Genomic DNA, 72,089 nt, shown 5'->3' with positions numbered 1-72,089 from the left:
AGTGCAGGCTATTCTTCTTAAAGGGAGTTAAGCAAATAACAGTTATCTTCTAGAATTTTAAGTGTGAACTAGTTATTTCTTATTCATTTGCTTTCTGCTTCATGAATACTTATAATGTCTTTGCCACATGTCTGTGATATATTGATTCCATTAGTCTTCCTGGTTAACTCAAAAGGCATCAACACTTGCAGTCTTAGCCAGCCTTCCTACAGGGGATAGCTGTGGGAAGGTTACAGACCATGCTTAACTCAGTCTGTTTTCCAGTTCTAGCAGGTTATTTTTTGGACTGAGCATTATCACTCCTTTAGTGGTTATATAAACTCTGGGTACACCACCATTGCAAAAGCAATGCCATTTGGTACTTTTCAGAAGTCCTTAATACTGCAAATGAATCAATAATAGCAGTTCGTGCTGTCCTTGGAAGGGATTTGGCAAAGGGGTTCACAATAAATAGACTAATGGTGAAGTTTAGCTAGTCCTCTAAACTATTTGTCCTTAAAATTGTAAGTGAAGGAAGAAGTAAATTTTCAATGGGAGATTTAAAATGGACACAATGTTTTTCATCAGAAGGTAAAATCCTTTACTGCTTCATTCTATTGTGTCTAAGTATAAAAAAATGGATACTTGATCAGCTTTGGGGTTTCTTTGGTCATTTGTTTTTTTTAAATAAAATAATAAGCAATAAAAATATAATACCACTTATCTCAACATTGTTTTTTCTCCTCAAGCTTGTTTCTGTGCATTCTCAATTTCTGAGTTCTCATTCCCCAAAATCAGTGTTACTGCTCAAATTGTTGGTCCTTTTGCATGGAATCAATAACTCATTATTCTTCTGTTTTTAGTGTACCTGTGTCTTGCTGAGAGATCAATTTTTCAAATATGAAATCCGAGTAGGAATGATCATTGGTGTATTAAATGTGTCAGGTTGGTGGGAAAGATTTTGAGAAGAAAAAGATCCTTTCCAGTGTGTGAACATGCTTGGACAGAGCCATTCCTGAATGATTAAAGTAGAATGTATTTATTGGTCTGGTTATGATCAAGCATAAGAAATCCTCTGGTATCCTATTCTTTTTCTTTGAAGTGGATCATGCTGTAACTTGATTGTGGGGGGAAAAATGTTAAGCTCTCTCTTCAGGAGTTAAAAACCTGTATCTGGAGTTTCCTTACTTATTGCTATAATACATTGGTGCTGTCTTCCATTTATGCTAATTTGTTGGCAAGATGATGTGTGAACACTTAACAAACCCAACTTGAAAAATCTTTATTGAAATAATAGCTTGATTGAGGAAGGAGAGGTGGAATAATAAGCCAATCAAATAAAATTTATATTTAACTTCCACCTCTGTAGCTAAGTTTTTTGTAACATGTGGAACTGTGGTTTTCAGCTTTTCTTAATTTGTCACCCCTTATGTACTTTTTTTCAATGAGGATGATCAAGTTGATGAGTCTGAAAGCAGTTTTTTGGTGTACAACTCTCTCTAAATTCACCCTGAATGCTGGGAAGTGGTTAAGGGGGAAGGAGGGTTGTGAAAGCACATCCTTGCAGTTGTGATTTACAGTCCTCTGTAAGTACATGCCCAATGGTCTTAGGAAAATAAAAGTCATGTGTGGCTGACCAGTTTTTAAGAGAAAGCAAGTGAATGTGAAAAATAAAAATCAGAATATTATTAAGTGAGGCTTTAAAAATAATTAGATGTGTGTTCCAAATTTGAGATTAGAGGCAGCAATAGTGGTTTACCTGTTATTCCAGTTGTGATCTTACTACCCTTTTGGGAAGGATCAGCACTTATTCATAAGGTTATGTGGATAAACAGGAGAGAGAATGTAAATAACTTGCAGATGGTGTTTGTCAATTTTACCTTTTTTTCAGACTCAGTTGTATTCATAGGTATAAGAGTTGGAGATGTTTCAGTCAACTGGCAAAATTACTTAAAACAAAATCTTACTTTTTTTTCTGTTTGTTTTCCCCATTGTTGTTATGTGCTATTATTTATTTGACTTTTCTAGGAGGAAAATGCAGTATTTAAGTAAGGTGGCTCTATGAAAATCTTGGACATATTTCTTGCCTTCTGAATGTGGTATGAAACAGTTGACTGGCACTTCAGTATCTCACTACTCTGCTCTACCAGCTCCAAAGAACAAATCTTATTTTGTTTTCTTACTAAAAGGACAGTTTGTGTCTTAGGACTGAAACCTTACAGATGTACCTTAAGGCTGTACAAAACTTGAGGATTAATTAGAAGCATTGACTTGAGTCACTAGTCCTTTGAGCTGTACTTTACTTGTCATTGAATATGCAACATTTGAATTTAAATTGGGGAATTTTGTTTGTTTGTTGTTTACTGCCTAGGCTGTACCCCTTAAGCCAGTTAAATTATTATCTTTTGTGAGTATTTCCAAGTTGTTTGTAGGGTGTACTCTATATCTTCTGTAGAGTTTAGCTGAGAAGGTGCTTTAAAGAACTGGCTTGTATTACATTTTATAACCGATCACACTTTCTGTGTCTTGTGAAGACAGATTGGGATGAATTAAATCATTTCGCTCAGTGAATAATCCTATGTCATGACACAGATAGCCTTTCTAACAACTAAGTTGTGATTTCAGTGTATTATAAACTTACTGGTAGATATCTCCAACATAATCTGTGTGAGTCGCTATCAGACTCTGGTTTTGTTAGTGTTGGGGGGTTTTTTTTGTGATTCTCTGTGCTATTTTTGTCGTTATGTTGTCATTTTGTGTCTTGCAGAAAAGAAGAATGCTACACTATCTTATTAATGAGAATGAACAAGCATTCATTCTAAAAATTCATAAGACTTTTGGGATTTGCAAGTGTTGTTTTTACACAACTTGCTACTACAGTGCACCTAAATAACAACAAACAAACAGCTCTGTGAATTACACAATAAAAATGCCAGGTTTTTCTTGCTTGGAAATCTGTTCCAAGGTCCATAGCTTTGTTGGATGGCTTGCACTGACTCTTCCAAACAGCTGTAACTTAGCTGTCTTCTGCAAGGACAGGTATTGAAAGATCTTAAGGGAAAGTGACTATTTACTTATAAAACGTATTTCTGGCAATGCATCCAGGCAATGTTTTTCTCCATTTACCAGTGCTTCTCTATTCCTTTGTATCCACAGATTTTTTTTTTTTAGAACAGCAGCTGCTTGTATTGTACCAGAGCTGCCAAAAGTCTCAGTTAAACACTCATGTGTAACACAGAAATTTCAAGAAAGCTTATTCAGAAATGCTGTAGTATATTTTAACCTACAACCTGAACATCTTTGTATCTTTGCACTAGTCCATCATTGAATACATTTAGAGTGTGTAATCTGTGAGTGTCCTGGACCTTGAAGATTTCAGACAGCTTCCTCTTTCCCTGTGTTCAATGATCTCTACTTACCTTAAATATTTCAACCCACAGACATGATTCTGAATGCTGTTATAACATCATACAGTTGGCCATCTTGAACAGTCTCCCAAAACGTCAAAAATCACTTGGATTGGTAACTGCTCCTAGAAAAGGAGAGTAGAGCAGTTCTCCCTTACTAAATTTGTTTGTATTTGAGAGCTGGGGGACATAAGGAGTAAGTGAGCTCATGCTGGGGAGATCGATGTGCATTATAGTGGAGAGCAAGAAGAAATTTCTGCCTTCTTTGGGGAAAGCTTGTTGCAGGGTTGTCTGTGGGAAGCACTGTTCTCTGTCACCCTGCAATACTGGTATCAGCACAGTGTTGGAAAAAATCTCTCCTCAAGGTAATAAGTGACTGCAAATATGGCACTGCTCCTACTACCCCTGTGACAGGCACAGCAAATTAATTATATCCCCTTGTCAGTGGCAGTAAGTGAACTCTTATGATCATGAGAGAATTTAAAAAAAGAAAGATTTCTCCTTTTTCTCTGCAGGATATAATTGTTCCAAACAGATGTAAGCATTACCCCCTGCTCTAAAGCAGGCCACAGTCCAGATTAGGGTGAAGCAGGGAACCAAGGATAAAATTCATGTTAGAGCATTTACAGAGGGTTTAATTTGCTGTTCCAGCTCAACTGAGTCCTTGTGGCTGCCTCAGTGCCCTGTCCTGATATGCAAGAGGGCTGCAGGGCATCACTGCTACCCCAGCAAGTGCAGTTATAAGCTCAGTTCAGAAAGACACTCTCACACCAGGCTGATTCATGTCATCCAGGAGAAGTGAGCAGAAATTCCGGGAGAATTTTTCATTCTCCACCCAAGAACAGGACTTGTTCTCTTTTGCATGTCTTGCATTGAAAGTATTTTAAATTTAACTGTTGAAGTAGAATGCTTTTTAAGGTGCATTTTAAGTAACAAGCTTTAAAGTTCAATGAGTGCTTAGCAAACACAGAAACTGCAGCCTTCTCTGAAGGTTTTCCTTGAAATTTTATGAGGTTTGCGGTAATGTATACTTGTTTCCTAGAATTTACAGACAGCAATGCATCCACCTTGCTTTTCTTTGGGTGTGGCAGTTAGGTTTGTGTTTGTTTTTTATTTGTTGCTTTTTTCCTTCCTCAATAGCTAAAAATGTTTTGATGGTGAAAAATCATAGACTCATAGAATAGCTTGGGTTGGAAAGGACCTTAATGATCACTTGGTTCCAACCCCCCTGCCATGGGCAGAGATGCCACCCACTAGAGCAAGTTGCTTGGGGCTTTTCTCAACTTGGCCTTGAACACTTCCAGGGATGGGGCATCCACAGCTTCTCTGGGCAACCTGTTCCAGTACCATCACTGCCATTTGAATGATGATTTTGAACTAAACTGGAGTCCTCCTTGGGTAATATTAATTTTTGTATTTTTAATTTATTAGCCCTGTGTTCGTAAGTTTGACTTGTGCTCTCTAACTACTTGTATGAATTTTTTTTTTTTTTTAATGTACTCTTCCAAGTGCCACAGCTGCATCTACAAACTCTTTAAAGAGTATTCAAGGCAGCCTTGTAAATAACTGTTATTGACTGTATTGATCACTTTTTTATCCTGAGACATTATTGTGTAGAGTGCAGAAGTAGTTCTTCCAGGTAGCTCTCCTGAGGGCAAGTCCTGTGTCATGCTGATGTAGGCTGTTTGAGCAATGGTTTTCTGTATTGCAGGTATTCTGTGTGTAGGCCAACAGAAAATACATGTGTATTCCCTCTTTAAATTCACTAATTTACCTCTAAAGTGTTTAAACAAATCTAATGGAACTTTGCCATCTTAAAAAGAATAAAGTAAGTTTTCTCTGCTTGGTAATGGGACAAATCAATTTATAAAAGAATATTTTTTTCCCCCCTTTTGTAATAGAACAGAATTATTTGTTTAAATGTGGAGTTTGTTTTAACCAATTTTTTTTGGAAGCTGGGCAAAGGCATGGTGAGAGTGGAGAACAGAACATAGGAGTAGATACCAAGTACGCAGATATGCTGAAGCCCACTGTTTCTTAAAGACCAGAACAACACTGTGGTTATGCGACCAAAATATCTCTGAAAAGTTATGATTGTTCCACCAATAGTTGAGAAAATCTTGTTAGATACTTTGGTTCACTGAAGACTTGAAAGCATAAGGACTCAGCTCACAGTTTGTAAGTTGGCAGTGTCTGGAGCCAAGAAAGCAAAGAGTGTCGACATTTCCCTTCCTTATCATTCTGTAATCTAATCCCTGCAAAAGAGTCACTGTCCAATTTGGGCTCTTTGAGATACTTTTGAAGAGAAGTGTGTCATTTTTCAAAAGATGTGGTTGCTTAAATCTTCAATATGTAGAAACCCAATGCCTCTGGAAATGAAAGTGCTTTTGGACAAAAATGGATTATCAGGGAGTATTATCAACATGCTGCATTTATTTTTAGAAAATATGACATTTGCTTCCAGCAATGTGCAATTATGGTCCCAGTACTAGTAAATCTTTCCTATTATATATAAGGAAGGTTATTTGGTTTAGTGACAAATAGATTTCATCAGATTCCTACCTTTTTTTTGTCAGATCTGTGCTGTCCAAGGGGAAGGCATTGGGGATGCACTTGCCAAAACATGACTGCAGATGCTTTTGCAAATTAGGTTTTCCCAAAGTAATGTAACAGCATGAATCTGCTCATAAAAGTATTGCAGAAAAAAAGTAGAACTTTATTCAAGTATGTGTAACAATAATGTGCCATAAAAGATGATAATTTTGTCTTTGTATTGACATAAATCACTTACTGGTGAGCAGTACCTTTTTGTGAAAGTGGCATCATAAGAGTAGGCAATAACTGATTGGAAAGGTCATTTGATAAACCAAGAACTTCAGGCATCTGTTTATTATTGACATTTTTCTTTCCTCTCTCAAACAGAAAACAATTTTCTTTCTGTCACTCTCAAATCTCCATATAAATTGCTAAGAGTAGCCAAATACCTTGGCTTTGAGACCTGAGGGTATTTCTCCCCTTTTTGTCTGCAGTTTCCAGATCCTGTAAGGCAGAGCATGTGCTTCCAATTGGTGCACCCACACAATACAGACACAAATTTTTGTACAGAGATTAAAACAGACAGGGAAAAAACACTTTTGGGGTCATCCCCAGAAAACATGAACAAATCTACTGGTCTTCTCTGATTCTTCTCTTCAGCTAATTTGGCTTAATGTGTGCTCATGGAACACATGCACACATGTATTCTCACTCAGCTCATAAGACTGGCATTATTAATGGGGTTATCTGTGCACTGCTGATCTTGGAAGAGCTGTCTCCCCAAAGATCTCCTACTTTTCCCTCAATTAGCAACTGAATTTTGGGCATTCCTTGCACAACTCCCCCTTCAATCATCTGTGAAATCCATCTATCTCTTAGTGTGCTTTCAGGAACATGCAAGCAGCTTAATGTTATCCATTTATGTCCACCAATTTCTTATGTCACCTCAAGTAGTTTCCCATATCAGGTAACTCAGTTACCTAACTTAGTTGGCTCAGTAAGGTAATGCTTGAGAGAGGGACTAGTAATCTTTCTCCAACCTTAACAAGTTTTTTTCCCCTTTCTTTTTGTGCCCACTTCTATGTATGATACTAAAAGTTTTGGCTTAATTCCAGGCAGTTGTTGAAGAACATCTCCCACATGAGGCTATCTGATCTGCACTTAAATGTATCAAGTTAATACCATCTGCATGTTGTGGTTTAGGAATGGTACTCCTAAATCCAGTGCTCCCACTGAGATTGTCCCAAACCACACACTGCTCTCTCACACCACCCCACCCCTGCCTTCCCCTTCTCCTTCCCACTGCAGTGGGGTGGAGTTGAGAATTGGCGGCACAAAAGGTGAATATTACAGGCTAAGAGAAGAACACTTTACTGGAAACAGCAATGAGATTAGAAAGGGGATAATAACAGCCACAATATTAATAACAAAAGGTACAAAAGAGAGGGTAATTCACATGCAAAATGCTCACCATGGAGCCCAAGACAATGAACAATGGTAGACAGCTTCGCCACTACCCTACGCTTCCAGGCATGAGGCATCCATAACTTTTCTGGGCAACCTGTTCCAGTGTCTCACCATTCTAACAGTAAAGAATTTTTTCCCAATATCTAATCTAAACCTGCTTTCTTCCAGTTTGAAACCAGTCCCCCTTGTCCTGTCACTACATGCCCTTGTAAACAGTCCCCCTTCATCTTTCTTGTAGACTCCCTTCAGGCACTGGAAGGTTGCAATTAGGTCACCTCAAAGCCTTCTCCAGGCTGAACCCAATTCTCTCAGCCTTTTCTTGCAGGACAGGTGCTCCATCCATCTAAACAACTTGGTGGCTTCCTCTGGACTCACTCCAACAGGTCCATGTCCTCCCTGTGCTGGGACCCCAGAGCTGGATGCAGAGCTCCAGTGGGGTCTCACCAGAGCAGAGGAGAGGGGCAGAATCCCCTCCCTCTCCCTGCTGCCCATGCTGCTTTGGATGCAGCCTAGGACACAGCTGGCCTTCTGGGCTGTGAGTGGACATTGCTAGGTCATGTCCAGCCTCTTACCCAGCACCCCCAGTCCTTTTCACAGGGCTGCTCTCCATCTGTTCATCCCCAGCCTGTGTTGATACCAGGGATTGCACTGACCCAGGTGCAGCACTGTGAACTTGGTCTGGTTAAACCACATGAGATTCCTGTGGGCCACTTTTTGAGCTTGTCCAGATCCCTCTGGATGGCATGCCATGCTACAGGTGTGACAACTGCACCCCTCAGCTTCCTGTCATCTCCAGATTTTCTGGGTGTGCACTCAATCCCTTTGTCTATGTCATTAATGAAGATACTAAATAATATTGGTCTCTATACAGACACCACTTGTCACTGTTATCCATTGGGGCCTTGAGCCATTGACTACTACCCTCTGGATGTGATTGTCCAGCCACTTCCTTATCCATCTAAAAGTCCATCTGTCAAACCTATTTCTCTCCAATTTTGAGAGAGGGTGTTGTGAGGGACTATGTCAAAGGCTTCACAAAAGTTCAGATAAATGATATCTGTAGCCCTTCCCTAGTCCTAGGATGTCACTCTGTCATAGAAAGCCACTGGACTGGTCAGGCAGGACTTGCCCTTGGTGAAGCTCTGCTGGCTTTTAAATAACAACATTGGAACAGATTCTCTGGATCACATTTCTTGGTATAGTGTTCAATATTGATACTTCTGTTTTAGTTTATGGGGTCTTGATTTCAGGGGGAGAATTATTTAATATGCTGAGAAATCCAGGTGATTCTAAACCACGTGCCATTTAGGCCCTCATGTTGTTCTGTTTCATATATCACAAAGTTAGACTTAGCAGAACACAAACTAAGAAAATTAGTATCAGAGGAAATCATGGAATTTTTGATACTTCTCTTTTGGTTGTGAAGGGAAGGCTGAGGAAGGAGGCTTGAGAGAGAACAATTGGAGTAAATAGTCAAAAAATCAGTATTTTGTTTAAAAATAGTACATAATTATGTGTTTATTCTAAAAATATGAAAAATCTACATGACATTGAGTAAGTAAGCAAATTTCTTTCAACAGATGTGAGGATGCTCTTCTTCTAAATTGTGTAGCATTGTATGATATTGCTTGGCATTCAATATCTTCCTGTAATTATTATTGAGATTTGTACTTCCTTGCTTGTTTAGAGAAATTTTGTCATTTATTTGTAAAACTTACTTATATTCTCGAGATCTTTTCAACAGCCTTACATATCTTCATGCAGGCTTTATGTACCATATGACAGGAACTGCTTCTGAAGATCCAGTTTTCCTTTCTTTTTTTTTTTTATTTTTTATTTTTAAATTCTGGTTCTTGAAAATCCCCATTGATGTATTCCTGGGTGTATGAATATTGCACAAAAAAAATGTGATGTAGAAATGTTAGCCTGATGGATAATACAGCACTTCCTCAGATTTTAAAAAGAGCATTTATTTTTCAGTATGGCTATGCATTTCCACAGATACCTATTTAGGAGCAGGTGCTTTCTGTCTCTCTCTATCATCTACTCCCCTAAATTCAACTACCCAAAACTACCAGAGAGATAAAGGAAGATAATACTGTTTCAAACATCTTTTCAGCAGCAAAATTGGATAAGTCAAAATATTCCCTGAGTTTGTTTTAATCTGGAGTTGCTTAACTACCTTTAGCTAGTTTTTGTTGAGGTTGGAGGTAAAATAATTACAATAATTACCCAAATATTGCCTATGAACTTAGTTAGACTTGACTCAGTTTCTAGCACAAAGAGCTCCTTCATAGGCCATTTCCCTTCAAATTATTCATTTACAGAAAAGCAACAATCAGTATGGGTTTTTTTTCACTCTTAACGAGGTAGAAAAAAATGTGCACACATTTTGTCACTAATTATATGTTTCTAGCACTTTTGTTTTCAACATTTTAATTGCTTCAGTTCAAATATAACAGTTCTCTTAAGGCTTTACTTCCACTTTGTGATCTTTTTTTGAAACATTGTCGACTTGGGAATGTTGGGTACTTGATATAATAATGAAATTTCTTTGATTATTAAATTAATATATATGGTAAAACTCACTTCATGTAGGTTTGGCTGTTTACTTCTAAGCAGTAAAATACAACATGAAACTGTAGATTCACAGAAGAATGGATTTTTTTTTTCCTAGTATATAAGTACAGGTTAGTTTTGTCATTGGTTAAACAGATTACCGTGAAACTCTAAACTGATTATTATTATTTTTTTTAAAGATATTCCATATATATGTGCTTATGTTCCAAGAGGTTATGGAAGATCCAGAAATAAAGAACATATGTTTTAGAGAAATATGTCACTTTTCATAACATGAATAAGGCTTTATTTTTATAGGCTGGAGAAAATTTCTGCCACAAGAGGGGTAAATAATTAATTTAAATGGTTCTAAGAATATTTAGATGCAAGGATCCAGTACTTAACCTCTAATCTCCATCAAGTCAATGCAAACTGACCGCTAGAAAGTGCCAGGTTCCTATGGGACAGAGATGAAATGCTGCAGTATGAACATGTTATTCCATTCAGTGGGAACATTTCAATCTTCCTCATTGCAGAGGAACCACTCTATTTCTCAGTGGTCATGAATGTATAATGCATGGGAGTATTCATATTCATTATTTAGGAAAAGAATGTTCATTGCATTATGGGGAAATCTGAGTTACATCAGTTTGTGGATCAAGGTAGGCATATTCTTGATGAGTTTTTTCAGGACATATATTTTTGAGAGAGCAACCCATTAAAGCAACCCTTCTGCAGTACTGCAGAATGTAAGTTTATTTGTGGAAATACAGACATTAATAAATTAAGCTTTCCATTTACACTTTTAAGTAGGTGTCATGGGTTGACCCTGCCTGGATGCCAGGTGCCCACCAAAGCTGCTTTATCTCTCCGTTCTTCAGCTGGACAGGGGAGGGAAAATATAATCAAAGATCCATGGGTTGAGATAAAGACTGAGAGAGATCAGTTACCCATTACTGTCATGAGCAAAACAGACTTGACTTGGGCAGATTAATTAAATATATCGCCAATCAAATTAGTGTAGACTAATGAGAAATAAAATACCTTCACCCCACCCCTCCCTTCTTCTGGGCTAAGCTTCACTCTTGATTTTCTCTACCTCTTCCTCTTCAGTGGTGCAGAGGGACAGGCAATGGGGCCATGTTCAATTCATTATGTGTTGTCTCTGGGTCCTAGTGGACAAGAAACTGACCCAGTAATGCTCCCTTGTAGCAAAGAAGGCCAGCAGCAGGTCAGGGGAGGTGATCCTTCCCATCTCTTCAGCCTGAGAAGGCTCAGGGGGAATTTAGTATGTATAAATACTTGATGGGAGGGAATGAAGATGGAGCCAAGCTCTTTCAGCAATTTCAGTGACAGGACAAGAGGCAATGGGCACAAATTCACACATACAAAGTTTCATCTGAACACAAGAAAACACTGTTCTGCTGTGAGGGGAGCCAAACAGAGGAACAGCTTGTGCAGAGAGGTTGTGGAGTCTCCATCTTGGACCCACTCAGGAGTCAGTTGGACAAAGCCCTGGATGACCTATCCCTTCTGACTCCCCTTGAGCAGGGGGTTAGGACTATACAATTTTGAGAGGTCACTTTCTAGCCTCAATGATTCAGTGATTTTGATATCCCTGATCATAGCCATCAAAATTATTATTTTTTTTTAACCAGTGCATCTTAAATTAGTTCAATTTACACATGCATTTAAAAGCTTTTTTTCTTTTTACTTGATGAGAAAGATTTTTATTATTAAGCAGCAGAACTCATCTGGAACATGGAGACCAATTCACAAGAGAAATGCTTATTCTTTTTTTCTCCTTACATGCAGTGTTCTGAAAATGTAAATGATTTCTACAGTGTTTTCTTTGCAGAACTTTAGTAGAGATGTTTCATCTGCTAGAGTAAGCTATCTAGAAAAATTAAGGTGCATTTGTTCTCTGAATTTGTTACATTATTTACATGTCAAAATGTAGACTGCATACCAACATGCAAAATACATGCAGTAGCTTGAACATTTCTCTGGTTTTCATGCTTTCTTGCACAAAAAAAAAAAAACAAAAACAAAACTAAAAAGAAATTAGATGATGATACCTTACATACTTTTTTAAGAAGAAACAACATTAGGCAAAAATGTGTGAAGTGCAAAACACTTGTACAAAGATGGGGAATTACCCTTATTCTTCTCCATTCTGAAGTCAATAGTTAATTTATTGGGACAGATAGGATCTAAGCCAAAATTTAGACAAGTGGATTTAAGCCAAAATTTAGAAATTTTGATTAATCGTAGCTTTGTTATTTATGTATTTAGCATTTCAAAAGATCCTGGGGACTTCCACATATTCGTTGTGTAGATTTGTGTCAAAGAGATAATTCCAAGTTATCAGCACCAGCCACCTTGAAGGCAAGATGTCATCAGTAACCCCTTTGGTTCTTTAAGATGTGTCGTTCTCTTGCTACATGTGGCATTCAAAATCAACAGATGTGGCCACTTTGGAAGAGGAGCACCACAAGAGGAGCTGGCGGAGCACTAAAACTACAGGTTCAATCTCTAAGAACAACATCAGTAGTTTACAGCCACTAGATCTGCCCCTGAGGAAAAGATAGAAGTTTTATTTTTCCTTTTTGGGTTACATTTTCATATCCTAATTTCTAGCAGTCCACAACTCCGTGGAGGTCACTTCTTGTGGGGCAGCAAGAAAATACCTTACACTGGGGATTACTCGAAAAGCCAGGTGCTAGTTTGCAGGGCGACAGACATTTTTAATGCTGAATAGAGAGAAGGTGTTTTTAGAGGAGAAACATAAGCCCCAGGAATAGTATTGTTTTAAAAGGACTAAAAGAAATTAGAATATTTCCTGAGAAATCTATTGGTCAAGAAGGACCTGTTGGTCAAGCATCCACCTTACTTTCCAAGATTTAGCTTAATTAAAGTGGACATATAGCAATTAAACCTTTTCCAGTTGTGTTTTAGTTTTAGATCACTATATTCTAGGTATGTGAGTCATAAGCAGAATTTCTTGGACCCAATTACCAATTAACTGGCAATAAAAGTAGCTACAGGGAGAAGAAAAATTTCTGAGGGGACAGGAGGCTTTTCTGAAAAAATAAGCACCTAGTGAGAAACACCTGAAGAATGTGGTATCTCATTACTGCTACTGCATTTAATATTGATGTTTTAATTGGTTGTATTAATAGCTAAAATTTATGGCACTTATTCCACGGTCTAATTTTACTTGCAGTTACAATGAATAAGAGAGTTCTTGAAAGTGGTTTTTAGCTGAAGGTTTCAAAGTAGACACCTTTATACCATGTAGGTTGATCAACAGGACAATCACTCACTGAACAGAGTTTAGCATTAAGTCCAGTCTCTCCAGCTATGTGAAATGAATTATTATACCATAGTGTTTGGCTGCTCTCTCTAAATGGAAATAGGTTTTTCAGTATTTGCATAGTTTAAGCAAAATGATGAAAATAAATTGTGCATAGAGCTCATACCTTTTCAGAGGTAGAATAAAAACTGAAGAAAACAAAAGAAAAACAGAAGTGGAGAGAAAAAGCAAAACCTCAGGGAAATAATAATTCACTAGCAGATAACCTGCCTAAAATTTTCACAAAAGTTTTCAAGGTAAAATGCATTTCCCATTAACAAGGTAATTATTTTTTCTTATTGTACTGTGTAGATACAACAGGCCACAATCCATTAGCATTAATAGTTGTGTGCTTTGTTTTTTGGTTGAAGTTTGTAATGACTGTCTTAGAATGATTTGTGAATATATGACTGTACAGGTCTTGTCTAGTAGATGAATTTAAGATTACCTGAGTTGGTTGGGGCATGGTGCTAATAACACTAAGGTGGTGAGTTTGATCCCTGTATGGGCCATTCACTTAAGAGTTGGACTCGATGATCCTTGTGGTGAGCCCCTTCTAGCTCAGAAGAGCCTGTGGAAATTGTTTTGGCGTCATTATTCTCTATATGTTTTATCTTTCAGGATAATGTTTGCAAAATAGCAAAAAAATTTATTGATGGTTGCATTTTTGCTTTCTTTTCTGCAAAATGTCCTGCCCATCCAGATGCATGTGGATGTATGCATATTGTGTGTATGCAAAAATACTATTTTGTATGGTAAATATAATATCCGTTGTTAGACCTTCAGAATTTCAGGCTTTTATATTTGAGCAGCTCCCTTTTCATAAAGTGTATTGTTTTCTGAAATAAGGTACACTGTTCAAAACAGCACTAGTTCTAAATCTGGTTTAGGAAAAAGCCTTAGGATCTGTGAAGACATGGCATTGGCTCAGGTGACTTAAAGGCTCCTTCTTTCTACTCTGATATGATGCTGACTTTTCTTGTAATTTGCTGGCTTAAAGAAAACTGTATCTTGTCCTTTAAAATTACCATGATGATGCAGGTACAGAATTTCTAGAAGTATGTCATGATGGTTGCAATTTAACATCTTTAGCCTGATTCACCGTAACTTTTGTAGTCCTACCTAAAAAGGTGATATTAGTACTTGGTGGCATTTTATTCTGATTTTGAAACATTTAAGGAAATGGAAATGAAAGGTCATTTTAATACACAGCTCTTGAATTGTAGACACTGCAGTCATCAGAGACAAAGCTCAGTATTCTCTGTGTAATGTAGCTAGGAAGAGATAATAGTGAAAAGACATTTCTCCACGAAACCATACTGGGTGCTCGCACTGTCTGTGAATCTTAATATTTCAAGATAATGTTTCTTTAAAAAGAAAAGAAATTGGATTTTTAATTGAAGTATTGAATGAATTGTTAGCCTACTGCTTATATTATTATGTGCCAAATGCTCTCAGTGTTTATATGCCCAATGCTCTCGGTGTTTGATCTTTCTGCGTGATTGTGGTAAAACTGAAATATGATTGTGGAGAAGTAGAAAAACCCCTCATTTTTAAAACAGAAGTTTTTTAATTAAAAAAATTTAAAAGGAAGAAACTTCTGACATAACAGAGAAATTTAAAGTCAGTGCACCAGTATGGTTTTAAATTAACAGTGTAAAACTAGGAAATTGGAGCCTGAAATGCAGAAATTGTTTGCCCTCTGTTCCTCCGCAAGCATTTGTATGGATTGAATTAATGTTACTACTGAATTCACTTTTTAGTTCTTACTCCATTTATTAGTGAGAAGTGTTATGTGCAATCTGGGTAGCATACATACTTTAGTGTCTTAGTTTAAGCCATAATAGAGTAGAATCTCTTTAATCCCTACCAAGGGGGTCAGCAATATGCAAATGGACCTAAGGACATTATATTCATTTATTCATAAAACTAGGTTTTATGAATGTTGAGGCTGTGTAGAGTAGCTTCAGAAACTTTCAGTTAGCCATTAGAAATTGCTATTAGTTGTTGAGATGATTTCTTGACTGAGAATGTAGTGAAGCATTAAGTTCATTGGATTCAAGCACCTTGACTTTGTCTTGCAGTCTCCAAGAGTCCAGGCATTCCTAACTGTGTTAACCCTGCTTCACTAGTGCAGAATTTATTGTTATAAGTAAGACAGCTGAAAGTCAGATTTGGTGTTACTGCTATCAAGACAAGGTGTTTGCTCTTATGTCTTGTCTTGAAAACTATTTGTCAGGAGGAGAGGAGGTGTGGTAAGTAATGGTAGAAAGGTGAGGTGCATGACTTGATCTTCATGAAGAGAGAGTGCTAGGCTGAAGATACTGAATCTCAAAGTACAACCTACAAGCAGATCTCAGTGTAAAACCTGGAAATGCCATTTAGGGGGTTTTTCTAGTTGCTTTCAGAAAACCTGTGAAAAGATAGGATGGAGTGTCATGGCTTGGTGTGAAATGGCGTTTCAGGTTTAATGTAGCTTTGTCAAAGTGCACCCAAATATATGTGCAAGGAGCAGTGGTTTTCGTACCTTTCTGTAACAGGATATAGAATGCTGAAAGAATGTAGGGCAGTCAACAGTTAGCATCAAGTTGGGCAAGAATGAAGGACAAAGGTATTTTAGGATCACTGAGTGTTTTAGCAGTGACTGAACAGACACATGACCTTGACTTAGTGCAACAGAAGCTAGCCAGCTATTTCCATATTCCAGAGGCATGTTGCTCTCTTCCATACTACTCTCCCCTGGTAGCAATGTAAATAAGGCTAACACATTAAAAAGTCTGATATGGCAGCTATATAATTAACAGAAGGACCAATAAATTATTTACTTTTATTAAATTGTTCAGTTTATTTTAATTTGCTGTGGTGTGAAAAACAAAACATCTCAAATAAAACTGAAAGAAAGAGTGGCATTTATGTAGCTGTCCTGGATTTAAATCACTTTTCAAGGAACGGGGAAGATTTAGGATTTATAACAGACAGTTATCAAAAGGGGATGTAGAGAGAGAAGTTATCAAGTCAGGCCAGAAGAAATGCTGCAGAAGGGAACTTGGTGCAGGTGAGCAGTGAAGTTGCCTATTAACAGCCCCAAACTGGTTTTTATGAGTATCTCAGTCATGCCTTTGGGGGTAGGCAGCTATTTCCCTGCCTTGTGAAGCCTATTGGAAGGATGAAGAGGTATGCAGCTGGCTCTTGCTCTCCTTCTCTCTTTAGTGTGTGGAGCACTAGTTCAAGATGCAGGAGTCTAAGCTTTGGCTGTTTTTTTTCCTTCTGCCCATATACAAAATGGATTGCTAGTCTGTGCTCTCTAGCTCTTTGGCTTTAGTCTGAATAAAATGCTTGAAAACAGAAATTAGTTTGGGGAAGAGTCTGTGTCTCCTGTTAAAGCTGTGCTGTTTTTCAGCCATGACTTCAAGGTTTATGGACCAGACACGGCATGAGAGAGAGAACTTTACTTGTAGCCTGCTCATGAGGAGATCCAAGTGCTAGAACAAAACTAAGGGTACCAACATGGCTTCTATGGTGTTTTTATTTTGTGGCAAATATAAGGACTTCCTGAAATATGGCACCCATTTTTGCCATATTCCTCCCTCTGTCACCCTCCTGCCCTGGACCTCAATATCCTAAAACAACCCACGTTCTGCCACCTATTGGAAGGAGAAAGAAAACAGTATAAAAATACCACTATATTTTTCAATGCATTCTACCCAGTTTGCATGGTATCAGCAAGTCAAGTTATTCACATTCCTCTCCTGTAAAAGGTATAAGGAAGGTATATTGTAGCCTTAGACATGAATGTGGGAAACTGCTGAAACAGAGGATTATATCTGCCTTTTTGTTGGGGTAGTACCACACACATGCATAACTAAGAGTTTAAACATAAAATTAAGAATGGTTTTGTGTGCTGCCCTTGTGAAGGGGATGCTTTCCTGAACAATGAGTGTTTATATTGATGACAAGTCATGTTGCTCAATATAGCTTCTTACTAATTACAAATTTAAATGGTTTTTACTTTTTAACTTCGCTATCTCCTTCTTAACTGTGTTTCTAAAACAGTTCTAACAGTTCTAAAAAATTGAAGATGCAAGTATTCAGAAAAGTAGGGAAGGCTTACATCTGTGTGGTGCTGTAGTGCATAATCTAGACTTCAAGTAAAGTACCCAAGCTGAATTTCCAGTTTAAAACCAGTTCTGCTGATGAATAACACTATCAAGCATCATTTTACCCCTGCATATGGGAATGGCTCTTCTGCTGAATTCAGAGCTGTTTCTCTATTCTTGAGTTCTCAGTAACAATTTTTAAATGAACGTCTGACTACTCTATGTTTGAATTGAAAGTTTCCCAGAAACTCGGTGATGCATGGAATTACTTCATTCACATTTTCCTTTCTCTTTTCTTCCATGCTTCTTTTCTTCCACCTCTTCCTCCCTTTTCAATTCCTACTAACCTTTAAGTTGCAGACTAATCACAAAATTAAAATTTAATTTTGTGGTTAGGGCATCTATTCTTATTAGCACAGTAGAGATAAATAACTGCCTGCTTCTTCAAGAGTTCACATCTTGTACACTGTGGCAATTTGGAGGCATAGGACTTTTCCCACCTGTAAATGTAGCATCTTGGTTGTGTCTCACTGTGATTGCTACAGAAGGCTATATTCAGCATTTCCTATTGCAATATATTAAATTCTTGTCTTTTTGTTCTTTCAAAGTCTAAGATGTGTGTGGGTTTTTTCCCAAGAAATGCAGATTTGTTTGGTTTTGAATTGCAAGTATTTCTACTGGGGATATTGGATTTATCTCTGCCTGTGTAACTTTTTCTTTTACACATATTGCCCGTTTCCTCTGTGCATTGCCCATACCTAACACTAATCAACTGATTTTTAGAGTAGTGTAAGAGTGAAACAAAAAGTATGTGCAATAAATTTTTAAAGGTTAATACTGATTGGAGCAAATTATTTTAAAAGAGCTGAATCACAACAATTAATTAATTAATTTGAAACAATGAGCTTTCCTGAAGACATGTTCTAAAAGCAAAGCAGTAGATCAATAGGGATCCTAAAATTCAAGTAACACACTGAAACATCTAAATCACAATTATTTCTACAGTGTGTGCTGAACAGATTGGCAGTGGCTGCTGTTGAGGAGTAAAAGCCTGCCTCCGAAATCTTATGAGCATTTTGCCTCTGACATCAAAACTGGTTGGGATTTTGCTGTTTTGTGGGTGTAGGAGGTAAACATCAAGAACTTAATGACTTGTCTGTCCAGGGAATAGAGTGTAAGACTTGGGACTATTCTCCATCCTGGTGTCTGTCATAAAAATACTCTTCCTTAATGTTTGAAAATTGCTGCCCTTCTCCTGCTGCATCTTATAAAAAAGAGATATTGCAGTCTGAGAGCACTGCATGAAAGACTATTTTGTAGTCTCCTCTAAGACCACTGTGAAGAGACATTTTGCATGAGGAGGAAGGAAGGACTATGTTGGGGCAGTTTTGCCAGGATGCAAGGGAGTCTAGAGAAATTCATAAATAACCATTATACCAGCTTTCTTTGGCCGTTCGGCACAGATGTTGCAGCAGTTGTTTCCCAGAAACCTCTATGGACAATTTTTTCCAGAGACATGAGGCAGCTGTAGGTGGCCCTATTTATTGACACTGAAATCTGCAAATGGAAACAAGCTGTTTATGCTTTTTGTTTCTTTAAAAAAAGGTGGGAAAAAGAAGCAGGGGTAGACAGCAGAAAATGGATAAAAGCCATTGTGCATTGCTTGCTGTTCTTTAGACTGTTGTATGATGCTAAGCAATATCCCCTGACAGAACTTGAACAGGGGCTGAGATTGTTATTAATGATCAGTACAGGATATTTTAATGTTTAGCAGTCGATGCTGAATATCAATTTTGTTCAAATTACACCAAGAATGTTTTTCTTCTTTTCATTCCCAAGATAAGTTGTACATCTTTTGTTATCCTGGAAATAAATAATTTTGCTGCACATTGGGTTGTAATTTTACAGTTGCTCTGATGTAATTGATTTACTTTTTAAGATGGCACCTTTCCTGGGGATGTAATTGAGTCATTTGTTTCGAATAAGTGAAATTTATTTTCAGCCACGTCTCAGTAGAATATATGTATTCAGGGAGATAAAGACCTCTAGTGTAAAGTTTTCCATGTGAAAAAAATAATATTCAGTCTCTATGCTCCTTTAGAATACTTCTACCATGGTGCTGCAGTACAGTGTAAGCTGTAAGACATTATCTAGTTCTCTGTAAGGTATAGGTAAATGACATTAAATGAGCTCCATTTACCAAAGGGAAGTACCACCATGATAATCCTCCCTAATATGTAGAAATGCAGACTTAACTCCCAGTCAAATAAATTCACAGCAATATGATATTAGAGAGAATGATTTTTTAGAACTAGGTTGCAGACTGGTCTGTTAAAAGAATATATTATACTAAAACAGTAAATGCCAAATGTCCATTAAGGTAGTTGAATATACATATGTCTCAGTACTGCCAAAGGTGAAGGAAAGAAAGTGAATATAGAAGGACATCAAGAGTCAGATAAAAAGTTGAGCTAGGAATGCCATAGTGTGTGTTGCTTTAGTTATTGCAAACATTGGCCAACAAAGAGATAGAGAAAACTTCACAGAGAGTTATCTATGAGATCTTTTAAACTGTCATGGAACTGCTTTAACAAATGCCTGTTCAATATTTGGCAAATGAAACATTTTTGTCAGGTATGAGCAGAACTGATTCTGTTGAGATTATCACTGTAAAATAAATACATTTTATTCCTCCCTCAACTGCTTTCATTTGCAGCATCTATTTACAGAAAAGAAACTACAGGTGGAGAACTTCATCATTTAGGCCAGTCAGGTGCTATTTAGGGCTAGTTGCTTATACAGCCAGGAAATATAAACTCGTTGGTGTTCTAGATCTCCTAGTACTGGGCTGCTTCATGATGGATACCTAACCTGAAAATGTCCTTCTTAATAATGCCTATTTATGAAGAGTTAGCATCTGGGTATATGCCTGGCTTCCCAACAGTCTTGAGCATTGAATCTGTCACTACATAACTTCTGGGATTTTTTTGTTGTTGTTGTTTACTTGAATCAGTATAGTCGGGAATGACAGAGGAGCTAAAACCAATTCTTTTCAGGTATCCTAATTTTCTAGTCTCACATTTCAGATGTGGTTGATTAATGCCTGTAGCTGTGTAGCTGTAACTTTACTCTTTCACCTGAAACTAAGTCACAGCTACACACTTTCAGCTGTTGTAAACTAAGTTAAGTACAGTCACAGTTTTGTAGTGAATTAGGATGTGCTGAGTAATACATCACTGGTGATTAAACTGTGCTGGAAGCAAATTATCATCTCTCTGAAAGTCTGCTGTGGCAACAAGGGTGTCATGCTGACAGTATAAACAGAGACCCTCACATCCCCCATGAGCGTGATTTGGCTTAGTAGTGGGATATATCAGTGATTGGAGTGGACTGAATTTTCCTACCTTTCTTATTTGTAGGCAGGTGGGGAGGTACCTCCCTACAATGGAGTCACTGCAAAACTACATCAGCAGTTAGATCTGGCTTAAAAAAACAAACTATCCATTCTGAGGTAATGATGATGTTTGGTCCCATTTAAGATTGTTTAAAGCTTGTATTTCCCTTTGGGGAAAATGGGAAAATCCTCTCATTATATTTTCACTTGAAAGGTTGTGCTTCCTTGTTGTGTATATGTTTATGCATGTGTTTTAATAGAAGTGCTTTAAAGAAGTACAGGGAAATTGAAACTTCTGGTTTCAGAAGGAGCTGTATCTTACTGTACTGGCTCTAGGTAGTAAGGTTTTGGTAGTGGGGAGGTGGGAGCTTCAGGAGTGGCCTCTGAAGGAAGATATCAAGGTCTGCTCTGTGATGGATACAGCTAGTTCCAGCCCTTTCTGTAATGCACCCACTGGAGAACACAGTGAGCCCATCAGCCACAGTCGGCATTTCTGGGAAAACTTATGTAAGACAGGTCAAGAGCAAATAGAAGATCTGAGGGTGGAGCTGAGATACAATTTGTGTGCTGAGAATTATCTTAGCATTGATGTACTGGCAGTTTGGGAGGGTAGAGGACTGTGAATGTTTGTTTGCCAAAAGATTTTTAATTAAATCTATTTATCAATTATCAATAATATATCAGCTCTGCTCCTCTTAGATGTTGCTGTATTTCTTTGGTGAGGACTCAACCTTGTACAGATTGTAAATGAAGCTAATTAGAGTGGTGGTTTGTTTGTTTGTTTTTTAATGCTTACCTTTCTACCAAAGAGAATTAACTCATTTACTATAGTACAGGAAGGCATATGGATGGTTCATGCTTTTTTTTTCCTCCTTCCACAATATATTATCTTGCCTTCATCAGTATTTTGAGTAACATTTCTGTGACACCCCTGCTTCAACACCTTCAACATACACATAATAAACCAGTAAACAAAGTCACTATGAGACCACAGGGCAAGAAAACACTTTGGTAAGTACATATTTATTTTATAATTATGAGCTAACTATATGGAGATACTGAAGAACTTCATACTAATTTTACTAAATTATCATATGATTACGCAGGTAAATTGACATCTGCAAAGTTGTCTGAATACCAGGCAATCCCAGCAGCAACATATTGTAAAAATTCACATTTTAACAGCATGAAGCTCAGTCCCACAGGTCTGCTATTCAGTTATTGTTCCCAATCAAGCTGTCAGTATTATTTGGTATGATTCAGGTGCTTGTATGTATTAACATTGCTATATTGTCTCATTCTGAAAGCAAAAAAAATTAGTATGCACCTAAATATGTAAAATAGGATTACCAATTCAAGTAATTATATGCTAGTATACATCACCAATAAAACATTTAACTCCAGTTGCCATCCTCATTTTTACCTCCTTCATGACTTTTATTTGTCCCTTCTAGGTCCCATTACTTATCACTTTCCTTTTGTGAATTAAAGCTAGATCATTTTACATGCAATATCTTACTGTTGTTAAAATTATGCATAACAGCTTTTATCTGTGAGATATTTAATCACAATATTTTGTACACAGCATAAGAACATTTGTGCTGAAGTCTCAGAGAACTTTAGAGACATCAACAGTGATTTCTAGCCTTTTTCCCTCACCAAACCAGGGGAATGGAAGGCAAAACTTAAAAATTATTCTGTCAGGCAGCAGTCCTGCCTGAGGGTCCATAGCTGTGATTGTTCAGATGCACATGGAACTCAAAGGGGCCTTCTGTGAGAGCAAGATGTAATACCATAAGATGAAGTAAACAAGCTTCCAAACAGGATAAGGAAGACAATCATATTCATTATTCAAGCATTGTCCCAAAAGGCCACAAACTCCTCATGCTTAGTCCTTATTCCTTTCAGCGAAGACCCTCCTTGCCAGCTAAAGGCAATTGGGCTCAGTTCTTCAGTTTACTGCTAAGGGGAGGTAACCCACGTACATGAAGAGGGCCAGCCATATGTCTAGCGGTAAGAACTCAGTTTAAATAAACCGTGGGCCTGCCCCATGAGTGGGCCCTTTTCCATGGGGGGGTGTTGATCTGCTGGAAGAGTAGGAAGGCTCTGCAGAGGGATCTGGACAGGCTGGAACAATGGGCAGAGGCTAAATGTATGAGGTTCATACAAGTTGTATAAGGCAAAGTGTTGGGTCCTGCACTTGGGTCAGAAGAACCCCTTGCAGTGCTCCAGACTTGGGTCAGAGTGGCTGGAGAGCAGACCAGCAGAAAAGGACCCTGGTGGTGGTGCTGACTGACAGCAGGTGGAACATGACCCAGCGGCGTGTCCAGGTGACCACGAAGGCCAATGGCATCCTGGTTTGTATCAAAAATAGCGTGGCCAGCAGGATCAGGGAAGTGATCGTCCCCCTCTACAAGGCACTGCTGAGGCAGCACTTCAAGTCTTTTGTTTTGTTTTGGGCCCCTCACTACATGAAAAACATTGAGGTGCTGGAACATGTCCAGAGAAGGGCAACAGAGCTGGTGAAGAGCACAAGTCTGATGAGAAGTGGCTGAGGGAGCTGGGGATGTTTAGGTTGGAGGAAAGGGAAACCTTATTGCTCTCTAAAATTACCTGACAGGAAGTTGTAATGAGGTGGGTTGCAGCCTCTTCTCCCAGGTAGTAAGGGATAGGTTGAGAGGAAGTGCCCTCAAGTTATGTCAGGGAAGTTTTAGTTAGATGTTAGGAAGAATTTCTTCATGGAAACAGTGACCAAGCATTAGAACAGGCTGCCCAGGGAAGTGGTGGCATTGCCGTCCTGGAAGTGTTCAGAAAATGTGGGTATGGCACCTGAGGACATGGCTTAGAGGTGAACATGGTGGTGGTACTAGCTGATGCTTGGTCTTGATTTTAGAGATCTTTTCCAACCATAATGACCCTGTGATTCTATTGAAATACAGATGAGTGAATACTGCAAACCCTTTTCCTTCCCATGTGCATTTTCACTAGGCATGTAGACTGTCTCTTGTGACATCTAAATAAATCCTCTTTCATTATTGCACTGGGCAAACTGGGAATCAGTTCAACCAGCACCTCTCAGACAGGACTGGCAGGGAGACAGTTTTGTCTTTCTTAGGGAAAATGGCTGTGTTGGTGTTTTAGTGTAACACATTCGGTAACTGCATGTGCAGAAGCAGGGTGAGGAATAAAGCTCTGTTGGGATGAGTGATGTCTGAAATCATTGGCAAGTCTGTGAACAAAGGGCCCACCAAATGGCGTTCTGGCATCAAGTCTGATACCCACTACTCTTTGTTGTTCCTTGTTTATGGTTCTTCTCTGTATGATTTAGTAACTTTGTGATTGCCAATTTGATGCATCTGGTGTTCACCCAGGATAAAATTGTTTTTCCCAGACCTGTTAGTCTGGAGAACTTTTTACCTGTACAGAATATTTCCTTTGCATGGCAGTGCCTCAGATGATTTCAGGGGTTATATCAGAAATCAAGAAGGCTAAGGTAAGAAGGAAGGTTTGACCAGTGGAGGAACAGTGGTACTGTTTCCAGTGAATCCAGCCGAGAGCATCTGGTGGACCCAGCTGGACTACTGTGTTGGACTCAGATGGATTAGTTTAAACTTTGGCACAATCATCTGCAGTGTGTATTCAGTATGGTGTGTCATCATAAAACCATAGTATGGTTTGGGTTGGAAGGGACCTTAAAGATCATCCAGTTCCACCCCCCCTGCTGTGGACAAGGACACATTCCACTAGACCAGGTTGCAGGTGACATCCACAAATTCTCTGGGAAATCTACATTCCACTACTGACATCGGTAAGCTGCAGAGTTTTCATACTGTACAGACATGACACATGCCTTTAGAGTCACATCAGTCTTCAGGATCAATATGTAAACTGATCAGGTATTTGCAAAAGGGGGAGCAAAAGGGAGTGAGCCATATTCCTGAAAGGAAAGTGCAATTTTTGCTGAAAGCTTCTACACAGTTGAAAAGGCAACCAGGTTTTTGTTTATTTTCATGATGATTTTGGATTCTGTAATAAAGCACAGCAGGTAGGTTGGTTCTGCACAGATTTCAAAAGAAAATGTTCATCTGCACAACAGAGCATATTTTTAAGCAATGGTGCTATGCATAATGTGATTACTTTCATAAATAAAACTGCTAAATGTCTATTTTAGAAGTCATTCAACTTTGAAAGAGGTTGAACAAGATACACTTGTCAATAAAAAGTACATTTGTAGAAGAGGATAAATAGCAAGAGGGTGCACGTGAAAATTCGCACAAGGTCTAAATAGTCACATTTAAAGGAACTTGCAAGATGAAATTAAACAATAGAGAATCTCTGCACCAATATCCTGATTTGTCTCTGGAATTATTATGGCCTATTTGCTGACTCTTCAGGATATTTGAATGATGTTTCATAGTTGCAGTAGGCAATTTGTTTGATGATGATTTCAGACATGGGGGCTGGATGTCATCTACAGTTCTAGTTCATCTGGACTTTGTCCTGCAACTTGTCTTCAGAACACTGAATCTCTTGCTGTGCTAAATTGGAAAGAGTTGGTATTTTAGTACAAGAGAAGGAGCTGTTATTCCAGGATATGCAAGTTGCTGGGTTTTTTTACTGCATGTCAGTTAAATATCTTAGTACTTTACTCTTATCTTCAGCAAAGTATGCATGCAATAATTTAGGAAGCAGTTTTTAATAAATTTTAATTAGGAGGATCTGTAATGTATACTAAATGTGAAAAAAGGGGAAACATTGGAAAGGAGAAATTACCTCAATATGCAACATTCTGCTTCTAGTTCTGCAGTTCACATCCATCACTTGAAAAAACAAAGACCACCTTCTGTACAGAATTTTTGTCTCAAATGGTATATATTTAATAAAATATATTTATCAAATTTAACGTATTTAATCTACAATGTAGAAATTAAAGATAACTATGGCTCTGAGTCCTACTTACATTGCTATCTATTTCCACTGCTGCCTTGTTCTCATTGCAACTTGGCTCTATCCCAGCTCTCTGCTTTTCTTGCTCCCATACTGAATGCCTACTCTGCTCCCAGTGGGCTGTTGATTGCCTAGCCTTCCATTTCCTTTGTCCTTACAGTCATACCATGACTAACTTTATAATTTTTGGGTGCAATTTTCTTCAATAGCCACTGACTGGTGTCAGTATAAGAATTTTCACTGATCTTCTTGCCACCGTTGTTCTTTGCTAGCCCCCTAATTTACAGCTGTGCACTTTTGCCTTATTTTGTCCCAAGTGCTGTGGTCTTTCTGCAGTGATTAATTTTCTGACTTGATATTTGGAACACTCCTCTGACTCTAATTTTACTCATCCTGCACAGATTTCATCAGCTTTCATCATTTCTCATGCTTCTTGTCTTCCATCTCCTTGTTCATTCCTCTTACGATATTTAGTCACTAACAATGCTCAGGTGTCAAAGTTATTTGACATTGAAGTGCAGAGGTGTGTCCCTAGGATACTGCAGCTCTGTGACATATCTTTGAATGCCTCATTGATTAATTGGCTTAAGTAAATTAAAGCAGCCCTGCAGAGGTGAGATGAGTTGTCTGAAAAGTCACTCCCTATTTCCCATTTTTCACTCAAAAGTGTTTCCTTTGGGAAAGATGTGGAATCCCTAACTTTGTTTCTTCCTTTGCTGGTTGAGCAGCAGTGTATAGAACTGAAAAAGTCAGTGTTGATTCTGGTGTCATTGTTTACAGCACAGTGAACAGAAGTCATTGCTCTCATCACCTGCCACTGCAATGTGAAATTACACTTTTTAAAAATTCATCCGTCCAGCCAGAGTAGCCAATCTGTGGCTACTTGAAACCCCCTTCTATTAGTCTGTGATTGTCTTGGGTGTTTGACCAGAGATTTTGGTGTTTGGCCAAAGATCTCCTTTTCTCTTCTCTCCATCTTTTCACTGTTCTCTCCCTTTTCAAGTCTAAGTTTAGAAACTTCCTACTATAAAGCATAAAATGTTAACAGAAGACTGAGCATAGCATTAAGAACTAGATGACCCCTTTGAATTTAATGTCTGTGAATTGTACATTAAATGTGTTCAGTGAGAGACAAACTGGCGAGATGCCTTGCTTTTCACCTGGGTGTTTTTCATGTGCACGTGAACCTACTTTTTGAACTGGCACAGGAGAGTAGAGCAAATGTTAGGAGGGTGAAGAGGTTCTGCATACAGGCACTAGCACCTTACAAATGGTGCTAGGGCTTAGCTGGTCTTGGCCAAAGCCCCAAATGTTTTTGATAATATAATACAAGTGTAAAAGAAAAAGAAAGTCATGCCAGTTTTGTTAAATGCTGTAAACCAAGGCAGCATGCAGCTGCCACCTCCTTTCTCGCTAATTGTGTTTCGTTAGCGAACGTATGAGCAAGGTTAATACCTTTGCTAATAGTGATCTCACTCACGATGCACAGTGAGTTTCAGAACTCTGAAACTGCAACAACTACTCGAGCCCACGCAGAGTGAGCAGTGTCTTGCACCTGGCATATTATCCTGCCATGAGTACAACATCAGGCAGTTCAAAGAATGGATAACAGGAGATGTCAGATCTGCTTTTAGGCAGAACAACTGAGAAACATTGTGCTAGTTATGTCCAATAGTGTAAAAACCCAGCTTGGTTTTATTGTTCCTTTTCAACAGAGCAAGTGCTATGTATCTAATTATTTCTTACCTCTTTGTTTAATTGTCTTTATTAACAAAATGAGCAGGTTTTCTGCATAAATAATAAGGATATAAATTAAACTAATACAAATAGTTTTAATTTGAGGAATTGCAAAGCCAGTATTTCATCAAATGACACAACTGTAATATTGAGGTTTGCAGCATTGGAGCTGAGCACACAGATTAACATGTTCCACTCTTGACTTTAAAGATCTAGGCTCAATGTCTAGGGTAAAATTGTGCCATTGAATGTGACTCTTTGGACTTTATGGGTTCTAGAAGCTCAAAAGACAGCTGCAGTACAGAGTTAAAAATAAGTCTCATTTGTGGTCCTGCTTTTAGGAAACATCTGATGCTGATGCTGCGCTGCAGTGGGATTTCACAGTGAGATACCCAAGGAATGTCCATCCCATCAAGTGTTCTAGTGCACAAAGCCGTATCACCTGGCTACAGCTCTGTAGCCATGTCAGTCTAGCACCAAAGCCAAGATAAACACTCTGAGGATATAATTAGCTGAACTGCAGTGTGGTAGAGGTAGAGCTATACTAGTCCTGGCTCTGCAGTTACTGTGATTTTTCCCTCCTTTTGCTCTGTCTTCACTGCAATCAATACACTTCCCCCTCCCCCCCCTTTTTTTTTCTCTCTCTTTTTTTTTTTTTTTTTAAAGTGAAGTTTTGGTGAGTTGGCCGGTCTCATTTCTTAAGTAGAGCTTTAGATTTGTGCCTTTAGGTGGAGCTCCATACTCGTGCTGAGGCAGACTCACTGGTGCGAAAGAACAAGCAAACCAAAAAGGCAAACCTGAAAAGACCACTTCTAAGTATAGTATCCAATTTGTAAAATTTTACAGAAGAACATGCTTAAAATTTTATAACAGAATGTTTCCAGTTTTCAAAATAATGAGAACTGATAATAGTTTTACGGTTAAAAAACCCACGTTGTTTATTTCCTTTACTTGCTCAATCATCACTGTGGAAGCAATTTCTTCCTGTTTAGGCACCTTGTTTAGCCTTATAAAATTTTAAATCTTAGTCAGGAAAAGGTAGTAAAAGCCCTTTTATTTTTCCTTCTTTTTAATGGCTGCTCTAATATGAATGTTTAAATGTGAGGCTATGACCTGCTTCCTGATAAAAGGATGCATCAGATGTCTGGTTTTGTCTGTGGTTTTCTTCTGTGAAGCATATAGATGTAGCTGATGTCACAGCCTGGATCAGTCCCTTGCGTTATAATCCCCTACTTAGCAGAAAGTAATTTCAGAGTCACCTCTGTCCCAGCGAGCAGTGTGTGAACTTCCTCAGGTTTAATGGAGGGATTTGAATTCTGTCACGAGAACAACAGTGCAACCATGCTATAGAATGGCTACTCCTGTAATTAGCTTATTTTTTTCTGAGGGGACTAGGAGGGTTGGAATGCTGCTGTGCTGAGACAACTGAATTTAGGTCATGCTGTGGGAGTTTTCAGGTGATTTTTCACCTATGTGTGTTTCAGAACTTCACTGAATGACCTTTTTTGTTTGTCTGTTTGTTTGTTTGTTTTCTTACTGTTTAATCAGAGGAAATAAAAAGAAATCTCTGTTCCTAATGATTGTTACTGGAAGAACTGTGTTTTTGCCTTGTTGGCTTGTCAGTGACATAATTTTTTCCATTCAAATATCAGAATACAAATGCTGCAGTTAAAAGAAATCTCCTCTCCACAGTGATTTTATCCATTCTTCTTCAGAAGAGTTATGGTGATTAGCTGTTAGTGTGCTTGGAAGAATGGATGTGAGTAAATCACTGGTATTTGGAAAACAAACTAAGAGAACCCCCGAGGTACAGACTCAGCAGTGTATGCTGAGTGCTCCTACTGTGCAGGGAGATGCATATGTACTGTTAGTCTGCTTACATGTTATACTATTAACCAAAACAATTTATTCTGGGACAAATGGTTTTTAAGAACAGGCAGTGGATGTGTTTTGATGCGCTCAGTTTTCATTTTGCAGTGTCTTTTATATAGTATGTTGATATTGTCCATTGACTGCATTATGCTGTCAAAAATGTGTATTCTTCTCAGAATCTGTTTTGTTTAATTCCTTACCAAAATACTCTTGCAGTATATGGGACTACATTTATGCAGGTTGAGGGATTACTTGTGTGCCTGGAATAAAGATTTGTTGGAAAAAAAGGAAAGATGGGTAAGATGTCAGATGATACACAGATATCCCACTACCCTCTCTAGCATTACAATTTTACTGACAGTGCTTATTCCAGTTTTTGAACACTCGAAATAGAACCTACAACCTTGTTTACAAATAGCTCTTGCTGCTTAAATATTTAAGAGCACTAAGATCAGATTTCCTGAATTTCAGTGATATAAATGATAGTATAGTGAGGAAACATTAGATTCTTAGAATCAAGAATAAAAAAACCCCTATTCTTCTGAAAATAGTGGCTAGCTTAATTTTGAGAAAATGAGGGGAAATATGAGATAGTAAGAGTAGGTGGGAACAACTTTTGCGAACTAAAAAGTGACAGCTTGATGACATATCTGAAATGCAGTGTGATATTTGTTTTCACAGGTAAGCAGACTTGTTACTGACATGGTTTTGACATGAAAGAATTTTTTTTTTACTTGATATATATATATTAAATAAACAGTATTTTATGTTGAACTGACAAGGCAAAATCTTTCTATGATGTTTCTCTGATCAGGGCTGTAATTTTAGGGAAGGTTTTGGTCAAAACCATTCTGGTACTGCTTTACAGACTAGGAGTAAGACTTGACATCTCAGCTCTGTTTTATTTACTTTACCCTTTCTTTCTTATCTTGTTTTTGTCTTTCCTGAGTTCTCTTTACCAAGCTCCACTCCAGAAGGAAATAAAAACAAGACTGCTTGTATTTCTACAGAGAAAATACAGTATGTTACTTTTTTGCCATCTCTGGACATGGGTTAGCTGATTCTACCTTCACTTTAGTCTAAAGTTCAGACTGCAAAAGCTTGTGATGGATGTCATAACCATGCTGCCCTCTAGATAAAGATTCACCTGGTCTGCCCCCCACTAAATTCTTAATTTTAGCTTGTATCTTACATTAAAGATATGAATATAAGGAATCTGTGATTTGTTTTAAAATCCTAGAGGCTGATTAGGTCTGTTCTAATCTGTTCCTGTTTATTTGTAGATTTTCAAAGGGGCTGGGACAGGAAAATAGATCATGCCAGTGTGTTTCATGCTGATAGTGCTTGGAAACAAGTGAATGCTCTGGGTGCAAAGCTATGTCAAATCTGTCTTATGGGTCTGATGCTCAATTACTAGAATGCCAATTTTACTCTTCCCCTGCAGAATGGATATTTCTGAGGCACCTTGGGGAATGGATGTATTGATATATGGATGACTTGTGGGAAAAGAGGAGCTGTACAACTGACATAAAATCAAAAACAAAGAAAAAGGAGTGGGGAGATCCTTTTAGTAGTATACAAAAGATTTGTAGTATACAAATCAGATGGAGAAAAAAAAGTTATGGAGATGTATTGAGAGCATATTGGACATATTCTTACTCACAAATAAACGTTCCTTTAGTTTCACAGTGTGTGCTATCTTAGTTATAGGCATTTTTCAGACTGAATGTTTGTCTCCAAAAGCAGTTATAGACCCCAAGGTTACACAGTATAGCCAGTTTCTCTTTTTCAATTACTTTTTTTTGACCAAATTCAACTGCTGGTGGTAGTCTGCAGACTTATTGTAAGAGCAAGCCTAAAGTGTGTGATTTTGGTGATACAGTATTGATCATGTTGTAGAAACAGAAGTTGAAGGGCTTTTCTTTCTCTGTCTCTAATTATTGAGTGTTTTATTTTGTCAGTACAGCTTCCTGAGGAGGTAGGATTCTGTTATTGACTTGACAAGCCTTGAATTAACCCCTTAACTGTGGTTATTGGGGTTTGTGTCCATTTGCATTGTGGTGTAATTCCATGTATACATTCTTAATGTCCTTGGCCCATAGCAGTGTCATAGTGAATAAAAATCAGAATGGTAATAGTGAAAAAATTAAGAATCTATTCCAAAGTCCATAGAAGTCACTCAAGAGTCCCATTCAGCACAACTGCCCCACTGCATTAGGCACCACCAAAAAAAAAAACAACCAAACCCTTGCTAAAATAATTTCCCATTTAGAAGTCCTTATTCCATGACACAATGATTTGATTATGACAAAATCCTAGAAATGGCAGTTCCTTTAAGAAATTTTATGAACTAGTCTTTAAAATTCTATATGTTACTTGCTCTACATCTCTAAAGTTTATAAAATCATTACTAGTTTCCTGTTGTGGGGTCTAAACCCTGTGAAATTCTGTGAAATATTTCCATTTGTTATATGCTTAATACAAGATCAAGTCATTTTTGCTGGTATCTTCTTGTTAAAACTTGTAGCCATAGATCATTGTTTTCTAATGACAAAAATAATTAGCAGTAAGACATATTAATGACTGTGTTATCAGGTAATGATGTCTTCATTAATGCATGGCTCTAATCTCTGAAATAACTTTGTCAGTAGCTGCCCGTGAAAGGAATGCTTAGACAGGAGGGAATGCTTTGATGTACCCACTGTCCAAATTCATTACTGCATAAAACTCAATCCTGTCTACTGGATGGTGGGGCTACATCTGAGGTCTTTAAAGGCCAGACTTGAATTCCCTTGAATTTACAGTGGAAACTCTCAGTGATATCTGTTTTGGTTTTGTATGTGCATGCATTTGTTGAATTCAAATGCCATATAGCTGATCAGTGAGAGTTCATTCTAGAATCTAAGGATTATGGAAACTAATGTGCTAAAAGAAATCTTTGTTTGGATTTTGAACTTTGCATCAGCGCCTTTTTTTTTGCTGTGGACTGAATCAGACTGTTCTATCCTGGACCCTAGAGACAAGGAGAAAGAATGAAATTTGTTTCCAATCAGCTTGGAACAGTTTCTTTTTTTCTTTTAATAAAATACATTTTCCAAGGATTATCATGGAGACTGGTATGAGAACTTGGAGTGATTCAATGAAATGACTAATGCTGTCAATATAGCAGTAGCTTTGAGCAAGTTGATATTTTTACAACCTTTTCAAATACATTATATGTTAATTTTGTAGTTGACAGAGGGAATCAAAACAGGGAGATCCTTCTGTAATTAATTTTTCTGTTCTTTATTTAATAATTTTTATTTAGGATGCTTAATGATTATGTTCCTTTTCATATTTAACATTCAGCTCTTGGACATTCTCCTGCAAACTCTAATTGTGTTTTAATTATTAAAATAGGAGTGAGTTTTTGTTTGCAGTTGCCTTTATAGCAGATATTTACAAAGCTGGAGCTACATGACGACTTTCTATAACTTTTCTCTAGCTGTAAGTTCTTAAACTGAATAGGTTTCCATTCTAAAAACCTTTTTGATTGCAATGTTCAAAACATATATTGGCTCCTAATAAGTTTATACTTTTTCAGAATTTCATTGGAGCTGTAAAATTCTAAAGAAATTATTTGATGTGAAAACAACATTTTTTTAAATTTCATGATTTTTTTTTTTGTGATAACCTACAGCCTCCCTGCTTTCTGTAAGAAAATGGTTAGGTATCAAACTATTCTGTCCTTTCATCCTCTGTGCCTAAATGCTTCTCCTCCAAGCTCTGAAGAAAACCCAACCTGAAAGCCTAGCATCCAAGGCCAAAAAGCAGAAGCAGCTTGACAGGTAACAGATGTAGGTGTGAAGATTTGTTGTGTATTTTTTTCCTAGTAGTAACATCTGTCTTGGCTAGTTTCCTCATAGTTACGTGGAAAACCAGTGATCTGTCATTGTTTTTGTTCATGGAAGTGAATACTACCACTTACTCCTGTGAATTCTAGACTGTTGTTTTTCTTTTATATTGTCAAGTGAAGCATAAGTCACTTTAAAAACTACTCTGTTATCTTTGATGTAAATCTGTTGTTGCTTTTACAAGATTGGAGTGTTCCAAGACTATTCACCTGTGGATACCTATAAAAATATTTATGGGTTTCCAAAAATTATCACTAACCCTTGAAAACATACTAGTATCCTGTTCAGAAATGTTGATTTATGGGTGGTTCTGAAAATGTAAAATGGTTTTTTAGTAGACATGATTATTGGTTTTATTATCTGGCTGTAGTAGAACACCCAGTTTTCTGAAAAGTGGGGGAAGCTCTCTTTTGCAGCACCATCATCATTTCAGTACATCTCTAAAGACAAAGAAAAAAGAGTGCTCTGATATCTCAGCAATCCTGTGTCTAATGATGATAAAGAAATGAATGTTATGTTTTCTTTCCTCTACCTTGTAGAGGTGGTATTTGCAGAGGTAGTCTTGGGGCCATTTCAGTTCTTTATACTTTGAAGTGTCACTTGTAGTTGACCAAGTAAACCCAGGAAATGGATACTTTTTTTGACAGCTAAAATAATTCAGTGGGAGCATAATAAAGGCTGACAGCTACAGCAGTGTTATACTGGATTAGGAGATATTTTTTTCCCTGATTTGTTAACTTCCTCTAAAAATGAATGATACCTAAGCCACTGTGGACATAGTGTGACCCACTGAGGCATTCCATTTTAAGACAAATATTAAGTGAGTCACACTGATATGAGAGACTGGAAAGTGATGTCTTGAGACATTTTGGGGTGCATGTGGGTAGGAGCAGGGGCAGGTCCATCCTTGCTGGGGTGAGGCAGTGCACTGCCCTGTACACCCCTACCCCTAGAGCCTGTATCCCAGCACGGCAATGACTGCCAATCCCTGGCACATCAAAGGCAATGCTCCACACTCTCCTCTGGAGCCACTAACCCAGCTCCTGAGTGGCCAAATGACCAGAAATCCTAACTGTGGGAAGGGCCCAGGAAGGCCAAGGGGTATTTAAGGCCAAACATGCAGCAAGCACAAGTCTTTACCTCCTCTTGGAATTTCTATCTGAACACTGCTGGAATCCAGGAGTTGGTAGCTATAAGCGTGCTTTTCTATATATTTTCTGTCTTTCTCTCTTTCTCCTTCTTCTAATTCCCTCTTCTAGGAATTTTTGAGTAATTTAAAATTGAATGGGCTTCAAGTTTGCTAAGTTGACTGGACCACGTTAATGCTTGTTGCACTAAACCTTTTGCCAAAGTTCTGTGACTTTCCAAAGTTGCCAGTAAAGTATTTATTTGACCTCTTGAAAATGTCTTGTCGGTATTTCTACTGTGCAACTAATTCAGTATACATGAACAAGAGTAAGCCCTTTAAAAAAACCTCATTCAGGAAGTGTTTTTTGGGGGATCCTTACAACTGGAATTTAGATATTCCAGTTTTACAACTCTCTTCCTGGCCGCAAGTAGTGTGAGGATAAGAATAACTAAAAGTGTATTATGGTGAAAGTGATAAAGTCATGTTTATTCATGTGCTGTGGAGGGAGTGAGAATAGGCATAAAGATGAGAGAGGGTAAATAAGACACCCAGTCTGGAAGAGTATTTATACCAGGTGTGTATTTCAGTGAAGCACCTCTTGCACTTTCTGGGTTTCCTTAAAAAATATGGTTTTGTGGAGTGAAAGTTGCTTGTTTCCAGTTTGTTCACTCTCATGAAGTTTAAATAGTGTAGTTCCTTGAAATAACTGAAGTTGACGGTTGGGGTTCGATATCATGCAAAATTTGCTAAAGAAGATGTTTATTTGCATGTAGTCCTCTGAGAATCCTTTCATCAGTTTCATTATGTTCTAACTTATAAAAGAGATTTCTTTATGGCTTGTTGACTAATTCACAGTTGAGAAAGCTCCTTAAAATACAGTTTCCAGGATCATTAGATCATTTATGGACTGTAATTTCCTTCACTGGAATCAGTAGGAAAAATCATGCTGTTCTACACAACATTATCAATCCATTGGAACCGGCTTTTGTAACATAAAATGACTATGGTGTGAAACAACAGAGACAATCTGCATTGCATATTCAGCACATAAATTGTCCTCCTTTTCCTGGGAACTGATAATTATTAATAAAAATAGAACAGTGAATGAGGAAAAAATATTTTTTTTTAAAAATGAGGAGAATATCTCAGTGACTTAATAGTGTAATGACACTGAGTGATTTGCCATCAGTTCCTGATCTATGCATAGATTTTTTTACACCTTTGTCTTGCGTGTATTGTGTTTGACAGGCAAACAGAGAGCAGTTCTGTTACTTTTGTCCTTTGAAAGCTTTTTACCTTTAGAGAGAAACAAAACACTTCATAAAACACCACTGTGTGTTGTGCTATATTTTTTTTTTTAAAGTTCTTCCATATGACAAAGATTGACCAAATGTTCCATGAAAGGATCTTTTTCTTTTAGAAAGCTTGTCACTTGATATTTTATTAGTAGTTTGCAGGGTTTTGGGCAACACCTTGCTGTATTGTTGCACATGAACTTTGCAGTTCTCTGAAGACAACTGAATTTATTTTGACAAGGTATTATCTGCCAGAAGTAGGCAAATGCTCAATGATACGCATATCATTCTCATGCTTTGTCATATTAAATTTCTTTTTTTTTTAGGGCCCAGGTGGAGGCTTGTATATAATTTCCCTCATAAGCATCTTGCTGAATGATGTTGACTTCTGCAAGAGGTTTTCACTTTCTGCAGGTTTTCACTGAGCTACTCTTGCTTTTTTGTAAAAGTATAAATCCTGCAGAGTAAGAACTGAATACTACATGTTTTGTGTATACAGTGTATTGAGGAAGTACTACTCCTCATAAAAGCCTGTCAACAGACATTGTAGAAATAAAAATATTTGCACAGATGTTTTGGACAAGGAAGCAGAAAGAATAGGATAGGAGTATACAGAGCCTAAATTGCTACAAGGAAAATGCTAAATTATTGTGGGAGACTAATCCATCATCGTAATAGAGATGAGGCAGCTCTGTATCCTCAGGTCCAAGCAAAAGCAAGGCTGAGAATGTATTGCGCACACACAAAATATGTAGACACTATGTACATGCATGTAATGCCCTTTACCTGTATTTTAGAATGTGTTAGCTACCCTTAGACAGTGACCTCCTCAGACCAAAAGGTGCTCCAGATAGCTGTCTCCTGTTAGGTCGTCTTGGGTTTCACACCTGGATTATGGGGCTGATGGCTCTCCTGGGACAGCCCTGGGGCAGGCTGGACACCCTGGAGAGGATATCCATTGGATTCCTCACCGTTCTTGCTCTTCTATGCATATCTGGACCTGTGGAGATGGACCACTGATGGGCCTGGGAGGAGCTGAAACAGGGTGTTTATTTTTCATGTTGCTGCATCTGCCATTGTCTCTCTGCATTACTCTGTCTGTGTACAGAGAAGCTTTTTGTCACATGACATAACACAAAGAAGTTCAGGAAACATTTTTTTGCCACAGGTCACCAATACTTGCCTAGAACATACTTGACATAAGACTATCGATGTCAAATAAGCTATGCAGTCTACTGCCAAATTATTTTCTGCTGTAACAATCATGCTGATATGAGCCTGTCTGTTGTTAAGCTAAAAATTGGGCACTGGTGTTGGCAGTTTGTTAACTAATGGAATAAAGAGAGCTGACCTTGAGCTCATCTACTGGAAAGCCCACTTTTCCATAAGGCATATAATCCACAGGCTTTTGGTATCAGTGGAAATAATCCTAGTTGTGAGGAATGAGACAACTCTTAGAAAAAATTAAAATAATTTATTAAAACTGAAAAATTGAAAAATTACAGAAATTAGAAAAATATAAAAATCTGGGATCCTAGTGGCTCAGGAGGTATGCCCCAGGAGCGCAGGGATTAAGAGATCTTCAGGCTTTAACAGCACTGGACCTCTGGTGGAAAGAAAACTTGCAGTGCTGGGCTGACTTTTAGCTAGTCTAAAAGTCAAAAGGAAAAATTATTAAAGGCTCCTAAATAGGAGTCAGACTTAAGTACCCAGCACTGACACCCACCACAGCTGATCTGCAGGAGTCTCAGCTCTGCTCTGAGGGACGCCTCGTTGTTTTATAGTGCCTTTGCTCCGCCCCAGTCCGCCCCAGTCCGCCCAAAGCCCGCCCACAGCCCGCCCACAGCACACCCCCTTTGGTCCAAAGTGATTGGTGCTTTCCTTTTGACAGATCATCTCTGTCTACCAATAGTTTGTCGTTGTCAGGGGGCTGGTAACAGCTGAAGTAAGGGTGGTAACATGCCCTCATTAAGATTCAGGTTGCTACGGAGCTTACTTGCAGAATAACGGCTGTGGGGCTAAAAATAGCAATTGGCTGTTAGGACTGGGGTTTTGGAGTTAGTCCCGAGACTAAGTGCAAAGCAAAAACTTAAAAACATACTAAAATACATCTAATACCTCCCAAAACATCCACAAAAGCAGACAATGAACATAGGAGAAACAACTCTTACAGTGTGCAAGTGGTTTGAAGTTTGAAAAAGGGATTTTTAACTAGGAAACTTTTAACTGGGAATTTTAACTGGGACTAGTGCAAATGCACTGTTTTGAAAAGTGAGAACACTAATAATGAAGTTTGATAGTGAAAACCCTAATAATAAGGCTTGATTTTTGTACCTGGGTTGATGGGTTAACTTTATCATTCAATTAAAAGAGCTGCTTAACTCAAAATTAACTAATTGAGGCACTTAACATGCAAAGACCAAGCTAATTAGGGATTTCATGTATGACACTATTGACCTATTGCACAATTGTTATGTGTATAAGCACCTTTGAAACTTGATTTTTCAAGCTGCCCCCTTGCTGGTGCTTGACTGATTGTTTAAATATGTGTTATAAACTTTTGTGGGGTTTTTTTTTTTGTTTTTTTTTTGTTTTTTTTTTCTTTTTGCTTGTGATAGGCTTGAATGTGCTAACTTTTACATCTTAATTCTATAGAGAATTTGGTGGCATTCTCAATTAAGGCAGTGTAGTTGGTGGACCTGTGGGTGAGGGTGGCCTAGTTTCTTTGGTCAGCTAGCGTTTATTATCTCATGTCAAAGTACTCAATTCACCTTCGGATGCTCATGTTTCTTTTCTTTTCCTTGGCCTACTTGCTTTCTTTAGCTTGAGAGATTCTTGGAAGTTTAGGCTGTTGTAAGTTTGTGTAGCAAGACAAAAAAGTTGCTGGTATCTACTGTAAAGGACTAGTTTATTCTAAACAATAAAACTGATAACTAGGTAAGTACCTTGCTACAAATGCCTTTATCTCTGAATATGGTTTATGTACACTATTACTGCATTTTTGTAGTCTTAGCATGTTTGTTGCCTGTATTGTTTTATGTGTCTTTTAAAATTTATTTTTTATGCAAGGAAAGTGAGACAGGAAAGAGAGGTTCTGTAAATGCATGTCTTCCTGTAATTTGATCACCAGGGTGTACCTTTTAAACAAGCTCACAATAATAGTATAATTTCAGTTTTCCTCCCCTTTAAGCCAGAGAATGCGAGCAACAATTGTCCTGCTACAAATGTTAGATGTGCTTAATGATTTAAACATTAGCCAAAACTCTCTACATAAACATTTCTGGTTGATATAAGAAACAAGAGAGATGCTAATGTAAGTGGTTGTACATCTTCTATGCATGCATAGCACGTAATTTTTCCATTGGTCTGTTGAGCGCAGACTCCTCTACTTCTAATTTAAGGCACACGAATGAAAAGGAAGTGACAGAAATTTTCCTTAAAAAGCTGTTTTGAGGCATCATGACACTACATAGAGGATAGCCTTCTGCCTGAGTGCCCGACATAATTGCCACTCTGCTGCTAAAGTGGCTGTAGGTATCCCTGGAACAGGCTAAATATTACTGTTTAGTTCCTATGGCTGAGCCAGTGCCTCTGCCTGGTTCACCCATTCCTGTGAGTAAGATGGACAAACATCTGAGTGAACCTCCAGGAGAAGTTGATAATGTACAGAAAATGGAAGTTAGTACTATTAATCTGACTTAACAGTCATAAAATCAACAGTAGAAACATGAAAATGTTGAGATGAGAAACTGTTGTAACTGCAGATAAATACTTGCAGCTAATCCTTTAATGGACAACATGACAGGAAAACTACATAAAGGCTTTGTCTGTGTACAGCCTCTGTGCTTACCAAATTCCACATCTTATACTTTATAGCTATACCACACATAACACTCCAGTGCTGTTGTTGATCTACAATGTAGGGAGTCACTGGAGATTTATCTTTATTTCCAGTCTGACATTTAAATGTTCTTAGGTATCTTTTCAAGCCTTTTCTGATTTCCAAATGCTCAAAACTGTTTATTTCAGTATATAGTGCAACTATATAGCTGTATTTTTTGGTTCTGCTGACATTTTAGAAAACAGTATCTACTTTTCTTGGGGGATTTTTTGTTGTGGTTTTTTTTTTCCTTACTGCTTTATACTAAACGAGATTATTAATGCTTCATTAATCAACTGTTCAAAGTGTGATTGCTCCTGAATAGCTCTCAAAAGCTGGCTTTTTACCACTTACTTTCATTAGTGCTTAATTAACAGAGGAGATGAAAACTAAAATCTTCAGCCCACTCAAGGATGAGATACTGCTTTTCAGAGGAGGGATTCAGAAAAGGCCTGTGTTTTGCAAATGTGTTGCAAAAATGCTGTAAATTTAGACCAAGATTTTCTGTACAGACTAGAAATATCCCTGCTTTGTGCCAAGAGGAAAAGTGGTAATATTGGGCCATCACCTCAAACTGTAATGTATAACTTTGCTGGATGCATAAGCAACAGTAAATGCCTGAGAAAACATTAGCAGATTTGGAAGCAAGGATTACCCCATTACAATATTCCCTCTGTGCCCAGTCTTCTCAGCTGATATAGTAGTCATCTACTTGATGTGGCATGGTCTGCCTAATACAATGATAGAAAAGGATGAAAATGCTTGTGGTGCAAAAGAAGCTTGTGAGTGAAACAGTTTCCTGAGCATCTGCTTTGTTGGTGCTGTTTGTTGGCAGGTAGCTCAAGAGAGCCAGGCTTTGCTTGACAAATGTAGTAGCCTCAAATAACTGACCTCCTATACCTCGTTCCCCTTATTGTTCTTCTCTTTAATTATGACTTAATGTTTGACACCTCACCTGATTTCCTATAACAGAATTACAGGAATTTAAGTCAAAAACAAGTACATAAGATTCATGTCCTATGAAAGAATTGGCTGGAACACTCTTAATTATTTAAAAGGATTAGGATTTGATTTCCTATTTCAGGATTATTGATTATTTTAGAGCCTGATCCAAATTTAGTCAGCACCACTGACTTGTGCTTATCCAATTAAATGACTGGACATCTTGGATTTAGTTGCATACAAAAGAATAGATTGTCTTAATGTTCCATGGCAACAAAAAGTGTTATGCATTGAAGTGACGCTATGTAACAGTCTAATGTAATAAAATTATAAGTAATGTATTTCAAAATATTACCAGACATTAAAATATGCATGTGTGTTTAGGACTGACTTTTGTGTTCTTGTTTCAGACATTTAGGTTAAAATATTCACTCAGGTTTCAAATACTTGAACCTTTGCTTGTGAGTGCAAATTAAGGACCATTCTTAAATGTGGCTTTTTATTGTATTTTATGAGAATGTGTTTTGAATTTTTCTACTCCTCTGTAGGTGCATACACAGACACATTGCTTTCTCCTTCCTATACTGTTCTAAGATTTACTGTAGCAAGTGCTCTACCAGCATGCTGGTACTCAAAGGTTTTTTTTGTCTTGTTCTAATTCCCATTATTTGATATATTCTTGCTTTAGATGTGCATTTACAAGAGAATGTATATGAGAAACTAAGATATCAGACTATAATAAAATTTACAATAAACCTTCAATAGCCTGACTACAAACAACTCCATCACTTTTTAGAAGGAAGTTGAATATAATGCTTTAACTTATCTAAAAATACCAAAACTGGTTGGGACCTCAAATCAATGAAACTGTATGTGTTTATCTTCCTTGAAATCTGTGATGATTAGTTGTGAAAACACATTTAAAGATTTAGCTTGAAATTTGGAAGAACTGATTCTCCAAAGGTAGCCTGGCACATGCATTAGCTGCATTCATGGCTATGTGTGGCCTGCCCTGGTGTTCTGTTACATGGGCATTTTTGATCTAAGAAACAAGAAATCCCCAGGTCAGGGTAATTTTTGAGAGGTGATGACAGATTAGGGAAATGGGCTGTCAGGAACTCCATGAGGTTCTTCAAGGAGAACTGTCAAGTCCTGCCCTTGCGGAGGAGCAACCCTGGGCACCCAATTTTGCAGATAATTTTTGCAACACCCTGGGGGTGTTACTGGACACTGGGTGGAACAAGAGCCAGCAATGTGTCCTTGCTGCAAAGATGGCTGGTGATGCTCCAGGCTGCCACTGGCAAAGCACTGGCAGCAGGTCAGGGAAGCTGATCCCTCCACTTTGTTCAGCACTGGCGAGTCCACCCCTGGAGTGCTCGATTCAGTTTTAGATGCTCCCGTACAAGAGAGACATAGACATATTAGAGGTACAGGGAAGATCCACAAAGATGTTTCCTCACATATGAGGAAAGGTTGAGAGAGCTGGGACTGTTCAGCCTGGAGAAGAGAAGGTTTAGGGGAATCTTGTCAGCAGATATAGATACCTGAAAGGAGGATGCAAGGAAGACAGAGCCAGGTTCTTTTCAGTGGTGCCCAGTGACAGGACCAGAGGCAACAGACACAGACTGAAACATGGAACTCTCCATCTGAACCTCAGAAAATCCTTTTTCATCAGGAGGATGATTGAGCACTGGCACAGGTTGCTCGGGGCGGTTATGAAGTCTCTGTCCTTGGAAATATATTCCAAAGCCATCTGGACGTGGTCTCGAGAAATTGGCTCTAGGTGACTGTGCTTGACCACATTTGAGTTTGGAGCACATGACCCAGCTTCAACCCATTTTGTAAAAATTCTTTTAGAAGCCATTTTCTGTTTCTTCTTGAGAGACTTGCTGCCTCTTTACAAATTCTTCAATCTGACTCATGGTGCTATGGATCAGATGCTCTTTGGGACCTTCTGAAGTGATTTTCTTTTCTGAAATTTTTATGATTTAAAGCTGCATAGCTGTTGGAAATGACTGACATGCATAAAGCAACCATATGTCATGGCTGCAAAAGAAACAATGTTTTTAAAGTCACTGGAGGTCAGGTGATGTGGACACAAAAATGCTGTTAGCAAGAAATTTTCCTGCTTCTTTCTAGGCCCGTGGGATACTTTTCTCTCTCAAGAAGAAATTTGCAGAGTTCTGTAAACTATGAACACCTGTGACCTTGCAGAACTTTGTTTATGGTACAGTAGAAAGATATTTTGAAAATGGATGTTTTAGAATTCTAGCCAATCACCCCAAGGGGTGGCTGATCCTTTTTCCAGTTAGACTATGGAGAAAAAAGTCTACAAAAGAGTTTGTAAAATAATTAAATAAATCAATCTTGCTGCACAATTCCTGTCTGCTGGATCTCTCTCCTCCTCCCTATGACTGCGGGACGCAGTGATAAGGTGACACAGCACACTTAGACTAGTTCTTTCTCATTCTAAATGACTTGAGCATATTTTTCCATACTTAATTGATACTGGGAGGTTTTATGGGAAATTTAATCAGTCAGGCTTTGCCAGTTCTCAAAAACAACCCTATGGAACAATATTTATGTGATATTAAACCACTAGGAGTTACTGGAAAGGGTAATTAAAGCAGATTTATTTGCTAGTTTAAAGCTATATTATATTTTTATATTTCATTCATGTCTGAGTATTTAAATAGATGTATAGAGAAAAATCAAAACAACAACTTGTGTGTGTGTGCATATATTCTATATATTTCACTTGGACAGTGTATCATGAACCAGAATTAATTTGATCTGTGGATTTTTTTTTTTTTTTAACATAAAGGATAAAGTATGTGCACCCAACAGGATCACAGGTAATTAAGCAGGTACTGTTTGGCTTGTTTATCCTCAGTGCCAGAAATTGTTCCATATCAGCTAATAAAGGTTGGGGTATGGTTCATTATGTATTTTCGTTTCAAACCAACACTTTAAAATGCAAAATTAATTTTTACATAGTTCAGCAGTATCAATGGTCTTATTACAGAATGGGAGTATTTACTCTGAAAAAGGTGATAAGGAGCTAATATAATTGACTGTGTTTAACATATGGCTTCAATACTCAGAAATGTTTTTTTTGTTATTTTACAGGATGGGAAGTTTTTAGTGACCTAGAGATGAAGCAATAGGAAGACCAATCTGTCCACTGTGGACAGGAGCAGAAATGGTGATGGATGGTCTGGGAAGATGCATTTGGTTTTCCAGGGTAAATATGCCTATAACTGCCAAATAATTCCTTTCCTCATGCTATAGATATGTCATTCAGTAAACCATATATTTCCATCAAGAATTCTCATTTTGCAGCAGACTAAAAGCTTAGTGTTTGATGAAGAAAAGTGAACTTAAACATCTTTCTCATAATCAATAGCAGAGTTGTAAAAATAATATAAATAAAAAGATGTCTGTAATACATTTTTATTTATGAGTAGCTTTTTAAAATAAAAAAACCCAGAAAGCTATGTTGCTACAAGGGAATGCTCAGGTGAGTGTTGGTGTATGTATATATCTATAAATCTGAAAAGCTTGTGAATTCTTCAGTGACCAGAAGAATGCAGTTTCTGCTGGAAAACTGTATATTTTTGTATTAAGAATACAAAGATGAAGTAAAAAAGAAGTGATGACTCACCTGACAATTACGGGATTTGTGTCTTTTTCTGTCAGAATACATGCTATATCATGTTTTCTTGGAAGCATTGTAAGGCAAGCACTACATGTAGTAGTTATTCTTTTATTGGAGTAAAACCTGTATGACTAATGTAAGCTAACTTGAAAACAGAATTGGTATTGATATAATCACCCTATTGTTTTCAATGTTTTAAAAATGGCACAGCAAGTGTTTCTCAAATATTCACATTTGAAGTGAAGATATATACTGCAGAAAATACAGAACACCCCCCCAGACTTTATTAATCACAACACCTCAGATAGTAGTCTTGAACTGGTTTCTTTACCTAGCTTTAGTCTTTTCAGTGGTAGTTACGTGTCATGACTTTAGGTGAGAATTCATGAAATTGTTAATTTAATGAAAAAGAAACTCCAAAGATTATATAGCTGGTGTTATGCCCCACTTATTCCAGAGCTTTATGTCTTTCTGCTGACTTTGTCACAGCAGTAGTTTGTGACATTTACAGTAGACAGCTGTGCAGATCAGGTGTCTGCTAAAAGAAACACTTGCATTTTTACCCTAAATCTGTGCCAGGGTGTTAAAGAAAAATGCAAGCCAAAAAATGCTGATGTATGATTTTTTAGTGTCTTTTAGACTGGTATTTACATCGAGTCCTACAGCCTTGATCCCTGGAAACCCCCCCCCCCATTCTCTCTGTTTGAAAATGTGGACTGACCATGGCCGGCAGCTGAGCTCCTACCCAGTAATGTGCTCACTCTCCCACAGCAGGATGGGCAAGCAGGAAAAACCTTTGGGTTGAGATAAAGGCAGTTTAATAAATGAAGGAAAAACCAAACAAACCAAATGATGCAAAGACTGTCACTCACCACCTCCCACTGGCAGACTGATGCCCATCCTGTCTCTGAGCAATGGCTACCTTGGGAAAACTGCCACCTGACAGTTTTATAGCTGAGCATGATGTTAGTGGTAGGGAACATGTCTTTGGTCAGTTGGGGTCAGCTCTTCTGGCTGTGTCCCCTCAAAACCTCTTGCCAATGTTACTCCTCCCATATTGCTTCCACTTCAGCTGTGGTTGTGGGAGCCATCACTCTGGTGTGCCATGCAAAGGTCGACAGTCCCTCTGCACCAGGTCCTCTCTTCTCCAGTGATGGTTGGCATCAGAGGGCCTCAAAACTCTTCAAATTGCAAGCCCGCTACTGGGACCCCCTTATATTTATAGGGCCTGGAAGAGAAGGCAGTGAGGTGGCTTATGATATCAGGAGGCCACTGTAATGACCCCTTCCAGATAGTGGAAGGACTTGTTTTCTGTTCCCTTGTCTTTCACGCAGTGCTGTGACAGTGTGTACAGCCTGCATGCCACAAAGCTGTGCACCATCAGATTGCTGCAAGTGACGGGGAGAGATGGTCACCTAAAAGCACTCTAGTCCCCCTTGGCTGAAACCATTCTGTGGTGACAAACCCTTCTGCATAAGGAGAGAGCCCTCCACAACCATCCTGGCTGCCAGGTCACTTGCAGTCTGACTCTCTTAGGCCTGTGCAGTTATAGGGTTTCCTTCCCATCTTCCATGCCAGCCCCTGCCCCTATTCTCTCCTGCCATCTGTCTCCACAGCCCTTGATTTGCTCTTGTTCCACTCTTTAGTTTTAAGGACAAACCTTCTCACCACTCTTTCCGGTTTCTTGGTTAACCACTCCAGAAAACAAACTTTCTGGGTGTGTTTGAAGATCTGCAAAGAGCTTCTGAATTGGAGCCTGCAAGCAGGTTTCCAGGGTGAAGCTCCTGCTCTTCCAGGACTTTGGGTACACAGAAGTTGGGGTAAGATGAAAGAAACAGCATTATTTTTCTATCAGTAGCTTCTTGAGGGAGAGTAAGAATAAGGAATTAGAAAAGTGAGTAATGAAATCAGTTGAGAAATGTGTAGAGACACTAATTAGTAAAGGTTTATCTTTGCTTAATTAGGAGGTCTTTTCAGGCTCAGGTTCAGTTCTTGAAGTAGAGAAGAATTTCCTCCCTGTTTGACACTAGGTGTTTGGCACCACTTTCTTTCAGGATTATAGTAGTATTTTTTTTCTAGTTTAGTTGATAAGCTGTACCACTTCCCTTCCTTTCTTCATTCCTTTATGTTCAGTCTGGTGATACCTATATATGAAAAAAGATTGTAATAAATCAAAAAGATAAACCAACCCTTAAAACTTAATGGTGTATTATTTCAGTACATATCTTGAGAGATCTGGGAGACTTGGTCAACAAAAAGGGGTTGAAGACAATGTCATAGTGCATACCAAAGAAAACAAAAAGAAATAGATACCACCTCAAATGTTTTTCAAATGTACAGCATACCTTATGCATATACACATATAATTCATATTCTTAGCTTGCCTTTATTGTACATGTAGTCATTTTAAATTTTAAGCAGCTGAAATGAGTTCTCAGTGTCTAAGTTTTACAATTTTCTGTGCTGACAAGAAATATTTCCCATTTTCTGTTCTCTTACTTATCTAAAGAAATATGTATATCCTGGAATGTTTTGTTTGAACTCGTGGTGAAGTCGATTTGGCTTCAAAAGGCAAGTACTCAAGTCTTTTCATCACATGATTTCTGTGAGTTCTTACTTCCTATTTCTGGTTAGTGTTTCCACATTTAAGGAAAACAAACAAAAAACCCTGACATGAAAACAAACCCTTTTAATTTTCAAATATTCAATAAACAGGAAAGAGGCATAGTTTTGCGGACATGTAAATAGTCATATTACTGAACTTCTTTAACTTGTTCAGTTGCAACTTCAACATGAAGTTAAAAGTATGGACTAACATACACTTCTGAAAAATGCTTTCTTTATATTAATCTTTATCTTCCAGTGGCTTTTTAAAGTCATAACCTTCTTCCAGATTTGTTGAATGACACTGAAGTAGTCTATCAGAAAATAAAGCACAGAACAGATGGAACGGCAAACCCATTTCATCCTGATTTATAGTGTTGGTCTTCTTATATTGCAAATTCATAAGAACTTGAAGGAAAATTGTCCCTTCTTCTGCGCAGCTTGCAAAGTCTTCTCTAGCATAATGAGGCAAAATCTGTGTGCTTTCATTTAAACTTGCCTCTTTTTGTCCAGTGAATTTAAGCAAGTTTGCATAATTTAGATACTTCCTGTATTTTCCAATATCATCAGTTTGCTGTGATGCTTGTTCTATTGGATCCTTTAAAGCCTCCTATCTAGGAGTTATAAAACTATATTAAAACCCCCAAACTATATAAAATATTTATCCAATGCAGTCATATCCATTTTTCTAAGGTTCTTTTATGATTAATTTTCCTTCCTCCTTTTTTTTAAAAGTAGTCACTGACATGTCTGTCTTCTCTTCCGGGAAGAACCAGATTTTTTTGGTATATTGTAGTAAGAGAGAACAAAAGTTTCAGCAAAATTTTGAGAGAAAACTGCTGGATTTTCTCCACAGTTGGTCTGCTGTCCACTGGTTTTGTTAAGTGAGATATGTAGACAGGTCTTTGATAAAGAACCAATTTCCATTGTCACTGAGAATTTATTTTCCAAAATGTCCTTGTGTGTCTTGTTTCTAAGTTTCTGTATGACTTACTGTTTTGAAGTCTTTGGGTTTGAAGACTTCAAATTCAAATACTTTTAATCATAACATGTGGACTAGAGAAGACTTTTTCTAGTCCTGATGAGAAATTGTTGCATTGAGTTTTAACAGCAAGTCCTTAATGGAGGATAACTAGACCAAAGAAATACACCTGAGAGAATCTCAGAGCAAGGAGTGAAAAGCAGTTCCCTTAATACAGAATTCATTACATATGTAGCAGTAAAGGCTCTGGCAACAAAAAAAACCCCATTATTTGACTTGTGATTAATTCTAGCACGATTTGTTTGTCTATTTTTTTTTGTTTCAGAGGAAGAATTTTGTTCCCACAAGTAGTAGGGGTTTTTTTTGAGGAAGGGCTACAGTATCCAGTTTACTTGGATTGATAACCTCATGTTATTTTCCATGCTTCTTGTTGCCTGGCAGTAATGTAGTCTTTGCTGCTCCTAATAAAGATGGCAATGCAAAATCAGTGTGCAGCATTGCTGTCTGTTAGAACCGTTTATTAAGATGTGGAGACTTTTTGCCTTTCTTTGCTAGTCATGTATCTCTGCTCTTGGGTTTGCTTTTTATTTTGGCATCAAAAAGAGTAAACAACTGGTTGTTTTGCTGATTGAAACTGCCAAAGAAACCCCTTAAGGCTGTACACTGAAACACCTGTATTACTGCCACCTGTTTCACTATTCCAGCAATGCCAGAACATATGGTTTCATTCAACTTCAGAGTTGCATTTCTTTGGTATTTTTCAAGGCTATGCCTTAATTTTTGCAGCTGAGGCTTATCAACAGGAACAGCCTCCTTATCTATGCCATCTTTCCATCTGATTGCTGAGGTTTGGTGTGGGGTATGCCCAGCCCCTTCCCTGGAGGGATCTCTGCTGAGATAAGAGATTTTTTTTGATTTGTCTTTGTTTTTTTTTGATTTTGTGAGTTCAAATCTTCTATGCGTGAACGTGCAAAGTGAAGTGTGCCAGTTACAGCACGTCACCCAAGTAATAGAAATCTCTTAAATCAAGGAGGCTTTGACTTGCTTGTTTTTGACAACATAAAGATAATAGAAGCTCTGTGTTTTTAATGAGAAAATTCATTAAGGCTTTCTAAATCCTAACTGTGACATCTGTGTTCTAGATCTGTATCTGTTTGTAAATTAGTGAAGTCAGTGTTAACTGAAAGGTATAAAAACTAACATGTCTCTCTCTTGTTGGAATTGCTCTGCTTTTCTGAAGATATAGGAATGTTTAATAGGCCATGTACTGGAACGTTTCATCCACTTACACTGCATTTTGTACACTTTACTCCTCATTCTGTTGTGATGTCAGTGGATAATCCTAAACATGATCTCTTTCCTGTTTATTTTATTCTCCCTGAAGAGTGCTTTGCTTCAGTGTGAGATCTTCTGTGACTCATTTCCATCAGATTACATCCTGTCACTTAAATAAAAAGTGATTTCTCTTTAGTGAGACTTTAATAACATGGTCTGGTTCCAAACAGAACTTATTTGAAGAAAATATTTTTAGCTGTGTTTTCCATGAGCGTTGCAAACACATCCTCATTCACTTTCTCACAAAACAATTATAGCACCAGCTTAGCAGGCAATTAGCAGTAACTTGTATTTTGTTGTATATTTTTTCACTAGGGGAGTGTTGGTGGCTGAAAATTATTATATTCCTGTTGGTAAGGAATCTGATGCATGGGTAGTTTCATCCTATATTTCCTTTCCTCAATAAAGCTTAATTTCAAGCAGATGTTCTATGCCTTCAGAGTGGTACTGTACAATTTTAAGAATGTGGTAGATGTTATGTGTGGTTTTTTGGGTATGATCAACACAGGTGTCATGGGATGTGTTGCTCTCAATATCTGTAGGCAGTATTCTACTGTTGATGGTATTTAGCTTGTCCATGCAGAGTGAACCAGCAGGCTTTGCAGGGTAAGAATAGAGCTATTAACGCTGCTGTTGCTGCTTCTGGCAGTTTTGTTGCTCCAAACTCTGGTTTCCATTGACTTTTCCTACAAATTCCTGAGAATGAAGGTTTTCAGCTTTGTTACAATGCACTGTTTTTTTCAATTCCCCAAATGTAGTGTGTTTTGGGCTTGGTTTTGTCTGAATCAAAATGGATGCAAACTTGAGAAACAAAGGGAAACAATTGCCAAGACCTATGTTTTGGTTCAGAGGTAAACCAAAACGCAAATTTACTTTTTTGCTCTTAGTTGATATATGTTTCCAAAATAGTAAGAAAAATATGCTTACTTTCTTCCTTTCCTTTTCACAAGCTATAATTTGAGATTTATATGCTTCTTTACTAACACCAGATTTTCATCACAAAAGCAATAGCTTTAGTAGGAGGTACACTGTAATGTGGGAATCGACTTCCATGAAAGGCCCCAGGGCTCTGAATTGATACTTTTGGTGCAAATGTAAGACCTGTGTCCTGAGGGTTATATCATCCTCATGCTCGCACTGTAAGTGTTCATTTGGTTTCAATTGAATATAGGATGAGTGACTGGGTAAAGTTTTTTTCCTTCTTTATGACTCTGACTTCTGAAAAGATTGTGGGAAGTATTCAACCTGCTGACATATCCTTAGAAAGGTTGAAATATTTTATCTAGAAAATGTCAAAAATTAAATGTTTTGACTTTTCAGAGTGAAATGCTCTATTTTGAAAATGTTTCTGGAAAATGTGCCAATATTATCAAGTTCTCTCTTTCATTAAGGCTAAGCTACTTTGCCCAATTTGACTTGCATATGTGATTAGTTTTTCTCTGAGACAGGGCATCTGATTAATTTTCTATTCTCTGATGTGTTCTTTGAGCTCTAAAGAAAAAGTCTATTATTTTTTTCTACCTTTTTTTTTTATTATATGACATGTATAATTTAATTTACTCTCCCTTCTTTTCACAATTAAGGACTACTGGCAATTGTAGCCTATATTTATGCATCTATAATATATGGAGGTAGTCTGCTATTTTGAACTGCTTTGAACTGATCATTTACATGTTAAAATGTTAAAATGTTTCTCTCCAAGTAATTAAACTTAATGTGTTTTTTCTTCTTAAAAACAAAACAAAGCAAAACAAAACCAACTCACTTTACCTATATTGTTATATTCTATCTATAGCTTCCCTTTTAACATGAAAAATTGAATCTATTAAATAGAGGAAAGTATGAAGAATATGATAATACCTGTCCTCTTTTTATTAGAGGAAGAAGGGGGGGGGGGGGGCTTCTAAAGACCAATGAAACCAAGGAAGGAGGGAAAAATTTCTGCTAGAAAATAAATCTCTCTGATCAAAGAAGGTATAATACTTATATAACACTTATTCAGGTAGACTCCCTCAGTGTCTGCACAGACAGGTGTTGAATGTTAAATGAAGAAGGAACAATTAAAATCTCTAATCTCTTCAGGATGTTGCTCCAAGTATAGCAGTGGTAATTCTACCGCAGCTGTCTCAGCCAGTCCTCACAGGAGATGTGTTCCATCCCTCTCATCAACTTGGTGTCCTTCCTTGGGACTTCTCCAACAGGCAATGCCTTTTCCTTTTGTCCCCAGAGCTGGGTGCAGCACTCGAGGTGGGATCTCAGGAGAGCGGAACAGAGGGGCAGAACCCCTGCCCCACCCTGCTGCCCACGCTGCTTTGGATGGGGCCCAGGACACGTTTGGCTTTCTGGGCTGCCAGTGCACGTTGCTGGGTCAGGTTCAGCTTCTCATCCACCAACACTCCCAAGTCCTTCTCCTCAGGGCTCTTCTCAATCCATTCTTTGCCCAGCCTTCACTTGTACTTTGGACTGCCCCAACCCGGGTTCAGGACCTTGCACTTGGTTTTGCTGAACTTCAAGTTTCACGTGAAGCCACCTCTGAGGCCCGAGGTGTTACATATTAGAAATCAGTGTTACAGATACATCTGTCTGTCTCCTTGCTAACTGCTTCATCATTATAAAAGAATTCTTTTTCTCCTTAGATATGAATAGTCTCTACTGAATGCTCCACCTGTAGGAAAGGAGAGAGATTAACAGGTCATTCATGATGCTTTTCTCTGTTGAGCTGTATTGTACAGCAGAATCAGTTCATTTTGTCAAACTTTTGAAATTTTTATAGAATCTGAACACTTAAAAAAAAATACGTTTGGCTACTTTAGCTTCTTAGTAAGGTATATATGTGATTAGATAAGCTGGGAAAAACATAACTTTGAAAGTTTTTTCTTTTAAGCCAGGAAATAATGAAGTGATTGTAAATATTAATATGTTATTGGAAAAGCATGAGAAATTTTGGTTGTCTTTCCTTTTTCTTCCCTTTAAATTGGTAATTTAATTGTGAAGTTTGCTGTTCGGTGCATCTTAGTTTAGAAGTAAGATTTGCCATTTAGTACTGTGTGCTTTAATTGTAAGAGTATGAAACATTGTAGAGAAACACTTTAAATTAAATTGTTAAGCCTTTTTAACATGCTATACATGGCAATACAAAAGACAGGTGGTCATAACCAGAATGGGAAAATTTGTGTCCAAATATTATATTGCATATACTGTTTTTACTGCAATTAACGTTGTGCTAGAACGTTTGCTTTATGTATTTTACTTGAAACAAAAATTTCACACTTTAATCTTACTTGTAAATGCCGCAAATTCTAAGCATTTGGTGAGTTTGACTCAGACCTCCTATATTTATAGTTTATTTATGGTGTAAACCATAAATATGTATGGTACAAAGCAGTCACTATTCAATTTTTTAATCATAATTAGTGAAGTCATGCTTGTCCTTTCATTTGCCTTTGAAGGAAGTGGGGGTATAAAAATGAAGGGAATTTTATGTGACATGCATCTTTCATTGATTAGCTTGCAAGAAAGATTGTTATTGTGGTATGGCAAAGGTAATTTCACTTGCAGATATGGATTCAACGCGTCTTTTAATTTTTGTGGTTGCTCCTTGGGTAGCATCTAACCTCAGTTACACTCTCAGTGCACTTTAACAAGATTGTGTGGTACGACCGACTGTAGAATTAACTACCTAATGCAAATCCCGTGGAAGAGATTTGGATTTCAGTAACCTTCAATTGTGTCTTCAGAACACCAACTTGACATAGGGTGGAAAGCAAGATGTTTTCATGTTACTTGTACAGTTCTGCAGTGGTCAGCGCAAAATTAATTGCTGCAAGACCAAGAGATCATCATCATCATGCCAGCCACGTTTCCTTTGAGAAAAGATTTGTTTTTCTTACAGGATAATTTAAGATATTTTTCCTCCATTTTTATGGTGGGTGTCACTGCTTATTTCTAACCTCAAACCTCTCTGCTGACAGAAATATCTTTTCCAGTTAAAAACAGTTGTAGGGTAAGGTAAAGAGGGAAGCAGACATCTTTTAAAAATCAAGGCTTTTATATGAAATAATCATGGATGCTGCTGATTTTTTTCTTACTTGTGAAAAGAAGGTCAATGACATTTCTATATCAAGTGCTGTAGTGGTCAGAGAGGCAGGCTGTTGAAAAGAAGAATTGGTTCCTATTGACAGAGGTCCCAGCTGATGACAGGAAGGTGTAAGAAGTACCCTCCTAGCTCAGAGTGGAGGTCTGTCAGTCCTCATACTCCATCTCCAGAGGTGACACTGGGACATGTGGGTTAGGGAAGGCTTTGTGCAGTTGTACATGTTCTCTGGTCCTTTGTCCTTGTACCTTTCCAGGATCTGCAGCTTTATCAGACATGTGCATCCTCGCCCAGTCCTTTCAGTACCTGCCAGGCAGAGCTCCTGAATTTGACTAATCTGTCATTAAGCCTTCTAATACTGTCTGCCCTCACAGCCTCTTGTGGCAGCAAAGTCTGTCTCTGCTTGCTGTCCAAAGAAACACTTTTATCTGCTTTAGGCTATCTCTCTCCCACTGCTTTTATCAAGTGGCCACCTCATTCTTGTGCTGCAGGATTTGCTGAATCGCAGTTTATCTATCATATTTGTGACTTCATAAACTGCAGTCCTACCTTCCCTCATGCTGCTTCTGTCCAAAATTGGGGGTTTCAGGTAGAGGTTTTTTTTTTTCTTTCAGTCCCTGAGCTCTGGGTGTCCCTGAACTTGGCTACCTGTGCTCTGTTTGTGAACATAGTGTGTGTAGGAAGAGTCCAACCCTGTGGGGTTGGACACCCTTGGGGTTACAGGACTGCTGGTACTGAGTTTCCAATATGATTTCTGTGGTGCTACCAAAGTCTGCCACCTCTTAGATCAGTGAAGCAATAATGTTATTTTCCACCTCTCTAGAAGTTTTCATATGAAAATCTGAAATGTTTATATACATATTAATGAGCTCTACTTTAAACGAGTGTTGCAGTAAGAAAGAAAAAGAAACACAGTATGTCTCTAAGTAGAAGCTCCTAAAATATACTGTACATTAAATGATATTTTGCACTGCCTCATTCTTTTTATATAAACTATTAAATCTGATTTTATTACATTATAAGTTAAAATTGCTTCAATCAAGACATTGCTTGGGATGCTTTGAGATTTGAGGGTTTTTTAAACTATGATTTTTAGATTATACTCTTAAAGTCTGCAGAGAAAAAGTGATTAAAATGTTATGTTCTGCATATGTCCCCCAAGTACACAGAGTTTTTACTACTTGTTAAAACAGGAAAGTGATGACATTATTATGACAGAGCCTATATATAACCTCTATATAACCCATTTAATATAAAATGATAGTAAATGGAATTTAGGTCAGAGAGCACACTGATTCCTGTATTCTAGATATTTTTAGGATTTCTATTAGGAATAGGATATTACCCATGTTGTGGTTTTTGAGGTACAATAACTAAATTTTCCAGCTGACCACCCAAATGCTTTGAGAATTTCTTCTTGAAGCTTGACTAAATTCTTGTATCAAATTCAGGACTTATCCACATTTAAACATAATCCTCAAATTTAGTTGAAGTTACTCTTAAGAATATTTTTACTGTATAATAATAATAATAGTAATAATAATAATAATAATAATGGAGTATCTATCCTAGAATTATTCTTATTATCCAGTGTCATTACATTGTAAAAGAGGCTATATGAAAAAGAAAGACACTCTCTGATCACAGTGTTACAACAAACTAACCTCTGAATTCAGTTTTTGAGAGAATAGGTTTCTCTAACTCCAGGAATGTTCACAGTCGAGGATGGGAAATATACTGTGGTTTTGGTTTTTTCCTCTTAGCATAACAGAGCCAACAGGAATAGGCTGAAAGGAGGGACACAGAGATACCACTGTACTACTGCACTTCAAAATAAACCTGATAATAAAATGGCTTTTTGCTATTGAGAGACCCTACCACATGACATTGCAGATACCTTTTCTTAAGTATAGTTTTGGAAGACATTAATATTCTATGATTCTAGATATTCTATAATTCTAAGTCTTAAACTGGCATTCACACTTTCAAGTGTTCTCTTAAATTTCTGGTGACCAGCCCGTTTCCAGCTGGCTCTGTGGACATGTGGAACCATGTATGCATCTGCATTATGCAACTGTTCATGAAAGCAGAGGTTATTTCAAGAAGAAATAACTGTTCCTTAGGATGCATCTTTGATTTCATGTCACTATGTTGTCCACAGATGCTGCAGGTTTCCCTATGTCTCCTTGTTTGATGACTGCTTACACTTAAGAAAAAAAAGAAATATTGCAATTTTATTCATTTATCTTCTCCAAATACTGTTTTGTTCTTGGTAGCTTAATTCTTTGCCTACTTCTGGAAGAGTCTTTGTACATGTGATTTCAGACTCTGGACTGCACTAAATACAAATCCCTTGTCTGCACTTCGGTTTATGAGAAAACACTTGTTTGTTCCAAGAAGAATTTTCTGCTTAAACATAGGTATTAAAGAGATGACTCACAAATTTTGGGGGACACCATTTGGGCTTGGGGGAGAAGAGGGATGGAGTAGGGCAGAAAGAAGTCAACTAAGTTTTAAAACATGTACTGCTTTTAAATTTCCCTACTGGCTCAGTGCATTAGTTGGCATGTCACACCACATTTTCTGAGCTTCTTTGTGTTATGTCACACAATGTGACAGAGATAATCTTTGTGACAAATCACAGAAGCCAGTGTGTCAGTGGGGAAATAGGAAACTGACAGTTTTCTGAACAGTCCCATAAAAACACTCATTAGATGTATGTAAAAAGCAGATTTTTAGAAATTTAGAATTTAGAAATTCTCTTGCTGGAAGCCTTTTCTTCAAACAGACTTATGAGTATTAATTAAAAAACATTAAGAAAATAGATGAAAAAACTGATGTGAGAGGGGCTCTGCATGATGCATGGGAAAAGCCTAGACTGGAATTGGAAAAAGGGGATCCAGCTACAGTTTTCCCTTCTGCCCCCATGGCACAGTTGTCTGAGCTTTTGATTCCTTGCTCCTGCCCTGCAGTTTTACAGTCTTAAAGCTTCCCACTGGAAATTACCCTGACTCCCGCATAGCTCAGGAGCAGCTTTTGTATGAGGAGAGCCAGGGAGCATTTTGCCAGCTATACTAAAATAAATATCTGATACTTGGCCTAGAAACAGAGCCAGATTTAATCAGTAGGTCCCCTCTCCCACCCCTAAATCTCTTTCTGTCTTTGCACGAAATAGTAATGAAATGTTTAGGCTTTCTTTCCTGGTAAAATGCTGATGTTGTTTGTGTATTTGTACTCATTATTTGTATTCACTCATGGTTTGCAGTTTCTATTTCAAAGACTCACCTTTTGCCTCCTGAGTTTTTTATTGAGAAAGTGTCTCCATAACAGGGAGAAAAAGTGGTTTTGACAAAATGTTTTTGGTTCTTGGGTGGCACAAGCCTGCAGCTGTTATGAAAAGAGAAAGGTATTAGAGGTGAACTTTCACATTTTGAAAAACCTTTGCTGTGTATTGTACCTAGTTTCTCTTTTGTCTTCTTTTTTTTCTTTGTTCTCTGTGTGTGCTGTACACTTACAAACTAACCAAAGGAACACATATCTCTGCTCAGTCTGTGCAAATCTAGCTACAGCATTCTCACCCAGATTACGTGGCAGCCACAAATTTAATAGTTTTGAGGGAACCTTTGTTCTGAAATATAAAGAAGAACTTACAGGTAATTGAATTGGTGGGTATTTACATATGTAATGAGCTCTTTTTAATATTTTCAGTGGTTCTTTCCAAACAATACGAAACAAATTCAGTACAGTTGGTGCTAAAATTATGTTATTATGCACAAACATAAAAGTTAGAACCACTGATATACCATTGCTGTCATTGGTTTCTTGTAATTTTAAAATTTAAAAGAAGTTGAGTGATTGATAAAGCCCTCAGGCTGTTTAAAAAATAAGTCATGTTTCTCTGCTACAATTACTTCTATCTGTTTCTGTTTTCCATGTTCCTGGACAGCTAAAGCAGTATCATTGCTTAGGGGGCTTTCTGAACAATTTGAAAAACTCATCTGTGGGTGGCATATCCCTCTTGTTTTCCATTATTGCTTAACATAAATGAAAGATATTATAGTAGCTCCATCTCTCAGGGCTGTGATTTGCATTCCCTAAAATAAAAATATTACAGTAGTTTGGGGTGCTATGGCATCAGTGATTGCTACCCTAGTCTTAGAAGTTATGATCCCCAGGTTAGCCAGCACTTCCACCTCTTATTAAGAGGCAATCATCTCTGGAAGAGGGGTCATCTCTGGTAAGCCAGAAGGGATATCTTAAACTCTTGCAGAGATAGATAGATAGATAGATAGATAGATAGATAGATAGATAGATAGATAGATCATAGTGTCTGTGCAGAGTTCTGTTTATTTGTATGGGTAAGCAAAAGTTGTACTCCGTTGCTGTACTGAAGCTTGAAAGGATGAATAGTTGTAAGATGTTTGTTTTTGCAGAACTTCTGTATGTGAATAATGTCTGTATCCTTATTCTGCACTTTGGGGAGGTGGGGGATGAGAGGGAGAGAGAAGTGCTGCAGGGTTCTTTTGGAACTCAGTAAGAAAGACCTGACAACAAATGGAGCAATAAAGTAGCTGGTTTAACAAGATAGAATAAGAAGAGGGACACAAAAAGCAAGTAAATCTTACATCCATTCAGGTGCTGGGAACTGCATTTTCATGCAGCATCAGATGGATCCTGGATGGACTTTCCCATAGTGTGCTGCAGAGAACGTGTTCATGGGGACCTTCCTCCTCTCTCAAATACCCTTGTGTGTTCTTCATGAGCTTTCTTCAAAGAGATTAAATGTTATCTTTTAATAATATCCACTAGTTTTCCACACAGCCTGGCACAGGCCACCATGACAGATTACCTTAGAGCAGCTACACATGCCAACATACAGATTTCTCCAAGATATAAGGACAGGTAGAGCAGGCATTGCCTAGTCAAGACCCTGAAGTCTTCTGCAGAGTTCTTAGTACAATCCTCTAGTGGATGTTAGTTATTGGCTTTGAAAACAGTGTTTTTAACTAGAGCCAGGTTGAGCATGCATGGGGAGGAGAGGCTGGAACCCTAGAGAAAAGAAGAAAATTACATTTTTCCTGGATTCTTCATGAGTGGTCACTCATAAAAAGCTATATTTATGTGTTTTGCTGTACAGTTATGTAATTTGCCTACTGTAGTAACTCTTGATGACTGCAAAGCAATCTCTGATGGAAACAGCTCAGGGATTTATCTTTGATCAGATAACTGCAAACAGTGAGTCAGAGATGTATTTCTCTGTTCCTAAATTTGTTTTTGGTGATGATAGAATCAATTGCATTTACTCATGCTGATTCTGAAACAGGAAAATAATTTGTTGAATGACTCTTGCTGATGCCATCAATATTTAAGTGTTCCTACAAACTTTTAAAGTAAGCTTGTGTTCTTTTAGGAAGATATTGCAATCTGTAATGCAAACCAAATCAAACTTGTACAGAGGGGAAATTCAATAAGGTGTAGGTGCAACATAGACTATGTAAGAGTTCAACACATTTTGGGCCAGAATGATAATTTGGTGTAAAGTCCTAGTAGATGACTAGTTGTTAAACTTTACTCATCTCAGTTTTGAACCCAGCAGCTTGACTTAAGAACATCCATCAGACTAAGGTCTGCTATTAACTTCTTTACTTCCATTAGCAATCCCATATACGTCTTCTGTACGAGGAAAAATTAGTGTCTGATATCACAATTTCCCTGCATTCCTGTCATTTGGTGTGTTTCTTACGTAAAATGGTTTCAGCAATGTATTATTCTCACTCCAAGACATCATGATCTTGGGTTTTGCTTGTTAATATAAATTGCTCTCCATAAAATGATTGCTTACAGTTGATTATGTGTGGTGCTTGCATTGGTAAAGAGAACTTTATTTTTTCTTCATTTTTGTTACTTCATACTTAAGAGCACCATAAGCCATTATATATATCTGCAGCTATTACAGGAAGGCATAAAAGTCATGTCTTTCTTCCTGTGGTTCAGTGGGGATGTTTGAGAAGTCGCTTCAAGTACACAAGCTGTTTCTTGACCTCTTGCATTTCCCTTTGGCAGTCCAAGTCTGTGCAATTCTGTAGACTTCAGCTGAACTAAGATTTTTTCCAAGCCAATTTTAAAGTCTGTGACAGCACCAGGCATTTGAAATTTATGTACTCGCTTTCAGCAGTGGTGTTACATTCCCTCACTGTTACCCATCCTGTTAACCCCTCTTCCATGCAAACATTAGTTGACATTGTGCTTTGAAAACTTATGGCTGTGCTCTATCAGGGTACATTGGGATATTCATGCAGCACTGTACAGAATTGTATAATTGTTCCAAGTGTGGAATGTCCATACAGCTCTATGACATGCTATTGTAACTGACACTTTCCTGATTTGATTTTCATGACTTTTCTATGAGTTTTTGTAGAATCTTTGATACAAAAAATTTCTCCCCAAACTGAGATTTTGCATATTAATCCCTATTTATTTTTAGTACTCACTGTCTTTCCTACTTCATGACTGCATTCATTTTCTTAGCCTTGCCATGTAACCTTAAATTGGAAAGGTTTTACTACAGCTATACCCAATAGTAACGTGATATACTGAATATTGTGTTGAATTCACCATTTCTATTTTTTTATTCCTGTGAAGTGGGACAGTTTTTCTGGTGGTGATGTGACAGAAAAGCATTGATAATATCTCCTGTTTTACTGAACACACAAATATTACAAAATCAGTGTTCTTTCCTGTATTATGGGATTCCATGAAGGATTTGGCGAAGGATATTTGGTTGACAAATTTATAAAAACAACACTTAAAGCTTAACTAAATTCTTGATACAGTTTTTGGGTTTTGAGACAAGAACCAGTTAGTTGAAAAACATCTCATAAAGGAAGTATGTCTATTTTCACTATTCAAAGTGCTTCTGTCAGTTCTTAGTATCTCTGTAGCCATCAGGAAGGGCAATTTAGTGTTTACATACATGGCATGTTGGTTGTATAGTCTGTGGTATGTATTCCCGACCTTCAGAATGTGCCAGATGAGGTGCTGTTAAGATCTCACATATGTAAGTTTGAAATAGTAGTGTACTTCAGATAAGAATGTACTGTTAGATATGAATCTTGTTTAGGAAGCACCTTCCTACAATTTATTGCTTTCCCCCCCTTTCTCGTGTTTTAAAGAAATCCTGGTTGATATTATTTCAGGGATACTTTTGCTGACTTTTACTTCTTTCAGGGTATTAAACCCACAGGATCTGACAGACTTAGCAGTTCATTCTGCATTTGGCTTGGTCTTTGTGCCTTCTGTTTAGAATTCAGTTCTTTTCAGGCAAGTATGTGTACCTTACTTGCACTTTGCCAATTTGTGCTTTATTCCCCTTTTCACTTTGACTACTGTATTCATGTACCGAGATTTCTCCTTCACTCTCTTTTTAATGATCATGAATAATTGAACACACGCTTTGAATTTTTCTGATTTCCCCTAAAAAAATATGTGAGAAAAAAAATATTTTGCTGGATTTATTTTGTTGTAACAAAGTTATATTTAAAGTCAAAGTTTAAGAGATTTCTTCTCTGTTTGTTCACTTGCATACTTGTTTTCCAAACTGTAAAAAAGTCTGACTTCTAAATATTGCATGACAGTTGAGGTTTAATATACCTGATTACACTTGTTTTTATGCATCTGCAAAATTAAATGTTATGAAAACTTGGCACCTAGGAAATTCAGTGCAGGCCTGTTTTCCATCAGGGTGAGTTAACATAAACATTTTATTATTAGTGATTTGAAAGGTTTCAGTAATAAAATATATTGGGAAATTTCAGTGTCTATGGACATGTATGTATAACAAATGTCAGCATAATCCCACTGATTCTGGTTGGTTATGCCAAGGTGAATTCCTCTCATTAATGTAGGAAATTTATTTCCATATTTCAGAGATACTGTGTTGCAGAGGTATCAGCAAAATAACAGGAATGTCACTGTCAGCTGGATGTCGGTGCTTTATAGCTTGGTGAAGACTGACATCAGAGCTGGCTGGAAAAATGGCACTGTTGTGACATATTTGAAGATTTTGAAACTTTTCAAGTTAGCAATGGAAAAAAACCCCGAATTCTGTGTAGTTTTATGTAATAAGATTATACAAAATACTGGAATCTAAACCATTTCTTTCCATACAGATATTTTACTCATCTACTTTGAGCTTGAAAAGCTCTCCTACTGTAACTTAAATCTATTTTTGTCCAACTTTTTCTAAAGCTTCCAGCACTTATACTGGAAAACTACTAATTAAATGTAAGTTTTGATTTGTTTGCTGGAAACCATTAATTGATCAGTCCAGCTTCAAAAGCTGGACAGATTGATGGTGTTCTATCTTTTATCCCAATGGCAAAGCAAGTTAGAGCGCTGTTGCAGTGATGGGTGAGTCTGTATAGATGATTGGCAGTTACGATGCTAAATTTTTTTCCCTCTGCAGCTTTATTTAATACTTTTGTTTCTAAGTTTGTTTGGGTTTTTTTGTTTGTTTTTTTTTGTGTTGGTTTTTTTTTTTTTTTTAGCATCATGCCAAAGACTTTGGAGCCTTTTCCTGAAACCATGCATTTTAAAGACTCTGACAGTCTAGGCACAAGGACATACTCCTTGCACATGGCTTCCTTACTCTGACTGCCTGGTAATGCCTTTATGCATGAAATCACACCGGGCAGGTCTTATTTTTGAGATGTATACCTTCACAGGACATTTCTGTCACATCTTCAAGCTGCAGGTAACGAGGACAATAAAAAAGCGAGAGAACCACCTGGTATAAAGTTTAAAAATAGTCTATTTGGTCAGTTGTAAATAAGAAACAGCAGGAAAATTTGGAAGCATGGGATTATATGAAAACAATACAGATATCTGCCTTGATGTGTCACATCTTGGAGTTATGAATGGATATCAAAGTTTTGAGCTCTTTTTTTTTTATTTTCTTGTTCTCAGATCTTTGTTACACTGAAGCTTACTCTTCCCTGGCACTGCCTTCACAAGTTCCTGAGCACCTGAGCTCTGAGCTGGGAAACAAAGTCCAGTTAGGAATATGACAACAAATAAAGGCTTTGGCTGCCCTACCCCTGAGTCACATGGCAGGATGTTCAAGTGAAAAAAAATCTTTGTTGGATTTCAAGTACAAAATTTATTCAGAAAGTTGATAATGTTTTGGGGAAAAAGAGGGAAAGCTTCCTTTATCTATTGAAATAAAGTAAAATAAAATAACGAGCTGGATGCTTTTGCTACTCTTTATTGTTTTTGTCCTCATAGTTTCTATATTGTCTTTGGTTAATTATAAACTATCTTTTATTGGAGATAATTATCCAAGAGAACATTTGAAAGAAGTTTTATCTGTGAGACAACAAAAAAGTTATTTTGGTTTTTGTTGGTTAGGTTGTTTTGTTTGTTGGAGTTTGTGGGGGTTTTTTTTGTAATGAAAGAAGTTTTACTCATCTTTCTTCCCTAACTCAGGTATCTGCAAAAGAAGCCTTTTCAGAAAGACTTGCAAAACAAGCCTTCTACCAGGAACAGAAGGCTTGTGTAAAGGTGTATGATGATAACATATTGCAATGTATTCTTCAAATCATAAAACTGGCACTCAGGAAGGAAAATTTTAAGATAATTTAGTGGTAAAGGTGATTTTTTGTTAAAGTCACTTTCTTAGCAAGGTATCATTGCTTAATTATTACAAAGGTTTATTGCTGGAAAATCTAGTGACCGGTGAAATTAAAAAATTAAGAAAGCTGGGAATAAAGAATCATCCTTCACTTTGCCTTGAGCTCTGTATTTTTGTACTGAGAGGTCATTTGATACAGCGCTGAAAACGCTTCTGGCTAATTAATATAGTTAGTATTTACTGAGGATGCTTAAGCATCAGCAAGTTAAATTGAGTTGTTTAGATTCAATAACCATTGGTTTTTCGCTCTTTCCATATCTCTCAAGTGATTCAAAATTAGGTCAATGGCAACTGAGCAGGGAAAGAAGGAACAGGAAGTCTCAGGACAGTGGGTTTGAAGCACAGGAAACCATTACAGGCAAGGCAAGCTGAATGACTGTAAATGTTCAGGGATATGCAGTGGTCACTCTGATTTTATCAATGTCATTGGTATTGTGGCGTAATAATGTCATAGTAAAACACACTGTGGGTTTACTTAAACAACTGCCTTACTTTGTAAACACAGAAGTAAAGTTTCAGGAGACACAGGACTGGAGAAATATAAAGCTGATGGATCATGCCTGGGACAAGAAGATTACTAGAAGAGCACTTCAGGATGAAAGGCAACAATTAAAGGTGGGGAATCTGAGTAAACCTTCAAGTCAATAACTTATATAAATTGGTTTGGTTTCCTGTCCTTTACTGTACTGAATTTTGTTTAGTGTTTGATGTCCATACTTTTTTTCTCAACTCCCTTGATGATCCATGGAGATACCTTCACCTCTGGTACTTGATATTTGATCTATTTGTCTTGTACTTGACATTTGAAGTGTTTGGGGATTGGCACCAGGAGGTGCTGCTCTGTTATGACTAGACACTTGAGACACTTAAGAAAGTGACAACAAAGACATTTAAGAAAGGTATAATTTTAAAAGTTATTTATTAGAGTTAAAAAGTTAATGATACGTTATGTTAAAAGGTTATTTATAACACCGTTTTTCCCCTTCAAAATTCAAACTAGCTGTAACATTACTGACAGATGGGAAGATAAGGTTGGTATTTCACATGGTGTTTGTTAAAGGAACCTAAGCTGCATGGGAAGCAGCATCCACACAGCAATTGTATGCTGGATGAGTAAATGAATAAAATATTATAAAACCAGGGTATTTTTGAATACTTCTTTTAATCATGTTTCCTTTGAAAAGCAGTATGTAGGCAGCTTTTGTGGTATGAATATTTTTTATTGTAAAATGTCTGTTAAGCGACTTAATGCAAAATTTTCAACCATTGTTACTTGTGGATATTTTAAGTCAGGCTCTTACAAGAAATTAAATCTTATCTTTTGTTTCTTTGTCAGTGAGGCAGTGTCTGTGGGAAGTTTTATTCTTTGTTCTATGTAAAAAAAAAAATAAAAAAAGGAATAAATTGCACTAACTTTCTTGTGCACAAGAGAAAAAGGTTTGAAGTGATGAAGAAGTCATTTGTCTAAACATTTACAGTGTGAAAAGAAGGGGAGGAAGGTTTGTACCTTGGCAACAACTCGTTGACTCCAGAGCTAGTATTATGTAGGCAGGAAGATTATTTTGTTGCTAACATCAGTAGATGACATGGCTTTGAAAGTTCTTGCTCTGGGTGTTTGCCATTTGCCAGGGAAATGACCTTGTTTTTCGCTCTGTGCATAACCATGGGATACCCACAGTACGTGATTTTGAACTCCTAGTGCAGGTTCCTGTGTCAGGCGAAAGGTCTGGGCCCTTTGCTGGCAGTGAAGAAAATATTTTCCAAACACAGCTTGAACAATACAAATCAGCTCTTCCACCAAACTAACAACAGAATTGGGGAAGAGTAGTCTCTAGCTATGGTGTGTTTTTTTTCCAGGGGTAATTTTACAGTGGCCTAGATCAGTACTGGAAATTTTATAATTCACAGTTTAAAAAGAAGAAAAGCTGGTGTTCTTATTTGCACAGTATAACCTGGAGAAGTGCATTATTATTTTGGCAATGGTTGCATTATCTGAAGTTGGTCCTGGATGTATATTTTCTATGCATTACTCCAAGAAGTACATCAGAAAATACACATTTCCTATGACAGGGGCTTTTTTGTGTGTTTTTGTCTAAGAAGTTATTTATGCTGAGTGCTTTATAATATATTCTGTGCTTTAAATAGCTGTGTGTAAGGGGAAATAAAAATGAAGTTTCCTCCTGGAAATTCTGCTGTTATAAAAAGTCTGGGTTAGAAGCTGTTTTTTCTCTGAAGTCCCCATTAGGCAGTATCAGCTGTATTTATTGATATCTGCATCTGGCATGCCTAAATCAGAAGCTGGATCAGATCTGAGTCAGGTTATTTTAAAATATCTCAGATCCTGATGAGCAAACAGGTTTTATTGTCAATTTTCTCACCAATGTCAACATTAATTTAGTGCTGCTGATCACTTTGTTTTTTGTATAAGAGCTATACCTTCTGCCCTTGACACTTCTAAAAATATTATTTGAAGAAACCAAACAACAATAAGAAAAAAGAGATTAAAAATCCTTTCTGTTGGTTTTGACAAAACACTTTGTGGAAATACCATGTCTATATTTGTGTTATGGGAAACTGAGAGTCTTATCCTGTTGCTTTTACTTGAACCTTCTTTGTACCATGAAAAATCAACACACTCTGTGCCAGGAGGCTTGTTCTCAACACTTAACTTGAGTGGGAAGCAGATGATGGTAAATGAAAGAGCAACATATGTGTGTGACACAGCTTGTCTTGTTTTCTAACAGCAGCTATTTTTAAGGAAGGGTAGAAGGTCTCATTCTCGAAAGAGGAGGCTGCTGATAGCACATGGCTTTTGCTGAATGGAGTGTTTGCTTTTGTTTTCAACCAGACACGGGTGAGATTAATTAAAGACATTTTTTAGGCATTCAGGCTTCATCTAAATTTTTCTGTGATGTGTTTTGTAGTGAAAAAAGGTGTTAAAAATGCTTAAAGACAAGTAATGAGCAAGCCTGTTTATCTGAATCTGCAGCTTTAGTTCTAGGGCTGTGTCTAGCAGTGTGAATAAAGCTGGCTCTCTTGAAGGTCAAGCTGTGTGGAGAGTACCTGGAGCGTTGTTTGTGAGCATAGGAGAGAAAGAGCTGGGAAGCTGGTACGGCTGCCCAGAGAGGTTGTGGATGTGCCATCCCTGGAAGTGTTCAAGGCCAAGTTGGATAGGGCTCTGAGTAACCTGATCCAGTGAGTGGCACCCCTTCCCATAGCAGAGGGGTTGAAACTAGATGATCGTTAAGGTCCCCTCTAACCCAGACCATTCTGTGATTCTAAGCTTGCTGCTTTGCTTGATGGCTCTTGTGTTTGCTATTATTCCTTGGAAAACCATTTTTTTTGTTGCAGTTAAACGCTCTGTGTCGTTATACTGCTGCATGCTCCTCTTAGTCTGGACTGTGATCCTAAATACCCAAACTGCTGCCAGGCATGAAAGGGACTGATTTTTGTGATGTTTACTCTTGCCTTGCTACAGGGCAATGAGGGGTGGTGTGGGTGTAGAAGACACCTCTGTGCACATCAGCAGCACAGTTCACAGATAACTGGAGGTCTGTGGGTACATAAACGTGTTGTGTGAGCCATGTGGACACATTGTGAAAGGGCGGCGGGATAGCTGAATGGGTACGGACCTGCAGCTCTGGAGAGAAGGCACTGGGGAAGCAGGACAGCCAGAAGGGGTAGAATACAGTAGGTATGTGAAGTAGATTAGGAAATAAAGCAAGAGTAAGACTAGTTGGGAAACACAATGAGGAAAAGATGTAACTCAGACAAATGGTGCAGAGTTTCAAATGAATTCTTGTTCATGGTGAAGTGATTTGGCCAGTTTCTGTGAAGTGCAGCACTAGGTTCCACAGGCTTGTGCTAACCTGCAGCCCATTAGCTGAAGATAATACATAAGACCTAGACAGCACTCCAACCTGAGAAAAAAGCAATATATAATTGACTTGTTCTTCACTCCATTTGAGGTAATGCTACATGCTAGTGTATTGCCCATAGATTTTTACCTGTTTATTCTTGTGTACAAAGTTTTGTATTTACACATAAACAGATGATCTAAAAAGAGCTATAAATATTGACTGAATTGTATAATAAGTAAATTCTGAGAATATGGCCAGGCAAGGATGAATTCTTTTAGAGCAATGCTTGATTTTATTGCAAATACTGGAAGAAAAAAAGGAAAGAGAATGTGATAGGTGTGGAAGTTTGGAGTGGAGTTGGAGTTGGCCATATTACTTTAAAAAAGGGGTTTGCTTGTGTTCTCATTTCAGGTTTTCTTTTTAGCTATGTAAGCACAAAAATTTTCAGTAAAAAGATGTTTTTCAACCTGGTTACCATGCTTTAGCTTGGGTTTGCCATCTTATCTTCAAGAGGAACCCCTTCTCAGGAAGTATTTTCAGTAGATATCTAAGTCATTTTCTGAGTCAACCATCTTCCTGTTTACCAACTTAATGAGGGGGAGCATGGAAAATAATCAGTGTTCTGCATGGAGCTGTAGTGGTTTGGTCCAAAATACTCATTACTGTTTACCTTCTGTGAGATAAGAATTAGGAGAAATGCAAAGCAGGCATCAAACTTGAAAGAATATAAAGAAGTTTATTAACAGACCTAAAAGAAGAAAAAAATTATACCACACCTTCAGAACACTTCTCCTCCCCCCACCTTCCTCCCTTCTCCAAGTGACAATGTAAAAAGACAACCCTTGAGATGTTCAGTCTGTTCACCACTTCCAAATAACTTTGTTCAGTCCATTTAGGAAGAGGAATCTCTCTGCTCGCATGCGAGTCCCTTCCCCCAACTTGCAGCTTTTCCCACAACTGCTTTTGAGGGTCCATTCATGAAGTTTTTTGGGGTACAATTTTAAGGTTGAGCCATTCAGAAATGAAAGTTCTCTTCACTCATCTCTGGGAGCATTTCATCTCTAAGAACAGAGGCCCTTCTCCTTCCCTAGGAGCAAAGGGTCTTCCTCATCTTCATCTTTAGGACTATCTCTGGGAGCATCTCTAGGAACTGAGGTTTTCTCCTTTCCCATGTGGAGCAAAACTCCTCATCGCTTCCATCTCTCCCTGTTCAAACTTCTCATGAAATTACAGCTGCTTCAGCATCTGCCTATCTCAGCACAGGTGCTTTTGCTAACGAGCACAAATTGAACACTCCACCCCCCATATCTTCATGAAATTACAACGGGATACTCTGATATATCATAGCTTCACAACAGACTTTCAGCTTTAAGCATCTCCTCTCTCTCTTCCCTCAGGTTTTCAGCTCTTCACAGCAATAAAAGGGTTAATCTCACCTCGGCCTTGCAGCTGGAATGTGGCTTATCGCTGTTGGTCACTGACCTCTGCCGGACAGCGGTGCCACTTTAGCTGAATCTTGGCCACACTGGAGAGGGGGGAGCCGAGCTGCTCCGGCTGCCCACAGCAGGGCTGTGGGGGGTTCTGCGGGTGGAACAGGGCCCATCGGCTCCAGGATGGCCATGGCCCAGCCTGGCCTGGCCCGAGCAGGGCCTGGGCCGGGCCCTCTGGCCCCCACACTGGGCCCACAGCCACCTGTCCCAGCGCCAGAAACGAGAGTGAGAGCTCTGCCTTGGGGTTTCCTATTCTTAAGTGTGTATCACAGAGGCAGTCACAACTTTAAGTGGCTCAAAGAATTGTCCATATTCAAACTGGCCACTGATAGGTTCTGTCAGGTCACAGAGGAAGCTGTAAGCACCCCTTAGCAAGGACATCACTTCCGGGACTATGCTTGTGTCACGGGTTGGGTTTGTAACCGGGCAGAAACACCAATTTAGTGTAGTGGTTTGGTCTAAAATACTCATTACTGTTTATCTTCTGTGATATAAGAATTAGGAGAAATGCAAAGCAGGCACCAACTTGAATGAATATAAAGAAGTTTATTAACAGACCTAAAAGAAGAAAAGGAAAAAAAATTATACCACCTTCAGAACTCTCCTCCTCCCCACACCTTCCTCCCGTCTCCCACTGACAATGTAAAGACAACCCTTAAGATGTTCAGTCTGTTTACCACTTCCATAATAACCTTGTTCACTCCATTTAGAAAGAGAAGTCTCTTTTTGCTCATGCTATGAAAACAGTATCACACCGAGACAGCCACCCACTTCCAAATATTGTTCAGTCCATTTAGGAAGAGGAGTCTCTCTGCTTGCGATGTGAGTCCCTTCCCCCGACTTGCAGCTTTTCCCGCAACTGCTTTCGAGGGTCCACTCTTGAAGTTTTTTGGGGTACAATTTTAAGGTTGAGCCATTCAGAAACAAAAAAAACCAGAGGCCCTTCTCCTTCCCTGGGAGCAAAGGGCCTTTCTTATCTTCAGGACTATCTCTGGGAGCATCTCTAGGAATTGAGGTTTTCCTCCTTTCCTCTTTGGAGCAAAAGTCCTCATCTGGTTCATCTCTCCCTGTCCAAACTTCTCATGAAATTACAGCTGCGTCAGCATCTGCCTATTGCTCACGAGTTGAACACTCCACCCCCCATATCTTCATGAAATTACAACGGGATACTCTGATATATCATAGCTTCACAACAGAATTTCAGCTTTAAGCATCTCCTCTCTCTCTTCCCTCAGGTTTTCAGCTCTTCACAGCAATAAAAGGGTTAATCTCACCTCGGCCTTGCAGCTGGAATGTGGCTTATCGCAGTTGGTCACCTGACCTCTGCCGGACAGAGGTGCCGCTTTGCTGAATCTCGGCCGCAGTGGAGAGGGGGGGGTTCCGAGCCTCTCTGGCCGCCCACGGCAAAGCGGGAAGGGGGGGGGTCCACGGCTGGAACAGGCCCATGGCTCCAGGATGGCCGTGGCCCCCTGGCCTGGCCCAAGCAGGGCCTGGCCGGGCCCGCTGGCCCCCGCACAGGGCCTGCAGCCACCTGTGCCAGCGCCGGAAACGAGAGAGAGCTTGGGGGGGAGTTTGTCTATTCTTAAGTGTGTATCACAGAGGCGGTCACAACTTTAAGTGGCTTAAAGAATTGTCCATATTCAAACTGGCCAGCTGATAGGTTCTGTCAGGTCCCAGAGGAAGCTGTAAGCACCCCTTAGCAAGGACATCCCTTCCGGGACTATGCTTGCTAACCTATGACAGCTTTCTTTGCTGTGCATTTTCCCTACCTATTTCTCCGTGTAAGAAAAACGCAGGTAGGTCTCAGTTTGGAAAGGTTACAAAATGCTGCTTTGCCAGCTTACCCAGAGGATATTTTGAGGTTCCAGCTGTTAGAATGAAAGAGAATCACTTACGATCTTGCCTAAGAGATTGCTTATCACCATCTTGCTGAGCCCACATGGCTCTCTCTCTCTGTGGGACTGGATAAGAATGTGCCAGATACTCAGTTTAGAGGGAAAGCTTCATACTTTTTAATACAAATGGCATTCTTCCCCTCTAGACAATAATCCTGACAGAACAATAGTCATGAGAGACAATTTCTATTGCAGGAGGAGAGGCATGAGTAGGGAGAAGTTTTCCCAGATGTATTCAAATCTTCTGAACTCTCAGTATCAGAGAGCCTAGAACCTGCTGAACTATTAATACAGGCACTCAAACAAAAACAGACATTTTCATCCAGCTTCAGAGGATCTGAAACACAAAAGTTTCCAGTCAAATGATGTTGTCAAGCTTGTTACCATGAGTGTAAGAAATGGACATATCTCTTTTGTAGTAGAACTTACTTTATATTGCTTATTGTTAATTACAGAAGAAGCACAGGAGCTGGCGGTGGGCAAATAATCAGGAATGGGGAAGTGGTTTCAACAGCACATCAGAAGAGTGCTGGATCTTTAATTTTTCATTGTGTTCTTTGTGAAATAAGGACAAACTTACATACCTAAAAAAAATAATCTCTCACTAAGGAAGACAAGAAGAAAAGATCTGTCCCTTTATCCTTACAAAGCTGCTATATATTTTATTGGACAGTGTTTATGTTCACAGATAGAACACCAGAAAAAGTCAATAAATAAGGAAGAAAATAATCAGTGAACTTCCTGAGATAGTCCCTTTTCTTTTATACTGGATGTTTGAAAGGCTTTTTATATAGGGTAACTCTGTTTTAGTATTGAAACAGTGCAGTGCCTCAGACAACATCTGTAACTGAAAAAACCTGTAGGCTACTGGAAAAAGTTCTGTTGTGTGCCAAGAGAATAAGGGACAGACTTCAGTAAAATATTCAAGAAGTGGCAGATATATTTTGTTGCCATGTTATGTGAATGCACAAAATAGTTCCCTGCAGAGATGGAGAAAGAGATGAAAGGAAATCCACAAAACTGATTATGCTGAAACTAGTGCCGCAAAGGCATGCTTGAAAAGGACAACAGGTAGGTAGAGAGAAAGTCTGTGTGTACCACATTTCTATGTTAAAACACTGAAGGTCAAATCTCAAGAGCTTTGGGTGACTGAATTTGTTATCTATCTTCATTCTCTCCTGGTGTCCCTAACCACATGTGGCAGAGGCATTTTGCAAGGGTGAAGCTATTCTCAAATGTTCTAAGGTCCAGGCCTGGGCTGCTTTCCTACTCTTTGCCATGGTGTTTACCTTTCCTCACAAACAAGCATGACATATTTGAGGGGTGGAAATACATATTTAGTGTTGTGCTTATCTCGCTGTATCTGGCTTGGCTTTTTCCCTAAAGCTTCTCTGTATTCTTAACATTCGGAATAAATTAAACTCTTGTATTAAACAGATCGTTTTAACAAGTAGAAACTATTAAAGACACTAATTCCTTCAGCATTTTGGTGATTTCTTCAGTTATTTTTTAAGGATGTGAATTGAACAAACATGGTTTACTCTGTGCAGTGCTAATTTATATTCAGCTTCCTGATCCCTATGGACAGGTGCACTGTTCTCTGGGTAAAACACTGACGGATGTCTGAGCCCAAAAAGTGGATGAAGTTACATCCACCTGGCAGCTGGTCAGAAGCAATGCTCACCAGGGCTCAGTGTTAGGGCCAGTTCTGTATCAACCAGTATCTTTATCAACAATCTGCATTCTTAGCATTACAAAAATCAAAGGACAGAGCCTGTGCATTGTATGCACGCATGAGTTTGACAGTAATTCATCTGGCCCTGAAAATACATATATTTTCGTTGCATTGTGAATTTTTAGAGTCTGTATTTCACTCTCAATGTTTGTCTGCCACTGACCTGTCCTCTCCTGTTCTTCCACTGCATAGCTCACTGCTATTATTCTCTCATTTCTCAAGCTCTTGATGAAAATGTAGCACTTAAGGTTAAAAAAGGAA

General features: G+C 38.1%; 1 long non-coding RNA gene across 1 annotated transcript; it reads left to right on the top strand.

Moving 5' to 3' along the window:
* The first annotated feature begins 20,719 nt into the window (after positions 1–20,719).
* On the top strand, positions 20,720–62,361 carry LOC138104863 (uncharacterized). Its single transcript, XR_011148314.1, has 3 exons — positions 20,720–20,910; positions 43,618–43,732; positions 62,125–62,361. It is a non-coding gene; the product is annotated as an uncharacterized lncRNA (long non-coding RNA).
* Positions 62,362–72,089: the final 9,728 nt, after the last annotated feature.

This window comes from Aphelocoma coerulescens, chromosome 2 (assembly GCF_041296385.1).
Source record: "Aphelocoma coerulescens isolate FSJ_1873_10779 chromosome 2, UR_Acoe_1.0, whole genome shotgun sequence".
Lineage (NCBI taxonomy): Eukaryota > Metazoa > Chordata > Aves > Passeriformes > Corvidae > Aphelocoma > Aphelocoma coerulescens.
The sequence above is the reverse complement of the archived record's forward strand: the minus strand, read 5'-3'. Positions and strand labels throughout refer to the sequence as shown.